We start from the raw sequence: 72,089 nt of genomic DNA, 5'->3' as shown, positions 1-72,089 counted from the left end.
CTTTTTTAGTTAACCTCTTTCTGCCACACCATTTTCTATCATCATAACTTCAAGTTTCTTTTAGTCTCTTCAGGGTTTAGTGAACTCCTTTGTTAGACACCATTTGGCATTTTGCAATTTCTCTTTCAATGTATCCTTCTTTCCTTAATGTAAAAATCTGTACTCTTGTTTCTTTACTCAGCTGCTTCTTTCTAACCATTTCTGTGGTAGTTTGTCAGAGATATGAACACAGTTGAGATTTATTGGGATTTTAGTATCCAAACTCTCAAAAGCCAAAGAGCTAAAGTGAATAATGCAAAGTGTGATTTGTTTTTTACTTTTGCACTGAAGTTGTGACTCCTGCAAATCTTCTCAACCCTAAAACTAAGCCCTTCTTTTCTTTTCTTAACGTTTATTCAGCAATTGTCTGGTAATATCAATGTATACCTAAAGGTAAATTGAGGAAAATGGTTCAATTCAATGGAAGTAAAGTCTGATCATGCAGTAAACACATCCAAAAATCCAAAGAATCCATACTGGTTTTTAAGAAAACCATTGTGAACAGAAAATTTAAGTTGCTTCCCAATATTATATGTATCGGCCTTGCTTCCAAACTTTTGGCCTGTAGTGTATATTTAAAAAATGTACCTTCCGCATCTCTTCCAATTGTTCCTTTAACCCTTGGTACCTATCCATCTTGTCTTCTTCCTTCTTCCTGATGTTGCTGTCAGCTGGTATCGCCACATCTACTATTACTGCCCTCTTCTGCGTTTGTCCACCACCACTATGTTCGGTTGGTTAGTCAGTAACTGTTTGTCAGTCTGGAATCTGAAGTCTAACAGCTGTTGTTCTCAACCACTTTCGGTGGTATGTCCCATCAGGATTTGGGCATTTCTAATCCCCCAATGGGTACAGATGTTCCTTTACACAATCACAGCTATTATGTGCTGGACTGTCTCAGGGGCGTATTTGCACAGCCTGCACCTTGGGTCTTGCCTGCTGTAGTCAACTCTGGTCTCTATGGCAGTGTTGTAGTCAAGACCACCTAAACCGAGACCAAGTCAATACCAAGACCACAGTGTATCGAGACCATGACAAGACCAAGACTTTGAGGGGTCAAGACTCAGTCAAGACCAATACCAGTCCCAGCTGTCTCCTTTAACGTTGCTTTGCAGAATTTACAAGTTGCACTGCGTTTTCTTTTTTTTTTGTAGTTGTACACAAAAAAATCTTTGTGGTTCAGGTAACCAAATTGTATTACACGACTGAGTAAAAATTCAGTCGATTGCAAGACGAGACCGAGACCTTCAAAAAGTGGTCTTGAGACCGGTCTCGAAACCAAGACCGATATCGAGTAATACAACACTGCCCTATGGCTCTTGTGTTTTAGGTCTGCTCCTGTATGACCATGATTAGTGCCTCTGTGCTGTCTGTCAGTCCAGTGTTCTCCAGCCATTGGTTGGTCTTCTTGATATCATCCACTTCCTCTATCTGACGGTGGTATATGTCATGTAGGGGCTTGTCCCTTCAAGTTGTTTTAAGATTAATGAGATTCCCTTATTAGTCCCAGGGTACATGTATCATCTGATCATTCAATTATTCCATTTATTGTGCCAAATGAAAAATAAAAAAACAAATCAATATTTTGTTTTTCTGTATGCCCCAAACATTGATAACGGGTGTTTGTTTTCCTATTTTCAGCTCAGAAAACCATCCATTCTTTAATGCACTGAGAATGCCTTCAAGGAGAGACTGCATTAAAGTGTTCACTGTTATCCCATTTCATTGCTCCTCCGAGACGGCAATCTTGTCCACTTGCCTTGAGTGTGGCTTTTCTTTTTTTTCTTTATGATAGTTGATAGTTGAGAGTATCAGTGAAAACTGAAGCAGACAATAAACCAGTCTTGAGTTCCAAAATGCAACCTGACTGGTTAACCCAGCATGCATTATGTTTTTTTGGACAGCCTCAGACTTCTGACCCTCTCTCTCTCTGCCTGACACACGTTCACTTATACACGTTCCTTTGAAGTTAATGACTTCCTCTGGTGGGGTTGACTTCCTTGAAGAACTGGACAAACAGCCAATTAACACACACACACTCTTATACACGGACATAGCAGCACGTATAGAGACATGCAAACACACATGCCGGTCTTGACTATTAAAGTTATAATGGGAGTTAATGACTTTGGATCTTGAGATAGACAGTGTTGTGATGTGAAACTTTGGTGGGGGTTGTTAAGATTTATGTTGGTTGTAAAAACCTGCAGAAAACACTGTAGACTATGTAAAGAATTTCACTCTTCACAGGTATGTGCAAGGAGATCTTTTAGAACCTGTATGTTGAAACGTACATGTTGTATTATATTGCACACCCTACTTATACCAATCAGGAAATATTAGATATTAATATAACATTCAGTATAATGCAGTACAATCCTAAACAGGTAGGCTTTAGAATTGACATACAATTAAATCATGACCTCTCTGGACATTTTAGGCACAAACTGAACATTACTTAAAGGAAGAGCTATTGCAGTGCTGCTGAATTAGACTGTATTTGTATCTACAGACTGCGCTCATTCACCCGTTCACACATTCATACTGGTGGCGGAGGCTATGCTGAACGCAGCATCCGATGCCATTTGGGGTTCAGTATCTTGCCCAAGGATACTTCGACATGTAGGCTGGTCAGGGATTCGAACCAACGCCCTTTCCAGTCGATTGGTGACCGATCTACCAACTGAGCCACAGCCGCCCCTAATAATCTTTATTTATAGGGCACTTTTCAAAACACGTGTTACAAATTGCTTTAGAGAGACAAGTTAAAACAGACATAAAACAACAGGTAACAATAATGTTAAAAAATTACAGCATTCTGTGCAATTAAAAGACAGTTCAAAGGAAGTTAAAATTCAGGTAAAATCAAAATAAGGCTCTCTGATGAATGTATATTTTAAGAAGAGACCTAAAAGAGATCACTGTCTCAACCGACCTGGTTGTTCCAGAGCCTCGGGGCCCTGACTGAGAACACTCTGTCCCCCTTAGTTTTCAGCAGGGCCTCTGGAAAAGTCAGGAGACCTCTGCCCGAGAATCTCAAAGTACGGACTAGCATGTAGGGTTTTAAGAGGTCAGAGATGTAGCAGGGAATGAGGCCATTAAGGGCCTTAAAAGTAATCAGTAAAATGTTAAAATCAATTCTAAAACATACTGGGAGCCAGTGTAAGGACGCTAAAACAGGAGTGATGTGATCATGTTTCTTGGTTCTCGTTAAAAGTCTGGTACCTGAATTCTGGACAATCTGGAGTCTATGAATGGATGTTTGGTTCAGGCAGGTAAAAAGGCTGTTGCAGTTATCCAAGAGTGATGAGATAAAAGCATGTAAAATGGTCTCTGTGTCTTTTAAAAGTAAGCATAAATTGTATTTTTGGAATAATTCGAAGGTGATAATAACAGGATTGCACAAGCTTTGTGGTGTGTTGTTGAAAACAACTAATCGTCCAAATCATTTTTACTGATGATAGTGGATTGAGTGAAGCACAGCAGCTTTTCTTATAAAAAACCATTGGCTTTCAAAAGGAAATATTTTATGCAGAATTTCGTAATGTGCACGTAAATTACACACTTTTGGGAGGTAATGTTGCTAGGTAACCCTAACTAAGTTCTGAAGGCTTTCAGAAGACTGGCCAATAACTATTTTAGAACTACACAGCCCATAACATATTCTTTACAGACAGACAAACTGAACTGACTGAGAAGCATTTTGATGAATGAATTGTTATGTTGAAAAGCAGTGGTCAGCTTTGTGGTTAAACATTAATTGTTGTTGTCTGGGGTCAAAACATTAGAGTAGTCATCAGCCATAAGTACACATGGGTGGGACCTTAAGAAAACAGGCTGAAGCTGGATCACTGTTATCATCACACCTCACAGTTCTACCTGACATGACCTCTCCCTCAGTGATGTGTGTCCGTGCAGTGGCGAGCTGTACAGAGTGACTCATGCAGGTTCTTTTCCTAATAACAGAGCTGCTGCAGTAATCATATATTGCACTGACTAAAAGAGCTATTTATCCCTTTGCTGACCTCCTTTCTTTCTGTTCTTCCAGCAGTAAGTGTGTATTGGTTTGAGGGAAGGTTGGTTGCTGGTATTTTCAGAACTGACTCCGGGCAGCTGTTACTGTTGAAATAGTCCCTTATCCTGGAAGGCTTTTGTTTTGAAAATCAGTGACAGGAAATTGCATTAACTAGACATTTAGCGAGATATAGCCCACATCTGACAGCTTTTGGCTAACAGTATATCAAAGTCTCACATTAACTACTAATATTAAGGGCCATGTTATTTTTAAAATGAATTAAGTAGTGTGAAACTTGAGTCTAACTTCTTATCTTTCAGACTGTGTATCGCTTTAACCGTGTACCTTGGGTTTACCAGAGTCGGCAAAAGGACGCTAAAACTGGTGAATTAGCCATGTGCTAACTGTATCCCACATCAGACACTTGGATCTCCTTGCTGTAAAACAATGGGGGCTGCTGAGTTTTTTGGGGGAAATTGGATGTTCTTGGTAAGCCAAATAAATGATCAACCATTGTTATCAACACACCCGCACCGTACTTCTGTCCTTCACAGTAAAATATAGTACAGTAAAAATACAGATGTACTTTTAAGATTGTCGCCCGAGCATTCTTACACTGCAAAATGGGGTGTCTAAAACAAGATAAAAACACTAAGTCTGAGGGAAATTATCTTGCTGCACAGACAATTTCACTTGACAAGATTTCTTAAATTAAGATTGTTAAATCTAGAAATAAGCATTAAATAAGACACTTAAAATAAGAAATTAACTCTTAAAACAAGATAAATTATCCAACACTTCGAAATCTAAGTTGTTGGGTTTTTTTTTTATCTTTGTAAGAAACAAATAATTTGCAGTGTACTGCTTCCTCTCATCAGATTTACTTTCGTATTTTAATTAGACATGTAAATCTCCATGTACATAAGCTAAATTTCACACGTAGATTGTTAAATATGCATAAATCAATTATACCTACAGTGGTGGTGGCGATCTTATTGGAAATTACTGTAAAAACACCGGAAAGTGCAGCATTGCAGATGTGTCTGATCAGGTTTATAATCGCCGAATGGTGTCCGATGTGGGATACAGTTACTATTACATCACACTTTACTTTAGCATTACTCACTCCTTATGATGCTTGTTTAACGTGTTATTAGTTGTTTCCTTTAAGCAGACTGCCTGAACTTTAGACCAGGAAACCACTTCTCATCTTGTCATCATGTCTTATCATTTTCTTCCTGTTCATCTAACCTGCCCTGCCCATTCTTCACTTATTCAGTACTTATTGTAACCTCATAGTTTCCCCATTCCCCCCTGCACTGTACTGGTTTAAGTCGAATCCAACTCGGAGCCCTGTGCTACATGTCTTTCCCTCTGTCTTCCCCTTCACTCTGTCTCTATCAAGCCAAAAAACATCTTAAAAAAATAAAAAATAAAATATATATATATTTTTTTTATCAATCTGTTTTTTTTTTTATTTTATCTCTGACTGCGTATCAGTACTCAGTAAACTGAAACACGGCCGAGGTTTCAGTTCTGCGGCCGTACGTGAATAAGCCAATGAGCTGAGAATTAAGTTGGATAAATCTACAGTTTGCAAACTGAAAGTTGCAATAACAATTATAAAACACACAGAAATACAGTATATACAGAGTATTAATTGGAACAAAACTAGCTTACTGTATCAAACCTTGCTACTATGAATTACTAGGTTTAATTTTATCCAAAACTTATTTAAACATGAAACACACTTAGATATGCAAGATTACTGTGAAAACTAACCTCATGCCTCTTCTGGGGCTAATACATAAAACATTGAACTCCTTGACGTTATCTTTACAGTATCACCTCACTTGAGTTAATTTTACAATCGACAGGAAGTCTCTTTTCGTCCTTTCAAAATAAAACCGTCTGTTATCAAAAGAGGCCTTTGCATAGTACTGTATATATATCTTTTATTTTGCCCATGTATGCGTGTTTTTATACATACTGGAGAATGTATAAAAACATAGCAATTAATTGGCAGGTTTCTTCCAAATGCCCATCCCGACTCCAAACGCAGGTGGTTCAGGTGAGAGAGATTATAAAAGGATTACAAGGCCTGTTGCCTGTTAGACCATAGTAAAGCCATAGCAACAGACAGGGAGTGAAAGACATGCAGTACTCCCTATGGAAGAAATACATAAGTGGATGAACCTTGTCTGACCAATTTTTGATTTGGAAAATTATAGATTTTCAAGGTTTATTAAATACTAAAATAACAAATGGTTGTTTGTACTCTTTGAGGGTGAGCTTCAGCACCAGTCATTTTCCCCCTTATGTCACTGCTTGAGTTGAACGGTAAACTAGCCAGTAAACACTACAGTGTATTCTACCAGCGACAGAATGTGTCCCTGCCTGTGTGGGATTAGTCAGTGCAGTTGGATGATGTCATGCTGAAGCAAAGCTGCAACTAACTTGTGTGTCAGAGAACTTTCTATCTTTTCTTTTTTTCCTGGCAGCCCGAAGAGGTCTGATAAACATGTATGAGGAATGAGGAAGCCTGTTTTTGTTTTTTTGCTTAAGTGCATGTGATTTTACAGGTTGTAAATACTTAGGTAGAGGTGTCTGAAACAATACTTTACTTGAACAAATGAGTCAGGTGTTTTAGAAAAAAGTGGTGGTAATGAAGAGCATTTATACAAGAGATAAATCACAGCGGGGCCAAAAAGAGTTAGATAGATAGATTTACTGAAGAGCCATTATTTCTGACTCAAGCTCTGAAGACATTAAATAAACTTGCACAATTGGATTAAATCCATCCCACTTACTTCTGTGCCCACTCAGTGTTGGGCCATGTTTATTCAATCCATTATGAGTCAATTGCATACACTGCCCTGCCAGTGTAATTGTAGCAGCAGAAACCTGCAAATGCAAATAGGTTCATAATAATAATTATATAATAATGGCTTGCATTTTTATATCCTTTAAGTGAACCCAGGGATGCTTTTCATATAATGAGAAACACGGAACAGAAAATAGTAGTAGGATTGTTTGCTGGATAGGCTCGGTGAACAGGAACAGGAAGGTCGTCAGGAGATTTTTGAAAATGTCCATAGATGGAGCATTAAGGCCCACTCGCACATGCAAGTGAGTAACCAAGGCGATATTAACTAGTCAAAGTTCATCAAAGTTTATCTTGACACAATGTAAAAATTAGCCTTTTCCCTGACGTAAAATGGAAATGAACAGGAGCCAAATGTCTACCAATACTTGTTTTGAGCATCTGTGACTCTTCCCTTATGGATTTTTGCTGGAAGAGAGATCCAAAGGGTAGGGGCTGCCACACTGAAGGCTCTGTCGCAAAAAAAGTCTGCAATCTAGCGTGGAGGTGGTGAGCAGACCTGAGTCAGAGGAGATTCCTGGGATGAGACTTTTCTTGGGAGCCAGTGAAGGTGGACGATTGTGGGAGTGAAAACCCTGGAGTTCTGCACATACATGGGGCCTGTCCAAGTACACCATTGCAATCTCCTAATGCCAATTGGGTACCTTGCCAAATGCCAGGGAGGAGTTGATAATGTCCGTCATGAAGGGGCACAGGGTAGGTAGGCATGTCCAGGCCGTGAGCATGGGGTCCAGAGAACAGGTGTAAGTCTTGGCTTTGGTGACTAGCTTTGTGACATGGGGAGCATCCCCAGGGGAGAAGCAGCACTCCAGCTGACATGTACCTGTAGGATGAGGGCGCAGTAGCTGGTTGATGATGGAATACAGAATGTATGCGGTGATTTTGCCAGTGAGAGTAGAATAATATTGGGTCTTGGGGAAAAAGATCTTTATATGTCCTTATGTGGTGTTTAAAGGCCTTGAGGTGACTGGTGAGGCTGGATATTTTATAGAGCCTCTACAGCTGACAAACTGGCAATCATATTGCCCTGTTCAGAGGTCAACAGGTGGGTAGGACTTGAGGAGGACACAGCCTGATAAAGGAGTCAAGTCTGAGAGATAGGGCAGCAATTTTGGTGGGCTACCAGGTTACTGCTTCAGTCAATAGCTGCTGCAACTTTCAGCACTCACAAAAGTGCCAGCCAATCAGTTTAGAGTGTACCCTGGTGACGAATCACTTGGACTAGGGTCCCAAATGGAATACAAAGGCGTGTTTCCATTAGGAACTATTCCCTCTAGTGAGCCTCTGTGGGTGTGGCTTGGGAGAGAGGATCCGCCCAAGATCCGCCAAACTTTACCAGTTAGCGGCTCAGGTAGCAGCTCAGAATGTACCTGTCCTTTTCTGAGCGAACAACCTTGAGGTGAACAACCTTGATCTAAGAAGTTACACTTGGACAAAATCTTCCTTTACACTGTTACGACTGTTAAATGGTAAAATAATGATAATACTTTTGCTGGAATCACCACAGGGTCTAACTACATCTTGACAGAGCACCTAGCATGCCTGTAGACTGAGTTTTGTTAACATTTTGGACCCCATTCTCACCTCAGTTGCCTCAGTCTTTGACACTTGTGTAACATTATCAGCAGGTTGTGTTCACAGATTAAACCATCACTGGAGCATCTGCTCTGTGTGTCTGTATACCTGCACATGCAGCAGCTTAACCTTCCATGAAGGGTTAACCTAATGACACAGTTTCCCTGCGTGCACATGCTGCGCACTGGCCCAGCAGTAGACTCACAGACACAGGTATACTGACCGCACCTGCACTCTTGAATCACCACTTGAATAAAAACGTTTTGGTCTTTGAAACATTCACGCCTAAAACACATTTAATATTTGATGGGAAGTAGAATTGCCACATTTGATACATTGCCAACCAAACTGAAAGACATAATCGAAATCCTCCAATATGTTTTAACATGGCTGTTAATGTAGAGCTTATTTTCTGTATGTATGGTTCATATGGTTATGTGTGGCTCTGAACTATATTAGACTGGCAACAAACTAGTAATTAGCCTGCTGCACTCCAGTGACAGTTAAGCTGCTTATTGACCAGCTGGAGATTAACCAGAAAGTCCCCACTTCACAGGGGTCCACACACACACACACACACACACACACACTGTCACAGTCACAGAGCCAGTCATGTGATGCTTGGTGATGTAGGAGCAGTCTGTCAGCTCATTACCAAGCTCATTCTACTTGAGCAGAATGAAATATGAATAAATGATTTGTTTGATCAACTAGTGCAGTACAGTACAGTGTGGTGCAGTACAGTGTGGTACAGGGTGGTACAGAGTTTGTCCCAGCTTTTCTGTTGAGTGTTGATTTGGCATTTGTAAAGGCTACACTTCCTGCTGCTGCTTCACAATAAAGCCCTCCCAGCAAATAACAAGCAATATAGTTACTTGGAGAAACATAGTGACAGAAGAACATATTAATACTAAACTGACCCCACCTCATGATCCTCCTCCTACTAAAGAACAGAACCCTCAGAAGTCTCCCTCTTACCAGAACCCCAATGCATAGCTGCAATATGTGGAGAAATTCAAAGATCTACCTTTTGTGTTTAGTTGCTGTTGCTTCACTTTGATTGGACAGTACAGTTTCAGGGTGGGGTTTAGCAAATGATCAGTTAAAATGAGTATTTTATGACTTCTGATTGTTTTTGTAGTGCCAGAATTTCTAAACTGATATGATATAAGGGTAGAGGAGGGGGAACAAATCGAAACAGCATAGTATTGCAATATTTTGCGTGGCAATATTATATCCATTCATGGGCGCCAAGTATCAATAGCCATGTTTTCTTTAGGGGTAAGAGTGGCCACTAAGAAAACCTCAGGCTACGCCCTCTCAAATATCTTCTCACTCAGCGTGTCTCCATTACAAAAAGGCCGCAGTTTCGACCGTGATCACATACGCAACGGATTAAACATGGGAGATGCAACTGTGACCGCTGTCGCTAACTGTGCACAAAGTCTGCCACTGATCATAAACAAAACAGCATGGCTAATTATGCACAACGTCTCCGCTGATCATAAACATCGCAATATATTGTATCGCAATACTCACCGTATCGCAAAATGCTTAAAATTCCAATAATATCGTATCTGGATTAAAGTAACAGGATAAAATCACATCATGAGGCCTCCCAGGATTCCCACCCCTACTAAAGGGATATTTTGGATTTTTTAAAGTGTATGAGGTATTTACCAATCGATGTATTGCGTGTAGTAAATAATGGTCTGCATGTTCACAGCAACACCGCAACGTTGAGGTTTTAACAGCTGCAGGTGATCAGTTACACAGATCAGACCAGAATTTTTCAGACTGCTGGCACCAGCGTATACGTGTAAAATTCCATATGAGCCGGGCATTGTGGTGCTCTGCTAACATTCCCAGTAAGGTTAAAAATAACCCTCTCCAGGGAATAGGAAACAGGTCACACAGACCTCCAGATAAAATGCGTTATTACTGTTTTTGATGCTCTGCTGCAAAGCCCTGAACCCCTCCCAATCAAGGTATAATTTAGCATATTACCCCCTGCAGAAGAAGAGTCAGGGTTTTCCCAGAGAGTATATTTTAATGGGGGCTTCAAAGGAGTGTCTTTGTCATATTTGTCCAACTTCGATTCCATCCTGCGATGCAATGGTGGACGCAGTCGTTGTTAACCCGGGCCACGACCAATCCAGTATGTGGTTGTCTGGTGTAATCATCATAAATCTTTTAATAGACGAGATCATCTGGTGGTGTCCATCTCCTCTCCAGATCTGGATGGCTGTTGACTCTTGATGAATTCATCCACCCTTTGACAGGTCTTATTTTATCGTCCTGCTGGGTGTTCACCCACCCTCCTCATCAAGTTAAACCTGATGGGGTTGATGGTTTAGTCGCCGTCAACTCGACAAGCGATGCAAGGCAAGGATGCTTAGTTCCTTGAGGTGTTAATCCACCCGCATACCCACAATGCAGCTAAGTTAAATTAGAATAAGTAATAATTGTTGTGCATTTCTGAGTGCCTAAAATATAGGCTGCGATCGGTACCCTGAAAAAGCTGGTACGTCAGAGTTTGAGGAGCTGCTAGACAAGATGCACCTGTCAACAGTAAGTTGTTAATGTTGTTGACCTCTTGCAGAGTTTTGATTCCACCTTGTTAAATCAGCTCAGCCATAATACATATTATAACCAATGACAGTGAATAACACTGATGTGGTGGTATATATGAGGCAGCAAGTGAACATTTCGTCCACGAGGGATCTGAGTAACTTTGTTAAAGGCCAAATTGTAATGACTAGATGACTGGGTCTCCAGTGGTTGGTACTTACCAAAAGTGGTCATAGGAAAACAACATTTCTGAATTAATGAGAGCAATAGATTTCATAAGCATTGCCAAATTACTGTACCAGTGGTTTTATATCCATCTCCTTTTAACAGTACACTTTTATCACTGTTTCTGAACTAGCCATTCCACTTCAGTAACCTTTGGAAGCTCCCCAGTGGTACAGTATGTTGTCAGAATAGAAAAACAAAGTACAGCAACAAGCAATTAGCAGGTATGTGAGTTGGAAAGAGGACAATGTGGATTTGGTTGTTTCTTAATTAGATTCCAAATGCTGCTGGAGTTTTGGAGTGACCCTGAATGCACCAGCAGAGGGAGGTCTCACCACATGATGAAGCTGTCACCTTGGACAGGAAGTACTGTAACTGCAAATGATATTTATATACAATAAAAATAGTTGTATGCATATACAGAATGGGACTTCTTTAAAGAAGGGTTGAGGAGTATGTAAAACCATGATTAATATGTTTGATGACAGAAAAGAGGGAGAACAGAAAGTTGGGGTGAACTGCCTTCACAAGTATATATTGATGTAGGTACAAAAGAAGGGAGAGGAGAAAAGGGAAGATAAAGCAGGTGTAGGATTCACTGATGTGCTCATCTCCTAACATCCCATCCCCTCAAGATGTTGTCAGGTACCACTTGTTAATTGAAACAGTTTTAACCTGCTGTAATCATTCCTCCTGTTTCCTCCTGATGGTCTTCCAATGTGATGTTAATGTTAATTGGAGATCTCCATGATAAAGTCCTGAGAGTATCTTGTAGAGTTTCTGACCTCAAGTAGTGCAGCTTTTTTAAAATTATTTTTGAGAAAGTAAATGCATTAAACACTTTTGTTAAGAACTCAACAATGCACATAATGGTTTTGGTGAGGAACAATGAACACTGTCCCCTTCTTCACATTCTGGAGCATTTTACATAAAACACAATAGGATCCAATAGGTGAAGGAACAAAAAACATCAATGGTGGAGGAAGATGTAGAAAAAGTTGAAGGGAAACAAGCGCACCTGCTCTACAATTATGGCAGGAATGTAAAGAATGCGGCTTGATTTCAGCTGTGCGTGTGCGTGTGTGTGTGTATGTGTGTGTGTGTGTGTTGGTTGATGAGTAAGCAGAATTTTTTTTTAAACTGACTAACTTGAATTCTTTAATTTGCATAACTGCACAAAAGCTGAATGTGAAGAGCACTATTTGAAATTAGATTAATTAGTTAGTTAATTAATTCCAATAAACTTGAAAGTGAATATAGGCTTAATATTATGAAATTTGATTCAGTGTTTCTGAAACTGTAGTCAATGCTCAGCTTTGATTTTACCTCCACATTAAGTTCTTGCAATTGCATTGGATTTATGTCTCAATTAGGGCTGTCAAAATAATGCTGAATTTTGATTTATTATAGAAAAAAAATGTGTAAAAGAAAGTGGAAATGAGTCAGCTGTGACCCCTGATAAAACCTGGGTAAATTTACCAGTGACAGATTAACCAACTCAAAGAAGAAGAGAGGAGCCCCGAGCTCTCAGAATGTGAACAAGCTAGTTTGTCTCAGTGACGGGCTGAAAGAACATTAAGAGGTATTGTGAGGCCCGCAGGGGTCTTACCGTTAATTTGCATTAAATGTTGCAATAGAAAGTGCTGCTTGGTTGGATTTATTCTTCTATGCAAAATATTGGTGAAAGTGGGAGGAATTTAATCCAAAGGGCCTGTCTTTTACTGAAGGTCTTTATTAAGATTAAGATGTATCCTCTGCATTTTACCCATCCTTTTTTTACCCACCCGTTTGTTTTTTTTACATACAAGTGAACACGCCATACAAGGAGCAGTGGGCAGCACATAACTGCGCCCGGGAAGATGTGTGGCGGGTTAGGTGCCTAACCATTGAGGGCCATTGAGGAAATAGTAGGTTATAGAGGACAGAGAGGCTACGAGCCTATTGTGTCTGGGAAAGAAAAGACACTGATCTTTTAAAGTTAATGTCTGTCGATTCATTGATTCACTATCCACCAAAAACCATTTGCATTCCAACATTTGAACAGCAAAATGCTGCCACGGCCAGGCTTAATGATGTCACTTGGAGTCAACCCTGAATTAGAAGTGGGCAATACATATCGTCTGCGATAATATTGTTGACGATGTGCAGTTTTACATTATCGAGTATTTTATAATATCTCAAAAAGAAAACAAATGAAAGGCGCATAGAGGACAGGTGCATGAAAGTCACTTTGTTAACAATATTAAGAAATAATAATGTGCTTGTATGCTGCACATTTTACCTCAGGAGAGAGAACCTGAATGGTTACATTGAAGTTTAACTGGGAGTCTCTTGAATGCTTGAGTTTAAAGAAAATACACAAGAGCTGTTGTTCGGGACTTTGTTGACGTTGTCCATCCAGAGATGTCCTGGTTTAGCAAGAATTGTAACATCTTTTTTTTTTTGTAAAGCAATCACATTTTAAAATATATTGTCAAATTATCATTATGGGATTTTTTTAAAAATAAATTAGATTACTTTTTTTTGCCTATATCGCCCACCCCTATCCTGAATTTGTGTTAATAGCCAGAAAACTTTCACCAGCAGCCCAGATATATCTTCAGTTTTATACAGCATCATTAAAGGTGTGACTGATTAATCACTTCGCAGCAGAAGCTGTAAACACAGTGATGATACTCCGTCTTAAAATCTCTTAGACTGTATCTGTTGTTTACTATCAAAAAACAAAAATCCCAACTACATCCTTGTGTGAGAGATAAGGAGATAACCCTTGAACATGTTAATTGTAAGTGTCAGATGCTTCTATTGTTCGAGGGTCAGTTAAATAGCAGCTGCTTTCCTGCTCATCACAGATAAACACCAAGCTGGCTCCTCTGTCTACAGCAGGCTGTACACACTATACAAGTCTTTTTTTTATTCAGAGAATTGGGGTAATGATTCATTCTAGTGGAAAAAATAGTAACATTTACTATAAAATTATGTTGATCTTTGCTGAAGAAAATGTTACTTTTAAGTGTTCTCTGTCTTCACTGTTTCTAAACAACAAAAACACTGCTAGTTGGACTTGATGCTGTAAGCAGGTGTAAAGACCGACAAATGAACGGGACTGCATTGGGGAGGTGTGCTGTTTCCTGGATGTGATGTTTGAATGAAAACTCCATGAGGCATCAGATGCCAAAAAACTACACAGTGATTTCTGTAAGATGGGTATATTACAGCCTGTTCTTCCCTCAAAAATGTCAGTATAGGTTGTGTGTCCAGGCAGTGAAAAATTAGCTATATTTACGTAGTTTCCCTGTATTTGCTGTAATGCGCCCGCCCCCATCTAGATGATGGAGTAGTGATTGACAGCCAAGTGAAGTTAAGAAGGCTGGGGTGGTGGATGGGTCGAACAAACGGCAGGCTTTCACCCAGGAGAGTGGGGTTCACTTCCCGTGTAAAAAAACAAAACAAGGGTAAATTATTTTTAACTTGAGTTATGTGAATCACGTTTTTTAAGTAATTTGCGGTAGTCACTTGTAACTACTTCACTTCCGGCATTTATGTACATTTATTTACTGTTTTAACTGTCTTTTATAACGCCTTACCAGGACATTTTTTGCCCTAAACCTAGGTCAGTGGTTCTACAACATAAATCCACAGAAACTGCAGCCTTTATACAACCGCGAGTGTGTGCTATTCTTAGAATGCTGCAGTGTACCGCGAGCTGTGAAACGCGAACCGCGATACGTACATACGTGCTGTAATTTTTGGAACTGACACAGAAGAGGTTCTGTCTTTTAGGTTGGAATACTTGTAAAACCACTGACCTAGGTTTTGGGCTGGTAAGGCGTTATAAATGAAAGTTTAAACAGTAAATAAATGCACGGAAATGTCGGAAGTGAAATATTTAGGGGTCATGGGACTGCTGCAAGTTACTGGGTAAAAAAGTCTGCAGTGTGTTCGACCCATCCACCACGCCAGCATCCTACCAAATGTGTGAATCCACTTTTTAAACTTCTCTTGGCTGTCAATAACTACTAAGTCAGCATATGGCAGTGGATCATTACAGCGGACGGTGAAATACGTTAATATAGCTTGTTTTTTCGCTGCCTTTACACACGACCTATACTGACGTTTTTGACTGGAGAACAAGCTGTGGAGGACGATGAAGTGGGGTCAGGGGAAATGACTGACTGACTGATAGGGGGGGTGACAGACACATAACGCAAGATATCTTTAGAATATGAATAGTGTTGAAATACTTTCAGTACCTTTTTATAACGTTCGAGGTAGGTAGAAGCCCTGACTCTGGTTTGATGGTATGTTAAGTTCCTGCAGTGGCTAAAAGTAATCCATCAGGAAGGCTGGATGATGTTAAAGTTGTTGTAGGTCCTTCCTCATGAAGTAAAAAAAAAAAAAGAATCTGCAATGATGTCTTACAATGACTTCTGTTTGGAAAACTGGATATTGATACTTTGGTAGGGGGATGTTGAGGAACTATATTTTGTGTGGGTGTGGGTGTGTGTGTGTGTGGTCTGAAACAATATGTTCAACAGGGAGAAGGAGGGGCAGGAAAAACCAGTGATGTCAGCAGGGATGAGGAGGAGGGAGGTCCGCCTTGCTTTTTCCTTTTCCTCCTCCCCCTCCTCTTCTTATCAGCGTATGTGAGAGAGAGAGAGAGAGGATCAGTAGGTTACTGGACGAACGGATTAACAACCGTGACAGTGGATATGGGGGGCAGAGAAAAGGGGAAATAGACGGGATAAAGAGAAAAGTGAAGCAGATAACCAAAGAGTGAGTGACTGAAAAGTCAGTGAGTGATCAGAAAGAGCAGCGACTAAGATTCCACTTGGAGCTGATACTTCTGGAATTGGGAGGACCCCTCGCTGGATAGACTTGACATCTCCCACAAGTGACCATGTACAGTGGATATGGAGGTATGAAGCAGTGTGGTGCAGCTCAGTGAGACTGGCTCATCTCTAATAATTAACTCTCTGTTTGTCAGGATGAACTATCAGTTGCTGGTTAACAGGTTTGTAACTTATTATCAGTTGATGGTTGAAGGGTTTAATCCAAACACCTCAAAACAAAAGCTGTGACAGTGACAGTTGTTTGTCATATCCAGTAGAATTCAATGGATGTCCCTCCCTTTGTATTATTTATTATTTTTTAGCACTTTTTCTTACTGTTTTAAATCGGTCCGTGGTGTTCCTCCTAGTAATGAATAGATACTTCTGGTTACTCCTCTTTAAAGGACCACGCCACTGCCACTGGGTTTCACTACCTTGTTCCTAATATCCAGATTTTTTAAATTTAGTTCAGGGAATAGGTTCCTATTTTTTTTGTCTGTCTTCTAACCAGTGGTGGAATGTTACTTAGAACATTAACTCAAGTACTGTACTTTATTACAGTTTTGAGGTACTTGTACTTTACTTCAGCATTTCCATTTTATGTAACAACTACTACTACTTTACTGCATTTTGTGGTAAATATTGTACTTTTTACTACATTTAGCTGACAGCTTTAGTTACTTTTCAGGTCGAGATTTGACCTAAAACATCCACCAAGTGCACTTTATATACATTACATTCTTTTTATATCATGTACAGTCATATCTATTTATTTTTTTATTCTAGCGTGTGTCTTTTTAACTAATTGTATGTCTTTAAGCTGTGAGTCTGAAGGAAATCTTGTTGTCTTGTATAATGACAATAAAGACTCTTGAATCTTGAACATGATACATTTAAAGTGGTTACACTTTTTTTTTTTAAATTAAATCTCATAACAGTATATTAAGTAGTTAAAGTTAGCCTTACATTGAGACAATTAAAAGCTGATTACATAAATGCATCAATAATAATAATAATCCAATAATATATTTTGGAATATATAAAACAATCTGAGTGGGTTCATTATACATAATGAGTACTTTTACTTTTGATACTTTAGTTGCATTTTGATGCTGACTTTTACTTCAGTAAGTTTTGAATGCAGGACTTACTTGTAGAGGAGTAATTTGCCACAGTGTGGTATTAGTACTATTACTTAAGTAAGAGATTGGAATACTTTTTCCACCACTGCTTGTAACAATACTGACATGCTCCTATGTAAGGTACATTGATAGAGTTTTTGGTTACTGCGATTGTTCCTCTTGTCCATACTATCTGTTAAGAGACTCCTAATGCGATTTCAGTGTTGGTGATGAATCAAATGAAATCCACAATCCTAGCTCAGTGTAAAGATCCATTGGGAAGTTCAACTGAAGCCATTATGAGGCTTCAACAGTTGGAGTTTGTCAAATCATGTCTGTATTTCCTAATTTAGAATTTCTTTAGATCAACAACATTCTTCCTTGGTGTTATCATACCTGCGCCTTATATCACCAAGGAGACGCTGTCTGTGGAAACACAAAGAGGAAATCTGTACTAAAGCACTGCAACTTCCTTTCATATTGTCAACGATTTGTCTGTGCTGTGGGCCAGACTTAAACCAAACCACCACATACTCTATGATTTAGGACAAAGAAAGGCCATAGTGAAGGCTAGTTTAAAAAATGTGTGTGTGTGTGTGTGTGTGTGTGTGTGTGTGAGAGAGAGTAAGAGGGACGAATGTTGTCCTGATTAAATCAATGCTATAAATGTGTATATGTTATGCTGAAGTCAGCATGACGGCAAGTACAAATTGAGGAAGTGTAGAGTTTCCAAAGCAAATCAACTCAGCAGGTTTCTTATTGAAAAAGAGAAAATTAGCACCAAAGTCCTGTCTCTGCCAATAGTACTGTACCTGATTACATTAAACCACTTAGGCCAAGGCTGCCCTACCCTCACCTCACCACCAAGGATTTTCTCAGGATATGGTAGGGGAAACCCCCGCTGATCTCTAAGTGTTTACCCTTAGCTATTTAGATATTCCCTTATGTGTTGCTAGAAGGTTTTTGGTGAGAATTTCCTCTGAATTGAATGGACCCATTCTAGGGCTGGGCGATATGGACCAAAACTCATAGTATCTTTAGGTGGAATGGCGATATACAATATATATTGGTATTTTAAACAAAATGTGCAAAGAGTTTAGTTTTAACTCAACGCCACAAGAAATCATCATCAATCTGTTTTATTTAAAGACTTGATCAAATTCAAAACTTTCCACCTTTTTGAAGCAATTTCATCAGATTAAGTTGCTCTTGATCTGCAATCCGAAAACCGAAATACCTCCAAATTACAGTACCATTGTTTTTTTTTTTCTTAGGAACTAGCTTGCTCATGTGCAGAGAGGAGCAAACAAATAGTCGTCATGAGTTGAGACAACATCAAAAGATATTGTATATCAGTAGGGTTGGGGGATATTGCAAAAAAATGTATCACAATTTTTTTTTTCATATCGTCCTATCTTGATTATTATCACAATTTTTTATATTGTTTTTAAACTGCCAGTTTTAAATCATCTGTACTTAAAACTAAAACTAGAGATTAGTTTGATATTTTATCAACATACGAAGTACATAACAAAGCAAATTAAATAAGATGAACATAGAAAAATATAAAATAACTCAGTGAACTACTTTACAGTCCTGAGGGTTTTTGTTTTGTTTTGCTAATTTCTTTATTGAACTAAGTTCCATTGAGTAATAACTTGTTTCTCTGTAAGTTTTCATATGTCCCACACTCTTAAAAGCACCCAAGCCGTACCGACGCCCAGGACTGTATAAGCGGTATGGCGGTATTGTCTCAACTATATAACTCTTTCTAAAATATATGGGTATGATTCGTAATACCGATATGTCTCCCAGCCCTAACCCATACCAACCTTTTTAAAAGTTAATTAATTTGTGGAACAAACGATAATGGCTGAATTAATGGTCTTTTGGTGGCCAACCCAACTGTCACAGCTGTTATAGTTACAGACAGCTTTGTAATGTTAAATTGTAGCTGACTAGACAAATGTGACCATGACTGTCCAATCTATTAATGTTCCTGACAACTCCTGGGTTTCATCAGTTTAGCTGTCTTAATGTTATTTCCTTCTCTGTCTTATCATAGTTACACATGTGACCCTTTCACAGTGTGTTTTCACTTATGTGAGAAATTACACAATTGCACACAGCTTTACTTCTTGACACAGTTTGATGATGCCTTTGTCTCATATGAAATGGCAGTTTAACCCTCCTCTTATGTTCGTTTCTCAGGAACAGCAAAAATGTTCCTGGGTCAATTTGACATGTTTAATCATGCATAAGTGTCAGAAACCAGAAATCCCAATAAACATTGTTTATATTTAATTATTAACTCCATTACAAACCATTTCAATATATATTTAGTGCAATGGTGTTCTTTACCTCTCAAAGATCATGGTTCAATTAGGATAATTCACTCGTTTTTCTTTTTTTTTTTTAAATGCATGTTAATTTTACATGACATAAATGTTTTTTGAAGTATTTCTCTCTATATATATCTTTATTAAGCCAAGAGGAAGAAGTTTCATCCCGAAAAAAATAATTTTAACTACATTTTTTTTTTTTTTTAAACGTTTTTTTCAACTTTGAAATGGGTCACTTTGACCCGTAATACAACAGGAGGGTTACAGAATTTGGCGATAATATTCAGCTGTGCTCCCTCCAATTTTCAATTTCAGTTCACAGCAGAAAGTAAATATTTTACAATGACAAGCAATATTAATTTTCACTATTATTCCTGATCAATGTTTCTCCACTTTTCTCTATACACTTGGTGCGTTTGAGTCGGTGTGACTGCAGTGGTGAAAGCTACACTATTGAACTATTGAACCGTCATCACTGTTTGTGGCATTTGTGTGTTGTATTTCAAGACTTGAGTGTCTTACTGTATGTATGAGTGTTAGTCCATTATATTGACTGTACAATAATAGTGAACATAGTCACTGTGACGTCATTGGTTTCATTGTAGTGAGAGCATTTCTTCAAACTTGACCTCAGTGTACAAAGTGACCTGCTGTGACCTCTAGGTTAATCACAGTCTAATGATACTTTACAACTATAGACCTAGAGCATTTAACAGGCGTGTCCAAACTATTACAGAAAGGGCCATGTGGCTGCAGGTTTTCCTTCCAACCAAGCAGAAGCACAACAGGCACGAGTCATTTAATCAACTGATCTCAAGGTTCAAACAGCTGATCCATTGAATTAGGTGTGTTCTTGACTGGTTGGAACAAAAAATCTGCTGCAGCACGGCCCTTTGTGGAATAGTTTGGATATGCCTGATTTAGAAGATGTGACTTTCCTGCAGATACTGACAATAAGGGGGTTTCTCAGCAGTTTTCAGAACAGTGGTGCTCACCATCCAGTTACAGAAAAAGGCAATTCTCAAGGTCTTGATGTATTGAGACATAAAAAATCTTTCTCCTCTTAGGTGAATGAAAGCAGACCATTTCATATAAAGAATATTAATGCCTGGAAGTCTGGTGTTGTCCATATGCGGAATCCTTTAGCAAGTATTCAAGTTGTTTTTCATGTTTAAGCTGTTGTTCATCAAGAAATTGTTCCGGTATATAAGTCCCTCTAAAACTCTTGTTGAGTGTCTGTTTGTGTACAGATTAAATAAACAAGATGCAAGGTGTTAAGAAGTGTGTTCTAGTGGTTAAGTTAGCAGGCTGCAGAGTAGGGCAGGGCAGTTCATCGGTATTACAAATTGTACTGATATATTTTAGAAAGAGATATGTAGCTGAGACAATACGGGTATACCGATATATAGTATCTTCTGATGTTGGTTTAGCTTTCTGAGAATGGTTCTGTAATTTGGAGGCATTTCGGATTGCAGATGAAAAGCCACACGAAGTTGTTTGCAAAAGGTGGAAGTTTTTGAATTTGAAGTCTTTACATAAAACAGGTGGATGATGATTACTTTTGACGTTGAGTTTAAACTAAACACTTAAAATACCTATATATTGTATACATCAGCCTAAAACTACCGGGATATGAATTTTGGTCCATATCGCCCAGCCCTACTGCAGATGTCACTTTTTTCGATCTCCACACCTCCAGATTTTTTAATTGTCAGACTTGTGGTCTTCACATCCAACCACAAGCCCCTTTAAGTGCTTCATCTGATCTTGTGCAACTCCCTGGAGCCACAAAAAAGTTTTATGCACAAAGTTTTCACTCATGCAGTAGTACTTCCCAACAGCTCTAAACACATGCTGATGTGTAATATTGGCATACTTCCCCTTAAACACACAGCTACGAGATTGATATCAATCTTCTCATCTACACTCTTGGAAAGAAAGAAAAAAAGTACATTCCCCAAATTGCTGAAGTATTCCATTAAGACTTTGGAACATTTTTCTACTGCCCAGGCAGCCATTGGTTTGGATTCTTTGAGTATAAGCTCAGATATACTTGCTTGTTTCTACTTTCATTGTTGTCAAAGTAACATTACTGTTGCATGCTAAGCCTACAAAATCAGGTATGCTCCTCACTGCTGTGGCCCTTTTTAGATTTATAATAAGACTCGTATCATTTTCCTGGAAGTGTGCATGTATCTGTGCAGTCAGGCTGTTGGGTTATTCCTGTGACTCAGTATAGCCATTAACTGCATTAGTGTTTTCCTGACCATGCCCTCCTTGCAGGATGTTACTCCCTCCTGGGTTTCCTTTTTCTAAAGACAGTAATAAGAGGGAGGGAGGATCCTGGAGCTCTGAAACTGAACCGTATTTACACTATGTGGGAGGATGAGAGAACACGCTGTGTATGCAATAGTTGTGTTGTGGTGGGAGGAAACTATTAACACCAGCTGAAGCATTAATTATCTCAAGAGGAATACCAAGGACTGACCCTTTATTCACCTTGCTTAGTATGTATGTAGTGTTGTCAGTGAGCACATTTCACCAGAAGCCAGTAGTCTTGAAGCACACTTTGTTATTTGTACATTCATAGTCCCTCTCTTGCAGAGTCAGATCCCACCACAGTTACTGGTAGAGATGGATGTCCTTTACATAAGACTAAACATACAGACACCTACCTGACCTCAATTTGAGACCATAACCATCTTTAGACTTAAGGTATTTCCACATAAAGTCTCAAGTTATGTGCATGGTATTTACACGTTGATGATTCAAATCATCAGTTGAGAATCCCCTAGTTGACTTTGTTAGTTGGATCACAACTTTTTTCCAGCCTGTTCTTCCATCAAAAACGTCAATATAGGTTGTGTGTACAGGCAGCAAAAAAATAGCGATATTGATGTATTTTACCGACCGCTGCATCCTGCTGACGTAGTAACCATTGACAGCCGAGCAAATTTATGCTCCGCAGGGTGGTAAATGGGTCAAACAAACTGCATATTTCACCCAGGATATCGGCATTCGTGTCCTTTTTTAACCATTTTTAACTTAAGTAACGTGAATCATGTTGTTGACAATAACATACGTTTTTTACGTAACTTGCGGTACTGTTTGAACTGTCTTTTATAACGAAAGATATTAAAACCTTGCAAGTCTTTCAGGTTAAATATTTCATGTGGCTGATGAGTTCAGTGTGGCGCCGTACACCTTGATTGTTAAATTACTTTAATACTTTAAACTTAAATCTTAGACTTAAAACTTAAATAGCAAAATCTCATCAATCCCATATGACACCTTCTGTCTGCTGGCAATTAAGAATGACAATGTTGAGAAGACTGTGACCATTTTTGTTCTCGACCAGGGTCAGGGTTGGGTAGGAGCAGTTCAGCTGTTAAACTAGACTTCCAGACTTCACCCCCTTACCCAACACTACACTCACCAGCCACTACATTAGGTACACCTTGCTAGTACCAGGTTGGACTCCTTTTGCCTTCAGAACTGCCTTAATTGTTCGTAGCATAAATTCAACAAGGTGCTGGAAATATTCCTCAGAGATTTTGGTCCATTTTAACTTGATAGTATCACGCAGTTGCTGCAGATTTGTCGGCTGCACATTCATCATGCCAATCTCCCGTTCCACCACATCATTGGAGTACAGTGAACTCGCTGTCAGTTTGAGAAGATTTGAGCTTTGTGACATGGTGCGTTATCCTGCTGAAAGTATCCATCAGAAGATGGTACACTGTGGTCATAAAGGGATGGACATGGTCAGCAACAATACTCAGGGAGGCTGTGGTGTTCAAACCATGCTCACTTGGTATTAAGGGGCCCAAAGTGAACCAAGAAAATACCCCCACGCCATCACACCACCGGCAGCAGCCTGAACTGTTGATACAATGCAGGGTGGATCCATTCTTTCATGTTGTTTATATCAAATTCTGACCCTACCATCTGAATGTCACAGCAGAAATTAAGACTCATCAGACCAGGCAACATTTTTCCAATCCTCTATTGTCCAATTTTGGTGAGCTCGTGTGAACTGTAGCCTCACTTTCCTGTTCTTAGCTGACAGGAGTGGCACCCGGTGTGGTCATCTCCAACCAGTCTGGCTCTTCTCCTCTGACCTCTGGCATCCACAAGGTATTTTGGCTCACCGGATATTTTCTCTTTTTCGGACCACTCTCTGTAAACCCTAGAGATGGTTGTTAGGTTAGCAGTTTGTTCAGAGCAACAACAATGCCACGTTCAAAGCCACTTAAATCACCTTTCTTCCCCATTCTGATGCTCGCTTTGAACTTCAGCAGCTCCTCTTCACCATGTCTACATGTCTACATGCATTGAGTTGCTGCCATGTTATTGGCTGACTAGATATTTGCATTAAAGAGCAGTTGAACAGGTGTACCTAATGAGGTGGTTGTGAGTGTATGTTACCAACAACCAATGAATATGGCTTGTTTCTTAGCGCCCAAATGGAATGGCTTGATTCACAATGGAAATATAAGAATTGCAATTATTGAAAACATCTTGTTTTTGTAGCAATTTAGCAATTTCACAGCTCAAAAATATCAGTATTAGTAACTAAGCCATGACAGGTACACTGCACCTTTTAAAAAAAACAAAAAAAAAAAAACTCTGATCTTTATATTTTTGTAGTTATTATTTATATGATCATTTATAAGTTTGATTACTCCCAGAATTGTACAGTTACTGACATTTTGATGGTACATTTATTTTGAAGTGGACAATATCCTGCTCAGCTCATATCCAGATTTGACGGATCTACCAGGAATTTCAGTTATGTGTGTATCACTTTATTGTTATTGGACTTTTATTTTACTTTGAAAAAAATATATATTGTTATCAGTGTTGAAATGCCAGTAGTAGCAGTGGCCTCTAACGGTTAAGAGATACATATGGGACTACAGACTCCCTTTTTGCAGCACAACCTTTTGTATTCTTGTATTCTTTTGTTTGGACTCTGTAAAAACACCATTAAAACAGCTGTGAAAGGAAGCGCTGCTGTTGCTGGGGTCATTTACAGGCCTGAAACATGTGTAGCTCATTTATCAAGAGTCCAATTTAAATTGGACCTGTAAGCTCAACAAAATGATTTCTTATTAATGAGTTTCTGACTTAAATAACTGAAAATTGTCTGACCCCTTCCTTGTAGCAGTTCCTATCAGATAACACAGGGCGGCTGAGCCTGGAGGCACGACTATAGGTGCACTATCACACTCAGCGGTTTCATTATTATACATGTGTGTGTGTGTGTGTGTGTGTGTGTGTACGCTCTTGGATCTGCCAGCCTCTCTGGATTTGACATTCCTTACATGAAGAGATACACAAGCCCAATTATCCCAGGAGGTCACACATACACACCCAAGAAATGTGAGTCTGTTGAAGAGACCACTTCTACTGGACATAAACAGCATAGCGACAGGTTTGCTATTTTTCCACCCTTACCAGTAGTGACTTAAGATACATATCTTCAGTGTTGAGAGAATGGTGCCAAAACAATGGTAAATAGCAGGCCTGGGCGATTTTATGATTGCAATTGGTGATCACGATTTATTTCAGGTCGATTATGGTGATCAGCTGTGAGCATATTTAATCAAATAAACATTTCGGAAATGTGCGTGACAACAGCCGATCAGAGTCGACCTTTTCCTGCTCCGTAAGTGGGCCGGAGAAGTAAACAGAAAGACCGAAAGTGGAGCTAAACACGGAGCTGAGGCAGTGAAATAGATGTCAGCCATGACTTGGAGCAATAAACGAGGGAGGAACAGGTGAATGATGGGAAAGAGCAAAGGAAATTACAATCAATCCGCCGATGTATCGAGAGAAAACTAACATTCACAACACACAGCACAATTCGCACACAGGTATGGTGCATTCATTGGTGTTGCAACAGCTATGGTGTATTCAAGAGCGTGGAACATATGAAAACTTACAGAGAAACAAGTTATTACTGAATGAAACTTAGTTCAATAAACAAGTTAACGAAACATTAACAGTGTGGGCTTTCTAACAACAACAGATCTGTTTAATTATTTGAAGAAGTACCACCCAAGTGATTATTCGGAAAGCATGAAAATGTGAGCAGAGTCTGCACAGCCTGCCACTGCAGCCAGCACATGTAGCATTTAGCAGTTCAGCCACTACTAGTGGAACTAATCTCTAGTTTCTTTACGTTTCAGTACATATACTTACAACTGGCAATATAAAAAACAATATTAAAAAATTGTGATAATAATCGAGATCGGACGATATGAAAAAATATATTGTGATCATTTTTTTTGCCATATCGCCCAGCCCTAGTTTCACTTCAGAATTTTAGTAATTCAGCCTTTTTTAACCTCTCTTTCTACTACTTGGCCCAATGGCATTTGGTGTGTCCAGCTTATGTGTTATACCCTGCTGTAATATGCTGAGACATGGGCACAATCATAAATCAACTGACTCACCGGATGTGGATGGTGCCTACCCCTGGTTGCGTCTCTCAGACAAACTTCTCCTCCCCTTAAGCTGTCTCCCCTATTTAGCAGAGGCACAGTCACTGCATCCTGTTTAGCACTGCCCAGGATGAGTGTGATCATTCAAAAGAAATACAAGGTTTTTTTTTTTTTTGCCGTGACACAGCTCACAGAGATAGGCCTGGCTCTGTGAGACTAATTTATACATTTCTGACATATCATTGGTTAGATGTCTTCCTTTCAGGGATGTGTATGAATATTGCACAGTCATGCAATACAGTAGAGGTGGGAAAAAATAGATACAGCAATATTGTATCGATTCATGGCTGCCAAGTATCGACATTTAGTGTTCAGACAGCCGGTGGGCCATCATTATCGTAGAGCCGTAGTGGGCTCACTTTTAGGATTATACTGGATTTACTGGTATCATATGAAACTAGAAGATCTAATGAATCTATATGTGTGTCAGGATATAGTGACGGGTAGCTGTAATGCTGCAAAGTTAAGACTTTTTTTAAGTTTCAGTCAAAAATATTCAGAGCAGTGAATCTTAAAGTTGAGGAAAGTTTGATAAAATGCTGCAGTTGTTGTCGTCCATACATGTTTAATATCAGTTCAGTTCAGTTTGACTGAATACTTTGTTGGTCAGTCTGTGGGTTTGACTCTCATTGTGGAGAAATAAAAAGACTGAAGTGAGATGAATAGACTGAGATTTTCTCTTTTTTGACAAAACAATGAGGAATTTAATTTTGTGCACATAAAATGCAGTTAAACAGTTAAATTGCAATATATTGTACCGCAGTACATGCTTAAAATCACAATAACATCGTACCGTGACTCAAGTATCGGGATTCCCACCTCTACAATACAGTCTATCAACAGTATCAAAGTTTTTTTTTTTATTTAGTTTTTTTTACTGCAAACCATGAATCTGCAAAGCAATTTTTTATACCAGTCCAGGTAAAACTAACATCACCATCCTTAGGTGATCCTGCTTGTGGGGCAAAAACAGTGCAAGAGGCACGGACTAAGTGGATGCTGTGTTTGGGTATGTGTGTGGATGTGTTTTTCCAGAATGGTCTGGGAGAGAGAGGCCAGAGAGCATCAAACAATAGGTGTGGTGTCACACACTCGCTCACCACAGAGGCGTATGGAAGGCTGAGTGTGTGGCACAGAGCCACAGTGCCAGTGTTTATATGAGAACATCAATAACAGAGGAGATGGTGTGACTGGAATCTGTTGTTATCATTGGGCAGGACCGGAGCACTGTTTGGATCAGGTAGGGAACACAACATACAGCACAGTTTGATGGACTTCAGGGGTTGTTGAAGTTTGAATGGAGCTGATGGATCATTAAACTAGATGGGATGCTGGCTGATTAGCTCATGAAAGTCTAATAACAAAGCTGGAGATTACGTAGGAGCCGGGACAGTGGGGTGTGACAGAGGGAGAAATGTGCCGACTACCACTGGCCTGCCTCGACTGGGACTCTGACAGAGACACGGAGCCCTGTCAAGGTTGGTGTTTTATATGAGGGTTTATGGTGTAAAGCTTCTAAAAATGCATCACTCAATTTTGGGTTATGGCTCAGTACATTTTTGGTTCGGCAGGGGACACCAAGAAATGCAGAAGATGACATTTTTACTTCTTTTGGAAAATATAGGCATGAAATTGAAATTAGGTCGTCCAAACATTGGCAAATGGTATTTATTGTTGTTGTAATGTTAAAATATGTATGTGTTGTGCAGTGTTGAAAGAAGTATTCAGATCCCTTAAGTAAAAGTACTAATACCACACTGTGAAATTACTCCACTACAAGTAAAAGTCCTGCATTTAAAACTTATTGAAGTAAAAGTACAAAAGTATCAGCATCAAAATGTACTTTAAGTATCACAAGTACTTGTTATGCAGAATGAACCCACTCAGATTGTTTTATATATTCTAAATATTTTATTTGATGGTTGTTATTGATGCATTGTGTAAGCATAAATGCATTATATTCTTAACATACTCTTATGAGGTTTAATTTAAACAAATGTCAAATTAATTACTTCACTATCATGTTTTTTTTGTTAAGTCTCGACCTGAAAAGTAACTAATAAAGCTTTCAGCTAAATGTAGTGGAGTAAAAAGTACAATATTTGCCTCATAATGTAGTGAAGTAGAAGTAAAAAGTTACATAAAATGGAAATACTCAAGTAAAGTACAAGTACCTCAAAGTTGTACTGAAGTACAGGACTTGAGTAAATGTACTTAGTTACTTTCCACCACTAGTGTTGTGTGTGCGCACAAATTAATTGCCCAATTATGACAAGTGCAGCATATTCAGAATTGATTTAAGTCAATTGTATTCTAATTAGAGTGTGTGAGGGACGTACAAAACTGAACCTCCTATGCTGACAGCCTGGGACAGATGTACTGTTACACTCTCAGCATGCTGTTTGTGGATACTACTAGAGGTGGGGAAAAAATAGTATCGCGATGTTTTGCATGGCAATATTATATCGATTCATGGCCGCCAAGTATGATGTTTGTTTTTTTCCAGAGGCAGTAGTGTGCTCACTTTTAGGAATATACTGGATATACTGGTATGATATGAAACTATAAGATCTACGGAATCTATAGGCATGTCGTGTTGGGTAGTTGTCGAAAAATAACGCTGCAAAGTTCAGCTTTCTTTATGTTTAATTCAAAAATATACAGAGCAGTGAAGCTTAAAGTTGAGGAAAGTGTGATAAAATGCTGCAGTTGTTGTCGTCCATGTTTGATATCAGTTCAGTTCAGTTTGACTGAATACTTTGTTGGTCAGTCTGTGGGTTCGACTCTCATTGTGGAGAAATAAAAAGTAAGATGAATAGACTGAGAATTTTCTCTTATTTGACCAAACAATTCTTGATTGAATTTAAAGTTAAACAGTTAAATCACAATATATTGTATCACAATACTCACCATATCACAAAATGCTTAAAATCACAATAATATCGCATCATGACTAAAGTATCGGGATAAAGTCGTATCGTGGGGCCTCTGCTGATTCACACCTCGAGTGGGAACCTGTACTTTTTGTTTGATTTGTGAGTGCTTATAGGTAAACTTTCACGACTGTGTGTGTGCACCATCTGCAATAGTTAATTTGTACACACACTCACATTTGTGTGAGAGTTCCTGGTGCGCTGCAGAAGACACTGTGTACACACACATAGGAAAGCTACTTTCTGTTAAAACCTTGTGAACCTGTATTTTATTGTTCTGTTCTTATTGTGTTATCTATTAGTGCATTTTTAAAGGGTCAGGGGTACCACAGACCATCAAGCCGATGGCCAACTAGGAAGCAGGTAAAGATTTTTTAGACTGCCAGCTGCAGTTACATCATTGCAGAGGTTTTCAGGTTTGGGGTGTCCAGACAGAGGCTTTTGACCAGATTGTCAATTTCACATTGTAGTATTAGTAGTTTTACTTAAGTAAGGGATCTGAATACTAGGGCTGGGCAATATATCGATATAAAAGATATATCGATATATTGTTAAAAGTGATATGGAATTAGACCATATCGCATATATCGATATAGTTAAAAAAAACATTTCTTAAAATATAAATCCTGCCCTTACTAGGGTTTTTTATATTTAGTTCTTTTGTAATGTTCGTTATTCTTTTTCCGTGTAAGTATATTTCTTTTGGAAAAAGATTGGCCTATTTTATTTCATAGGCTATTTTTATTTAAGATATTTTTTATTTAAATGTGCACTTTATGGAGCTTTGATTTAAAAACATTTTTTTTAAAAAAGGTTCTCCTGTTATACAGTATTTATGTTTTACTTAAATAAACGGTTTTAATAAAACTGCTAGTGACGTGTCATATTTAACTTTGACTGAAAATTTGCTCTCACTTTGCGATAAAATTATCACGATATATATCGTATATTCAGCCTAAATATATCGGGATATGACTTTTGGTCCATATTGCCCAGCCCTACTGAATGCTTTTTCCACCTCTGCTTAAATCCATGTCCATAACAGTATGGTAAAACAACACTTAACATGCCAAGACAGACTTAGATTAGCAAATACATCACAGACCTGCTGTAGTGCTTGTTTTTATCACTCAGATAACTCAGAGAGCTGACACAATGTTATGAAAGTACGATGTTGGACACCATCTGCTGGCATTGATACAAGACTGACAACTGTATAACTCATTGATATAAGATAAAACCATTAGATAGAGACTCTTCTTACTGTGCAGAAAATGTCTGTCACCAGAGTTATCACTTATTACACAGACGTTCTCATAGCGAGGGTGTTCTGATTTATCAGGAACATACAGAGGAAAGTGTCCGAACAAGTGGAAAAGTTGGGTCACACTGGGTCCCTCACACTCAGTCTGTCCTTCCTGAACTTCTGTCAGGCTCTGTCTCTCTGAAAATATGTTGTCTTCCTTTATCTCTCACTCCCCTCCAGCTCCACTCTGCTCAGTGCGAGTACTTAAACTAGGTTAAGTCAACAAATGGTGAACCACAGAGTCCCACAGCACACACACACACACACACGCACACACTTTATTATTTTCATCCGTGGAAGTAATTACTTTACCTCCTGTTCCTGTTTTAGAGTGATTTTAACATTTTTACTCCCAGTTGAGATTAAGATTCATAGTTCCTTTTCTAATCAGAAAACACATTTTTTCCAACTTAAAAAGATGCCGTGAAAGTTGTACAACAATCTGTCACCAAAGGTTTCTTTCCAGCCCTTGTGATTCAGTTAAACGCCAACAGAATTGACCTTTTTCTCTTCAACCAGATGACTGCAGCCCTCAGGACTATCTCCCTTTGTTAAATTTCCTGTCAGGAGAGGCAGTTTCTTCTGACTTCCTGTTGGATTGTGACATTTCCTGTGCTGTGGGAGAGGTGGGGGTGGAGTTGGGGGTGGAGCGGGTGCAGAGGCCTTTCAGCAGTTTGAAGAAACAGGATACAGGACACTGGATAGGCCACAGTAGGAAAACACTTCTTTAGCTGACAGAAATTAACCGATGACTTAAGTCACAATAACAAAACGCAGCTTCACACCACAGCAGGAAAAAATGGCTTCGCCTCCTTTAGATGACACAACAATAGCTGAAGTAATGCAGATATTAGCCACTATTGTTTTGAATGGAATATAACCAGGGTCAGATTTACACCAAGTGCTGGTAGACTTTCCATTTGGCAGGTGTTAATCTCACAAGGCAGTCACTGATGTGAGAGTACACTAACCAGACAACAGCCGGTTTCATTTTGACCTTTGGGGCAGTTATTACTTATTACTTATGTTACTTACATGATGTAGCTACAGCTGATATCATCTGCCAGCAGATGGTATCACTCTCCAGATAAAAGTGAGCCTGATTTCTGAATGTTTCGTACATTACTATTTACTTTTTTTCTTAAAAAAGATCGGGACATAGATTATATATGTGATGAATTTGAGAGCCTCTGAGCTTCAAATCAAACTATGGTTTATAAGAGATAAGACAAGATAGAACTTTATTAATCCCGAAGGAAACAATCACCATATAGGATAATATTAGAAAACAATGAACAAAATATCCAACAATAACAATATTTAATATAAATATAACCATATAAAATAAAAAATGAAGTGTCAAGGAGTAACGTGCAGATGACATGGCACGATGTAGTAGACGGATATATTGCATATGATCATGAAAATGAAAATAGTATAGTATAGTCTGTGGTTTTGAATATTGTATTGCACATGATATGAATTAGTCAGCCCGACATGTTAGCTATCCTCCCTGCAGAAAGAGGAGGAGTTATACAGTGATGGCCACAGGTAGAAAAGACCTCCTGTGGCGTTCTGCTGTGATCTTTGGTAACCTCAGTCTACGGCTAAGGGTTCATTTATAGGACTCCAGAGTGGTGTGCAGGGGGGGGGGGGGGTGTTGTCAATGATGCTGGGCAGTTTCCTCAGCATCCTCCTCTCCGACACCTCCACAACAGACTCCAACTCCACTCCCAGGACAGAACCAGCCTTCCTGATGACTTTACTGAGTCTGTTAGTGTCAACTGCCTTTGGCCTGCTGCCCCAGCACACTACACCGTAGAAATTACACTGGCCACCACCGAGTTATAGAACATCTGCACAGTAACAGTTATACATAACACTTTTGTAGCTGTGTCTATTTGAGTTATGAGTGGTAACCATAGGTGGTAACACTGTACTCTCCAAAATAATTGCTGAAATCTCTGAATGCAGCCATTGCACATGGGTCATTCAAATTTTTTTTTTTCTTTATCAAAATAAAGGCAAGCAGTAGTTATTGCCCAAACTGTCTGTTATTAACATCCGATCACAGTTGACCATGGTATAGGACAAGTTAGTGGATTCATAGATGGCACGACATTTAAAAATATAATAACCTTCTGTAATTATTATAGTTTTATGTCACTTTCACTTGATTCAGCTCTGTAGGGATTGTGTATTGCGTAGAATTAGGGTTGTTTTATAAGGTGTTTTTTTCGTCTCATACAATCCTGTGGAAAACACTGGTTCTAAAGCTTGTTTTGCAGTCGATTGTCGTTTTTATACTTTCTAAATTGCTGGTTGATATTTACAAACACACAGCATCCAGGGAACAAATAATCTTTCACCCCTGCTGCTCGGCAAAAACCTAGAGGAAACACTATAATATACCTAGGTACACAAACTTACACACATAAGGGGGGGCACGTCCTGCTTCATGAAACTGAAGCGATCATCCAGAATTGGGTTTGATTTCTCATATTATTTGCATTTTCCATACATCTTTATTGTCTGCACCTGCCAATGTGGTGATCCTTGATTCCTCCAGTACACTCTCCTACTAGCAGCAAACTGGTCCAGCATGGTTTTCTTTTTGGTTCCATTCCAGTCAGTTTCCTAATTGAGCTATCTGTGTGCACTATGTATGACAGAGAACCATACTGTGGTGTCATGTTGGCACTGTGATGATGCTACTTCTCCTCTCTTCTGTACAGGGAGTCCATCCCGAGCTCTCTCCACCATGTCGCTATCTGTTCGCCCAGCCAGACGCCTCACCTCCAGATCCATCACTAGGAGCCAGAGCTTCACTGGAGTCAACACTTACGACAAGCCCTACAGGTACAAACACACACGCATATCATCACCCTGTTAAAATAATCGCCTAACTCATTTTTTCAAGGTTTGCAGGAAACAAAAAAAACTTCACCAGAAGTGTAACATATGACATTTATTGATAATTTCACTCAAAAAGGATGTAATGCATAGTAATAACACTGTGTGTAAATTATGTAACTTAAGAGAAATAAATGACTTAGGCAATTTTTTGAACATGCCTTTGTGACTTAAGCAAGATATGGTAAAACTTTATTTTGAAGGTGTCTACATAAGAGTCACACAAGCCTGTCAGAAACATGACATGACAAGTATCATGAGCATTAATGTTGCTTCAAAGTGTCATTAATGTTCTTGACACATCCCATGTCATGTTTATGACACGCTCATGTCACTCTTATGTAGACACCTTCAAAATAAAGTGTTACCATATCTTGCTCACACACTTGACATAGGCCATTATCTTAAAGGGGTAAAATCACATGATCTGATCAACTGAGGATGTAGGCGATTTTACCATAGGTGGCCGGCGTCATGAGGAGATGATTTAGGGAAAAAAAAAAAAATTGACAAAAAATGACTTAGGCGATTATTTTAACAGTGACGATATATATATATATATATATATACACATAATTGCTTTGGGGAAGTACAGCATGTCTGTGTGTAGACAGACATAAATTACAACGCATAATAACTTAACCTTTAAAGCCTAAAGATGTTCTGACAATGTTGCATCCATGAGTCTACATAACATACCAACTTGTATGTAATACCTGCAATATTTATGTTTGATGTAGTAAGATATGGTTATGTGCAGTGGTGGAAAAAATATTCAGATCTCTTACTTAAGTAAAAGTACAAATACTATTACTCCACTACAAGTAAAAGTCCTGCATTCAAAACTTACTGAAGTAAAAGTACAAAAGTAGTACTCGTTATGCAGAATGGACCCACTCAGATTTTTTTATATATTACAAATACATTATTAGATTATTATTATTATTATCGATGCATTTATGTAAGCGCTTTAATTTTGTAAAGGTATGGCTCATTTGAACTACTTAATATACTGTTATGAAGTTTAATTTATAAAAAGTCTAATCACTTTAACTTTTATCATGTTTTTTTATGTTGAATCTCAACCTGAAAAGTAACTAAAGCTGTCAGCTAAATGTAGTTGAGTAAAAAGAACAATATTTGCCTCAAAATGTAGAGTTACATAAAATGAAAATACTGACATATAGTACAAGTACCTCAAAATTGTACTTAAATACAGTACTTGACTTAATGTACTTAGTTACATTACACCACTGGTTATGTGTTATATAAAAATAAATACAAATAAATAAATATGATAATGCCCCAATTTGCAGTGGGGAGACAGACCGAGAGTCTTTCTCAGGGAGTGTATATGCTGAAGTTATGTAATAATGCTGTTTGTTCAAGCTGACCTGCAGACGAACACATGTTTGAGAATGATTTTTGCTGATCTTGCAGGAACCTCTCAGTGTTCAGCACTCCAGGTCTCAACAGGAAGCCCAGCAGAGCCAGCAGGATGTTTACTATGTCGAACAAGTCCAACCCACCACCGAAGGTTCCTCAACCAGAGCGACTGGATCAGGTCTACGAGGCGCTGAAGAAAGGCCTTCAGTGAGTACACTCACAACAGCATGAGTGACTCATTTTTATGTCCTATCTACTTATCTTCTGCTACATTTTATCACTATTGCAGTATTGTTCAAAGAAACCAATTGTCATGGGTTGACCTTGAATTTGATTTATTGAAAATAACAGAAGATAACACAAGAAAGTCTTGCCCTGTCCCAGTTTGGCTTCAGTTTGGCTTCATTGTGTGTGTGTGTGTTCTCTCAGGTCTTACCTGCAGGTTCATCAGATGGACCTGGACAGCCTCAGCAGACAGATGAAAGAATCAAAGAGGAACTCCAGACTGGTATGTTCTAGCATGGTACTGTTTGGCCTGACCCTATAAAAACGTTCTTATGTATAATGCGGACACAAGCACTTTTATTTCTTGTCATGTTGGGCTTTCTGGGGTGTCAGTGGTCCTATATGCACCTGCAGGCAGAGGTTTCAGAAGGTCCTTAAAGGGCGCTTTCACAGCCCAAGTCAGTTTGGTTCGTCCGAATCAAAATTAAATTGATACATTTGGTTCGTTTGGTTCACAGTGCTATTTTGAGCAATATGTTGATAATTCTGCAATGACAAATTAGCTTTAGCTCAGTGGTAGCCTACAGAGTGAAACTGAAGGACACAAATGTCATCTTCATCATATTATCTGTGTACATCTCTCTGGGAATTGAACCGCACTAGGGTCTGTTTGGAAACAGCATATATTTAAATATATTTATTCATTGATGTTCATACTACTTCATGCAACAACTCATTTAATTTTTTAACATGCTGAAATATATTTACTCTGATGTGCAATATATGTAAAATGCAAAGTACTGGCAGGAAAACAAACAAACACAAAAAATATACATTTTTTTTTAAAGATTATTTTTTTGGCATTTTGTTGCTTTATTGATAGTGAGAGATAGAAAGGGGGTGACAGAGGGGAAGACATGCGGCAAAGGGAGCTCAGGCCGGATTCGAACCCGGCTCCGCCGCAGCACACGGCATACATGGTTAGCGCTCTACCGGTGTGAGCCACCGGGACGCCCCGACAAAAAATATATATTAATAATAAATGTCAAATAGCAGAAATGTATGTATATAATATATGTATTTGTCTTATTCTTTATATTCTTATTCTGTCTTCTATGTCTATGTGTCTGTATCTTAAGCTGCTGTGAGAACTAAATTTCCCCACTGCGGGATAAATAAAGTCTTATCTTACCTTTTATCTTATACATCACTTAACACAAAAAAGTATACATCACATTGTGCTGCCCCTTAATTCAAAGTCTGAGTGATACTAACGGCTCTTTTTTTTTTTCAGGGTTTCCTGTATGAACTGGACAAGGTGAGCTACTGAATCCTTTATACTTCCATTAACCACAGAGACTGTGACAGAGGTTAATATTAGATTTAGGCCTTTATTTCTAATTATACCTGTTTTTTAAGTATACAACCCTATTTTTAGCAAAACACCTCATGTTATGAATTGTCATTAATGCAAACTCAGCACCGTCTCTGTTTTCACCTGTTGCTTTGATTTCCACAACATTAATTCCAACAGGAGACTCACAACTCTGCTCTCACTTTCTCTTTCATTTGCTTCTTCTACACAAATTATTTCCAGTCACTTTTACTTTTGTGGGTTTTTTTAAGGCTGTTAAAGTACCCTCAATGGATCTTAACACTTCCTGTATGTTCATTAAAATCCTTTCAACTGCTCGAGGGCCATAATCCCTCTTCTTTCCTGCTGGGTTTTTAATTTGAAACATATGTAGGAAGTGCTGTTAGTAACTTAAAAACCTCTGTGTTTTCAGTAGGCACATGCCTTTTTTTTTAAAGCTGAACTGAGACTTTTAGCCTGACTTGGATTGACATTTTGTTTAAATGTTTTGACTGATAGAAATTAATGTGATTTTGTGCTTCCCTCTGACAGCAAGTGAAGGTGACTGAGAGGTACATAAGACGACTGGAGTTCCACCTCAGCAAGGTCAGACCAACATGAACCCTTGTCAAAAAATGTCTTTCCACATCAGTAAATGATATAGAACATGGCACCTGTCCCTACCACATTTTGGGAAATGTGACAGAAATTTATTTTGAAATGGTTGAACTCTATTGGAGTGGGTGCTTACACATTCCCTATTAATACACCCTGATATTTGAATTTGTTGTAGGATTAATCTTTGGGTGGTTAACCCTCTGGAGTCCATCTATTTATTGAAAATACATGTTTTATTTACAGTAATAGCTTTCTTTATATATGATATGTAGACGAGCAGAGAAAGCCAGTTAAAGTTCAATCATAGGAGCTTTCACAGTGTGCCATTTATGCTTCTAGATCATTTTTAAAATGTGAATTTTCTTTCTACAATGAAAACTATGACTATTTTTAATTTACATGCAAAGAGACTGTTTTGTATGTATGTATTGTTATTATTTATTATTTTCTCTGCTGTTTTTGTGTGTATAAATGGTAAAAAAAAAAAAGTATTTTGTTTATATTTTGGGTTCCTGGCAGCTTTATACTTTGTTAATTAAAATAAAATGAAAAATCTGACTGATAGTCAAGTTTGTGTGGAGAAAAAGGAGCCATGCCTGTGATGTAAGGACAGACTGAAAGATGCCAAACACAGACAGAAATGAATGCATAGGAAGTTGACAAATTTGAACCAAAACTCCTGGACTTCAGAGGTTTAAAACAGAAAAACGCAGTACATCACAAGAGTCTTGGAGAAAAAGGCATTTTGCTATACATACTGGTTGTTCTTTATCGAGACCAAAGACTGACTGAAGATCCAACTTAGTGGTCATATTTAGATAGCCAGTGTTGTTGTGGGTCTACTTGTGTTTGTTATTTACTGAAAGCAAGTATCAGTTAACAGCACTGTCTTACAGAAATCTGAATTAAATAGGTTACTTTAAATCCAGTGAACACTGATGATTTGAACGGAGTAGGTTTTAAATTACTAGAAAATTCCCAGACAGCACATACTGTACAGCAGTGGTGGAAGATGTATTCAGGTCCCTTACTTCAGTAAAAGTACTAGAACAACGCTGTGAAATTACTCCACTAGAAGTAAAAGTCCTGCATTCAAAACGTACTCATAAGTACAAAAGTCTCAGCATCAAAATGTACTTAAAGTATTAAAAGTAAAAGTACTTGATATGCAGAACGGCCGCACTCAGGTTGTCACATATAATATTAGATGATTATTATTGATGCAATTATGTAAGCAGCGGTTTATTTTCTCAAGCCAGGGCTCATTTTATCCACTAAATATACTGTTATGTCATTTAATTTAATAAAATGTCTTGTAACTTTAAATTGATCATGATTTTATGTTAAATCTCGACCTGAAAAGTAACTAAAGCTATCAGCTAAGTCACATGATATGCAAAATACTCAAGTAATACCCCAAAATTGTACCTAAGTACAGTACTTTAAATATCCTATGTACTAAATGTACTAGTTACATTCCACCTCTGCTGTACAGTCCTTCCATCAAATATGCATCACCTCTGTGTTTGTCATTTTATTCAAGTGACAGTAAACTTGATTTAGTACTGCATTTATTTCTTCCATATCTGTCTATAGGAATTCAGGTGACGCTTTGTGCAAATCATGTCATGTTACTGAAAACAGTGTTAATAAAATGCATGACAACCAGGAAAACAATAAGGCGTCCTCTTGGAAGTTGCTGTTGAAGACACAATGAGTAGGATTTCCCATAGAAACAATGGTACAAAAATAATGCCTCTCAATCATCATGAGTCACTAAAAGTGTGCTGCAGTGACTACAGACCTAGCCCTCTGCCTGCATTTTCTCTTTTCATGCTGTATTTGTGATGTTTCTGAGCGTCAGCCTTTGGGCCAGTGATTTTGTTACCCCACAGCTACAGCGTGCAGGGTGTGGGCTGCACCCGTAGCGTAAAATGTACCGGCCCCGTGCCAGAGCTACTAACATGGCAGACACCATAAAATACACTAATATGGCAAGGCGATTGCCAGTTGGACAAAGATCAATCCAGAATGAGAGTGAATCTGGGTTGGCTATGGAGGACGGGCCAACTTTGAACTTTGTTGACAAACAACACTGGACAAATCTTACTCATTGTGTCTTTAACAGCGATCTAAATTTTCAATTACTGTATTTCATGCTGGTCTCAAGTAAGCAAGATAGCCTTATGTTATTTATATTGTTGGTTATAATGATCGAAATCTGTATGCATGTTTTCATCTATAATTTAATTATCTATTGTGTTTTGAACTGTTTTTTAAGCGTGTGCTAGAAACTGCAGATAGAATTGAGCCAGTTTATAGTAGCTAAATCTGTTACAGTATATCTCTTTTCCTTATATGAGATAATTAGGGTTTTTTATGTACATGGTCCATGACATATAAATGTAATAAACTAGGCTAAACTCACCTGTCCAGAACCCATCTAGCACTGATTTATATGCCAAAGTTTTTCACATACAGTGAAATTGTGAATTTTCTTCTTTGGACAGGCAGATTTAATGAATGTGTATCTTTCCTCCTCACTTTTCCCAGATTGAAGAGCTATATGAAGCCTACTGTCTGCAGAGGAGACTCCGAGACGGAGCTAACAAGATGGTGAAGGCTTACACTGCCTCTCCAGGCAGTAAGGAGGCCAGGGAGAGTTTAGCAGAAGCCAATAAAGGATACAAAGAGTACACAGAGGTGAGAGGAAGAGTTCAGAGGAGTGGAGAGATAATTAAGATGGAATAGCGAAAAATGGTAAATGTATTGTGGAAGAATAGGGCCATTGCATAAAATGTAGAAAGAATGGACAATGCATATCCACTTCCTCCCACTGTACAAAAGTGAAGCCAATATAATATATGATCTAATATAGTTTCCTGAGCTGCACCGGAAGTCAGTCATCTAATCAAAAACGCCTTATATTAGATAAATGGGTGGAATTCTGTCTGAATGGGAGAGTGACCAGATTCATCTGCTAGAGCTAATAAACAGGAGTCCTGCAGATTGGCCATAATTTCCAGGATACTATTAATAAAGTTATTATATATTTTATAGCATAAAATAACTAATCCAAACCAAACTTATCCAAAAAGTCAACACAAATTCACAAAAAATGCAATGCGACCATGAATAGCACGTAATTTATGACCACCATCTGCCCCGTCTTAAGGACCTATTCACAAAAGATATTGTACTAATGATATTACGGCACAAAGATGCCCAAAAATGTTTATTCAGATCCTTTATTTCAGTAAAAGTAATAACTAATACCACACTGTGATATTATTCCACTAAAAGTAAAAGTTCTGCATTCAAAACTTACTGAAGTAAAAGTACAAAGGTATCAGGATCAAAGTGTACTTTAAGTATCAAAAGTAAAAGTATTTGCAACTTAAAATGCAGTTAAATATGCATCTCACCCTTTGTGGATGCTTTGAGAATAAGACCCAAATACATTAAATACGTTAAAAAGAATACATAGAAAAGTAACATAGCACAACTAATATGGATCAATTTTAAACTACAGAATTATAATTCATTCCTGTGTGGTAGAAATAAAGAAATGAAACCCCTTCTCTCTGATTTCTCTGAAGAACATGTGTGTGTTGGAGAGCGAGTTGGAGAACCAGCTGGGGGAGTTCCACATTAAGATGAAAGGTGAGATTGAAACATCAAGGGAAGTGTCTGTCCTTATTCTTCCTACCTCACATCCTCACATCCACACTCTCTGGTCTCCTTTTTCTGTTCTGTTCTTGATTTTTTTTTCTTTGTCTTGACCAACAACAAAAATCTCTGAAGAAACCCAATTAGAAAGCGTACATATCCCACAAGTCATTGCTACAGGGGGGCTCACGTAATTTATGGGGATGTTTCCAGTAATCTGTAGTGGAATACCTTTCAAAGTTACACTCCAGCACTGCTGACAGCTGACATCTGTTTCTGTCTGTCTTTCAGGTCTGGCTGGATTTGCTAGGTTGTGTGCTGGTGACCAATATGAAGTAAGCTGTCTGTCTGTCTGTTTCTCTGTCTCTCTCTCCGTCTCTCTCTCTCACTGTCTGTCTGTCTCTCTGTCTGTCACTCTCTCTCTCTCTCTCTCTTTCTTTCTTTTTTTCTGTCTGTCTGTCTGTCTCTCTCTCTCTTTCTTTCTTTTTTCTGTCTGTCTGTCTGTCTGTCTGTCTCTCTCTTTCTTTCTTTTTTCTGTCTGTCTGTCTGTCTCTCTCTTTCTTTCTTTTTTCTGTCTGTCTGTCTGTCTGTCTCTCTCTCTTTCTTTTTTTCTGTCTGTCTGTCTGTCTCTCTCTCTTTCTTGTTTTCTGTCTGTCTGTCTGTCTGTCTGTCTGTCTCTCTCTCTCTCTCTCTCTCTCTCTCTCTCTCTCTCTCTCTCTCTCTCTCTCTCTCTCTCTCTCTCTCTCATTCCCAAATTAAAATGTATTTGTTCACATATTCACATACAGTCTTGCCAAATCTTTGTATGATAATGTCAGTGTTCATATGATGTGCGTGTGTTCAGATCTTTATGAAGTACGGTCGGCAGCGGTGGAAGCTCCGAGGCAGAATGGAGATCAATGCCAAACAGGTGTGGGACAGTGAAGAGATGGTGTTCGTCCCACTCGTCAGTGAGTTCCTCTCAGTGAAGGTCAGTCCCTCCCAATGTCCACTCAAACAGATCCAAAGTAATTCACAAAGATGAACACTTAGTTCTGATTCATTCTGGTGTTGAACTCTGCTGCTGGCAATGACATAGCCCATACATGTTGTCCATTGGTAGCTTTATTTGTGAATATGGCCGGGATTCTGTATGAATAGGATTCTGTATGAATAGTACTTTTTGTGTTAAGGACAGTAATTCTGCTGATGAGGAGCAGTGGTGGAATTGAACTAAGTACATTTACTCAAGTACTGTACTTTTGATGAATTTTGAGGTACTTGTACTTGAGTATTTCCATTTTATGTAACTTTATTTTTATACTCCTACTCCACTACTCCAAATATTGTACTTTTTACTCCACTACATTTAGCTGACATCTTTATTTACCTTTCAGGTTGAGATTTAATATAAAAAACATTTTCTTTTTTTAAATTAAACCTTTTAATAGTATATTAAGTATTTAAAATGAGCCCTACCTTAAGAAAAGTAAAACACTGCTCACATAAATGCATCAATAATAGTAATAATCCAATAATATATTTAGAATATATAAAACAATCTGAGTGTGTTCATTCTGCATAACTAGTAGTTTTACTTTTAATACTTTGATAAGTACATTTTGATGCTGATACTTTTGTACTTTTACTTCAGTAAATTTTAAATGCAGGACTTTTATTTGTAGTGGAGTAATTTCAAAGTGTGGTATTGGTACTTTTACTGAAGTAAGAGATCTGAATACTTCTTCCACCGCTGATGAGGAGCAACAAAGCCATTTTCTTAATTTTTGCTGTCCACTGACAACATTTGGGTTTGACATCAAAAGATGAACATGAGATCAGTATTTCAGCTTCTATTTCCAGGTATTCACACCTAGAACTGTTAAAAAACTTAGAAGACAGCACCGTCTTTCTCCCTCTGCTGAGCAACAGACGTGGAACCAGTAGAGCAAGAAAAACATCAGCAGTTGACAGAAACATTGAAAAGAAAAACCCTAAAAACAGCTGTTGGTGACATCCCTAAAGCCTCCTGAGGGCAGGAGTCGCTGTATCACAATATCTCAGGAACAAAAGAACACGAGCTACAGCAGAAAATGCAAATTCATCAGCATTAAGAAGAGGAGGGAGAGCTTGGAATTTGCCAAAAAGAAAAAGATGCAAGGCTCAAAGGTTCTGGGACAAAGATTAACCTTTAAGTAATGGAAAGGCTAATGTGTGGAGAAAGAAAGAACACACAAGTTAATCTGTGAAGCACGGTGGAGGTAATATCATGCACTGGGGCGTGCATGGCCTTTTCTGGGATGGGCTCATTGGTCACCATAATAATAACAACATAATAATACATTTGATTTATATAGCGCTTTTAGCCCTTAATAGGACACTTATTGAAATACTTGCAAATTCCAAATTTCAATCCGAGAGAAAATATTGGAGGATATTACATACAGCCAGAATGTGGACTGTGTAATGTGTAGAGGGGGGTAATATTTTGAGAAAAAGTTTACGAGATTAAAGTGGCAAATCTACGAGAAAAAAATGCACAGATTTATGAGATTTAAAGTGGTGAATCTGCAAGAAAAAAGTTGCTTTTTCCCTACTTTTTTCTCGTAAATCTGTGACTTTTTTTCGCACATATTTGCCACTTTAAATCTCTTAAATCTGCATTTTTTTTTCTTGTAGATTTCCCACTTTAATCTAGTAAATTTGCAACTTTTTTCTCGAAATATTACCATTTTGGATATCCACTGAAGTTACCAAATACGGTTCTTCGCCCGATAAAGGGTTAAATGGTACTCAAAGTCGCTTAACATAACAAATTTGAGACACACACAAACACAAAATAGGGAGATCCTTCATCATGCAGCAAGACAACGAGCCAAATCTCCAGACTTGACCCCTGTTGACCATGCATTTTGCCTGCAAAAAAGGAGACTGAAGAGAGAAACCCCCTCAGTGAAGGCCTGGAAGAGCATCACAAAAGATGAATACCAAATTTTGGTAATGTCACTGGGTCAAAGGCTTGATGCAGTTAGTGCAAGCAAAGGATTTGCAGCTAAATATTAAGTATTATTCAGTTGAATCTATTTTAAGTCTTTTGGTTCATGTACTTTTGGTCACCTGAAAATGTGGTGTTCTGTTACGGATGTTGCTGTCTTCAAAGTTGTGCTACAGATCTAGTAAATACCTGGAAATTAGAGGTAGGGGAAAAATTGATACAGCATAGTATGGCGATATTTTGCGTGCCAATATTATATCGATTCAGACACCCAGTATTTCAGGAAGTTGTAGAAATAACGGTACAAAGTTCGGCTTTTTTTATGTTTCATTTTAAAAAATGCAGAGCAGTAAAGCTTAAAGTTGAGGAAAGTTTGATCAAATGCTGCAGTTGTTGTCGTCCATACATGTTTGATATCAGTTCAGTTCAGTTTGACTGAATACTTTGTTGGTCAGTCTGTGGGTTTGACTCTCATTGTGGAGAAATAAAAAGACTGAAGTGAGATGAATAGACTGAGAATTTTTGCTTATTGGACAAAACAATTATTGATTGAATTTAATTTTGTGGACACAAAATGCAGTAAAACAGTTAAATCTCAATATGTTGTATCGCAATACTCACCATATAGCAAAATGCTTAAAATCGCAATAATATTGAATCGTGACACAAGTATCAGGATAAAATCGTATCGTGGGGCCGTGCTGATTCACACCTCTACTGGAAATTTAACCTAAAATACTGATCTTTTGTCGCATATTCATCTTTTAATGTCAAACCCACAGCAAAATAAAGGAATTGTCCTTGCTAGTCCAATAGTTTCGGAGGGGAATGTGCTATGGCAGTGTATGGGTCTAAACTTGGATGATTGACATGAATCAACCTGCTAAAGGCAGCAAGGCTTTGGCAGCATAATTTGACTACTTTTCTGTGGTCTCCTAGGTGACAGAGCTGAAGAGCTTAGCCAATCATGTGGTGGTAGGAAGTGTTTCCTGCGAGACTAAGGACCTGTTTGCTGCACTGCCCCAGACGGTTGCCGTGGACATTAATGACCTGGGGACTATTAAGCTGAGCCTTGAAGTCACCTGGAAGTAAGTTTTGTCAACCAGTGTGCTAACAGTTGTAGTAAAATACTGTAAGTGGTGGAAAGTAACTAAGTACATTTACTCAAGTACTGTACTTAAGTACAATTTTGTGGTACTTGAGTATTTCCATTTTATGTAACTTCATACTTCTACTTTACATTTTGAGCAAAATATTGTTCTTTTTACTCCACTACATTTAGCTGACAGCTTTAGTTACTTTTCAGGTCGAGATTTAACATAAAAATACATTTAAAGTGATTAAACTTGTTTTTGTTTTTTTTAATTAAACCTCAAAACAGTAAATTAAGTAGTTAAAATGAGCCCTATATTGATCAAATTAAATGTGGCTTAAATATATGCATCATTATATCAATCCAATAATAAACAGTATTTGGAATATGTTTGGACAATCTGAGTGGGTCCATTCTGCATGAAGAGTACTTTTACTTTTGATACTTTAAGTACATTTTGATTCTGATACTTTTGTACTTTTACTGAAGTAAGTTTTGAATGCAGGACTTTTACTTGTAGTGGATTAATTTCACAGTGTTGTATTAGTACTTTTACTGAAGTAAGGGATCTGAATACTTTTTTCCACCACTGTTAACAGAACATTCCTAAATATTATATAGAATGTTTATTCATTTTATTTTCTCTTTTTCTCTGTTTTTTCCTTCCTCCATTCCTTTGTTCCCCCGTGTCAGTCCATTTGATAAAGAGGAGCAGGGCTCAGTGGGAAGCACTGTCAACAAAGCTCCAACAGTCAGTAAGAGAATCTCAACAATCTTCAACCAGAGTCCACCGGACACGCCATCATTACGTGAACAAGCCTTTTATGTGAGTTCTTCTGTCTCTCTTTTAGCCCTGTTCACTTTTCACTAATGGTTTTCGAGGGTGATACTGGAATATAGCTTGACGTTGCTGATTGTGGTTGTTTTGTGTAACATTCACTTCCCTTATTATTTGATTATTATTGTGCAATAAGTGATGACAACTTTTATAAATGGACTCTAAGGTTAAATCTGACTAAACTTTGGGTTGTGAAAGCGCTGACAGCCAGTTCCCAGCTCCGTGCGTAATTTATGCGCGCAGACATATAGTAGGCAGTGTTTATGTCATTCTTGCATCCAGGTGCATCATATGCAGACACCATGATCACGGTCACCCATGAATATTAAGCAGCCATTTGGAACCATCGTGAATATTAAGTATCCATGTGGAACAACAATCTCTTCACAATATGATTCCATCAGACCTTATATCTACACTGTTAAACCCAAGTTGGCACTTATGCACAGTCCTATTATGTGTTACAGACAATTGTAGTTGACTAATAAGGTAAAACATTTTGTTTGTGCTGCATTTTGCTCAATATTTGCTGCATTTTGCTTCCCTTTGCATCGTACAGCAGGCAATTCCCTCAAAACAGCCTAATTAAGCCTCAGAACCTAAGTTTATTTAATTCGTTATACCGAGAAATCAATCTTTGTTATAATCAAGATAACAAAATAATAAGTTGTTATCACGAGATAACGGTGCATAAAAAAAAAAATACATGCCTGTTCTCGGCTTCCGTACAAATGCCATCTATGGAGCTTTGTTTAATCGCACTATTTTCATATAAGAAATGTTGCATCTTCTTTAAAGCATCTCTAATGGAAACACAGCTAGCATTTAGAACCGCTGCTGTAAAGGGAGAATTTGAGTTTAGCCAACAACAACCGGTCCCTAACTGCTCCGCTGCCCTTTTGTTCTTCCTGCTGCTACTGACGGGCAGTCTCTGCCTCGGAGTCTGACCAGGCCGCAACACTGGCCACTGCTGGACATCTTCAGAGACACAATTAGCCAGAGCTGCTCCTGTAGCGACAACTCACCAACAAGACCGGCCACTGTAGTAAGTCATTATGGAGTAGAACGTAGGGACACAGAGCCCACCAGTATATTTACTAGTGACAGTTATTTAGGTGTAGAACATTACAAACCTAGAACTGTAGTCTCCATTAGCTTGTGTATTGCTTCATTGTACAATGAATTATGTATGCAAGCTTTGCCAGCAACTCTCGTGCTGATTTCACCGATTGTTGGTTTCTATTTAATAGCAGGAACTAGAAATCTGCAGCTCTGCATACATAAGACTCTCTACTGGCCTATAGGGCAATTAGAACCTCGAGACTGAACCTAGACACTAGTGTGACCTACCTCCTGGTTTATATTTCTGATGATGAACCTTGGAGAATCCTGGACCTCTAACTCTGTATGTTTACCACTTAATGTAAGTTATGACAGTGTAAAAACCTGTGAGACCGTAAAGGATACAGAGGAACCTCTTCTGCCGTCAGCTGTAATGGATAGAAACATTTGGTGATAAAATTGTACTCAGCCAGGTCACTGCTGAGATTTGAAACCTTGGCAACTAAGGATGGGCGTTTGGAAGAAACCTGCCAACTTGAGCATCTGTAACGGTAACGATCAATTGATACATGAGCAAAATAAGATATGTGTACAGTACTGTGCAAAAGCCTGTTTTGATAATGGACACTTTTATTTTGAAAGGGTGAAAAGATATGTCAATTGTAAAACCAACTCAAGTGAGGTGATACTGTAAAGATAACGTCAGGAGTTTAATGTTTTATGTTTTAGCCCCTGAAGAGGCATGAGGTTAGTTTTCACTGTAATCTTTTTATATTTAAGTGTGTTTTGTGTTTAAATAACTTTTTGGATAAAATTAAACTCAGTAATTCATGCTAGCAAGATTTGATACAGTAAGCTAGTTTTGCTCCAATTAATACTGTATTTCCGTGTGTTTTATAATTGTTATTGTAACTTTCAGTTTGCAAACTGTAGCTTTATCCAACTTAATTCTCAGCTCATTGGCTTATTGGCGTACGGCCGCAGAACTGAACACTGAAACATAAAACATTGAAGTCCTTGACGTTATCTTTACAGTATCGCCACTTGAGTTAGTTTTACGATCAACAGGGAGTCTCTTTTTGTCCTTTCAAAATAAGAGTGTCCCTTATCAAAACAGCCTTTTACATAGTTGTGTATTTATTTATTTATTTATTTATTTATTTATTTATTTATTTATTTATTTATTTACCCATGTAAATGTTTTTTTTTTGCCCTCGTTATACATACTGGAGTATGTATAAAACATAGCAATTAATTGATTGTTAACGTTATAGATCCCTAGTTGCAGGACAGTGTAATCTGCTAAATATTCCTTTCAACTAAATATTTATATCTAATAACTGATTGATTCTTATATTCCCAATAGAGCAACATTCAGAAGCAGCAACAGTTCCATTAATTTTGGGACATTGATCAACTAAGAGCTTATTTTCAGTTGTTTATAGTTATTCTACAACATCCCATAGTATTAAACAGGATGAAAAGGTTTACAGGGGAGACTTCCCCTCAAACGTCACATTGATAAATATTTGGGAGTGTATCCACTTAGCTCCGTTTACCTCAAGGATCACCTTTGACTTATCACTTTCCAGCCCCTTGTTCTTGTGCAGCATGCTCACTTTTCTACAAATGTAGTCACCGAAGCAGAGGAGAACAGAACAAAGCAAAGCTGAACAGCGGTTCTGCTCAACTGAAGATAATTAATGACTGTTTATACGAGTTTGCCAGAAGTACTCTGCTGTGATCCAAATGAACCTAATTAACAGATTTTCCTCAAATGATTGCTGTTGTCAGTGTGTTACTCATGCAAGGTAAAACTAATCAGAAAGTGTGTGCACTTTGTGAACCGGCCAGTTGGGTTGTGATGTGACTCTCTGAGTCTGCAGTGTGGTGTCGGCCACTTGTAGCCCGCTAGCTGTTAGTCTGTAGAAGTAGTCTGGATCCAGAATGGAAGTGATACTTTCCTACTTTCTGATTTTGCCAAGTATTCTCCAGGATGTTTATTAGTGGAAAGCATTATGTGAATATATTTTCTGTATTAGTCTTGTTTGAGTCTTGGCTCTATGCAAGGCTCAAGTATCAACTAGGCAAAGAAGTTAACTCAGGCTGGGCCCCTGGCTTGCTGTGTGTCAACTGTATAGTGATAAATTATTATGTATTATGTACTATGAAGAGACAGGGCTACACAGTGGTGCAGTGGTTACAAGTGAAAGGACAATGAAGCTTCATGAACCATTTGCTTTATTTTTTAACCCCACTAGATGGCGCTCTTGGCTTAAAAAAAGGGCTTTAGCAATGGTGATTGAGTGTGTTTTCAACCCTTTGTTGAACAAAGAGCTCCGTAACTTATAACAAATGGTTCATGAAGCTTAGTTGTCCCTTCACTAGTTTTAGCACTCTAGCCTCTAGGCTCTTCTGTGTGGAGTTTGCACGTTCTTTCCTTGTCAGCGTGAGTTCTCATCAGGTACTCCGGCTTCCTCCCACAGTCCAGATACATGCACTTAAGTTTAATTGGTGACTCAAAATTGCCCGTATGAGTGAATGAGAGCGTGATTGTCTGTCTCTATGTGTCTGCCCTGTGATAGTTTGGCGACCTGTCCAGGGTGTACCCCGCCTCTCGCCCAATGTCAGCTGGGATCGGCTCCAGCCCGAGTGTGGATGAGCGGTTAAGGAATGAACGAATATGAAGAGACACGATATTGATCTAAAGGAATAGGTTAACCTTTGGGAATTTAGGGTTATTGACTTTCTTTCAAGGTTGTTATCAATCTCATATTAGTCCGGCAGTGGTGAGGCTGTGTTGCAGATGGAGACATGCCACAGAAGTAACGAGCAGATGGATAAATAGTTGTTGTTCAAGTTAGTCACAGCATATAAATCTCAACGACAAACGTCCTCAAACAATCTTTTGTTTATCGTGTGGGAAATATTGAGATTGGAACATAAGTCATCAGAATGTGTCCACCTGTCCTCTACCTGTCTGTCCATTTCCAGCTCCCTTCTCATCAGTCCAACATTGTTAACAGTGCTGTTCTCTTGCAGAACATGCTCCGCCGTCATGAAGAGTTAGAGAATGGAACAGCGTGGTCTAATTCATCTGAGTCTTCTGATGATTCATCCAGTCCTCGGCTCTCTGTAGGAGGGCTACGCAACTTTACACATCATAAGGTAACAAACAGTATATGTACATTATTTATGATTGTGATATTCTATCTTGCATTTTGTCTGTTTCACTGTATCCTCATCTTTGCTCAGGATTTTTTTTTAATTTTCCAATATATTGCGATTTAACTGTTTAACTACATTTTGTGTCCGCAAAATTAGATTCAATCAAGAATTGTTTTGTCAACTATGAGGAAATTCTCAGTCTATTCATCTCACTTCAGTCTTTTTATTTCTCCACAATGAGAGTCAAACCCACAGACTGACCAACAAAGTATTCAGTCAAACTGAACTGAACTGATATCAAACATGTATGGACGACAACAACTGCAGCATTTTATCAAACTTTCCTCAACTTTAAGCTTCACTGCTCTGAATATTTTTAATCAACATAAAAAAAGCCGAACTTTGCAGCGTTATTTCGACAACTTCCCAACACGATATATTGACGTACATGGTGCCTATAGGTTCCTTAGATCTTCTAGTTTCATATGATATATATGGTCCCTCCAATATATTCCTAAATGTAAGCCCCCTTCCTGCGACTCTCTCTCGTTCTCTAGGCAGTGGTGGTGACGCCGGAAACCCAACCAGCTGTAAGCGGAAGTTCCTCCCCACAGCCTGATGTCTCATTCTGCTCCTCAACTCCAAACTCCACCCACAGAGTCAGCACTGTCAGTGAGGTTCCCAACACGTCCAGACACCAAGCACACAGCAACAGGTAGGTTTTGATTTTCCTTTTTCATTTCAGCTCGGCTTCATCACATCGTCCAGATTTTAGCTTCTTTGCATTGGCTCCCTGTTCATTTAAGGATTGATTTTAAGAGTTTACTTATCACTTTTAAAGCTCTTCTAGGTCTGGCTCCTAGCTATTTTACAGAATAATTAAGTCATTACGAGAACCATTTGCTTTATTTACGTAGCCCACTAGATGATTGATATATATGTCTATATCTATATCTAGATATAGATATATATATATATATATATAGAGAGAGAGAGAGAGAGAGAGAGAGAATAGAGAGAAGAGAGAGAAGAGAAGATTCATGGGCAGAAAAATATTTAAAAATGAACATATTCAGATGCCCTCAGGTCTTCAGGGAGGTTGGTCCACAAACGTGGACCACAGTGAGAGAACGAAGCCTCACTGTTGGTTTTTGTTCTAACTTTTGCTATTATTAAAAGGCCACTCCCAGAAGAACTGAGGGTCCTCGAGGGTTCATAGGATAAAAGTAAATCAGATAAATAGGCTGGACTAAGACCATTAAGAGATGTATAAACCAGTAAAAGATTGGCATCATTCTCCTTGTACTTAACTGCTCTCTGTCAAAGCACTTTATAAGCTGCTTTTTGTAAAAGGTGCTATATAAATAAAGGTATTATCGTTATTATTTTAATTCTTCATCATATTTGTTGATACTTACAGAGAAGAGGAGACACTCAGTGTGGTGACAAAACCTGACGGTGAGGAAGAGGATGCAGGGAAATCTTCCACAGCTCCAGCTGATGAGTCGGTGAGCAGCAGCCACACCTCCCGCTGCTACTCCCGCTCTCTGAGCCACATCAGTGAAAGCAGCGCTGACGGCACCCTGTTGATGGACAGGTCGGCCGAAGCGGGAGAGGTGATGTCTCTGGCCTCCGGGCTCTCCATCAATGACATTGTAATGGAGATGCCCAGCAGAACTCCTGAACCGCCCAGCTCTGCTGCTGCAACAGACGCTGACCTGTCACCAACGAGACTCGGTGCCGTCGAAGAAAACACAACAGCTGATGGTGTCAAAGATCAACATCAACAACAGGACACGTCCAGCTCTGTCCTCACATCCTCTTGTCCCAGGACTGAAGGGGCGCACCCTAACACTCCAGAACAAATGAACACACAGCCAGAGGGCGACACGCTCCCAGAGAGCGGGGATGTGATGTATGTAGCCCGCAGGGTGTCGGTGGAGGAGGAGACGTCAGGCGCAGGAGCAGCAGATTGTCTGTCCAGTGGGAGCGATGTCCCCGTGGACAGCGGGCTGGAAGACGCCCTGGCAGCTGTAGTTTCTTCTCTGGATGATTACAGAGGACAGTTCCCTGAGTTACAACTACTGGAGCAGGAGCTGAAGCTGCTGCAGGTTACACTGAAGGTGAGGATAAAGCATGTGTGGAAAATGAGAAATGCTGCGTTCAGAGCAAGGTTATAATAGTTTTTGATTTTTCATTAGTTTTAGTTTTAATTTCGTTGTCATTTTTTGTTTTTAAATTCAGTTAGTTTTAATTAGTTTTCAGAGTGAGTTTGCTAGTTTTTATTTGTTTTTATTTTTTGGAAAATGCTTAGTTTTAGTTTAGTTTTTATTACTTTTCGTGTTAGTTTTATTGTAATGGGGTATTTGTTGGGTTTCGAGATTCAGAAAGGTTACGATAAATTTTGCTTTTATTTCCTTTGTCTGATCCATCTCAGCCCCAATAAGTTTATTATATATATAAGAAATAGATTTCATATCAACCAAAAAGGTTTACGTATGAAAAAAGTTGACAAAGACGAAAACGAAGGACATTTTCACTATAATTTTAGTTTGTTTTAGTTAGTTTTGTAACCACAAAATACAGTTTCAGCTAGTTATCGTTTTTTAAAAACCGTCATTTTTATTTTTATTTCAATTAACGAATATGTTTTTTCAATTCTAGTGTTTGTTATTTCGTTAGTTTTCGTTAACTATAATAACCTTGGTTCAGAGGCGGGTAGAGTACTCGAGTAAAAGTAACGCACTGTTACTTTGTTAAAACAAGTCGTCAAAACAACATGAATTGACTTCAGTAAGATTAAGATTTCCTTTATTATTCCCAAAACGGGGAAATTTCAAGAGTTAAAGCAGCAAAGTGGATAGAAAAAAACAATAAATAGTGAAACAGCATTATAAACTAGAGATATAAGGAAGGTATCAACAAATAAACAAGTAAAAAATATAATAAATGATTAACAATTTACAATAAAAACAAGTAGAAACAATTAAAACAAAAATAAAATAAAAACTTTAGGAACATTATATACAATGTAGACAGAGTCAGCATTTAGATACAGATCATTGCACAGAGAATAATGCACATATAAATTAAGTTATAGAAATATTGTACAGTGTTTATAGTGGAGGAAACTAAAATAAACTAGAACTACAAATACAGACAGGCACACGACAGTCTTTTCCCACTTTGTTTATTTTATGTGGATATGAATGGCATCATTTCAACCTCTGATGGTAAAGAAGTGATTTATGGTCGGTATGTGGTGAATTGTCATGTCATCATCTCCCGATAGGATAATCTGCTGCATGGTACCAGGTACAACCAGGCGGTATCTCTTCAGTGTGATCACATTTCCATATGTATATGCCATTAGGGCAACACGGTGGTGTAGTGGTAAGCACTCTTGCAGCTGATGTTGGGTGAGAGGCGGGGAACACCCTGGACAGGTCGCCAGACTATCACAGTGCTTACACATAGAGACACGCTCTCATTCACACCTACGGGCAATTTAGAGTCACCAATTAAATCTAAGTGCATGTTTTTGGACTGTGGGAGGAAGCCGGAGTACCCGGTGAGAACATGCAAACTCCCCACCGAAGAGCCGCAGGCCGTAATCAAACCGGCGACCCTCTGGCTGTGATGCAAGAGTGCTAACCACTACACCACAGTGTAGCCTGTGAGTGTTTAGAATTAACAATATTAAACTAATTAGCATTAATGCAACAGACGCAGTGCTGCATTAAAACTACTCCAATAAATACAACTTGTATGACATGTAAATGTTACCACCTCTCATCACTTAATAATACTTGATTCTCTTTATTCTGTGCACATTTAAGTGAAAATTCAATGTGGAAAATCATTACAAGTACTATGTCAATTAAAACAGCCATATCTTCTGTGAGCATGACAAGCATTAATTTAAATGTTTTTTTATCATTATTTTTATTTTAGAACTAGAATTATTGACCCAAAAACGCAAAATATGTAAAAACCAATAGTGAATATCTCTCGGTAAGAAAAAACATATAACCTTTACAGACATATGTACTTATTCTAATATATACAAAACTGTAATCAGGAGAAAGTCTGGTTTGCAGCAGAGCCAATATGCATGGTGTTCTTGTCAGCAGGAAAAAGAAATAACTAAATACAATGTAACAGTGGTGTAAGGTTTATTATGAATGTTGTCTTCGTCATCATATCTACAGTGCATATTAATATCTTTATATTTGCAGAATTTGCTAACCAATATTTGTGTGCAGTGCAAATTTCAACCACAACCAGATACAAAACAAACTGCTACAGAGCTGTTTAGGTACTGAGGCTTGTGGGATTTTTCAGGATCCCAGCAATGATTTACTTTTTTCGAATTAATCATGAAACAGCAGCGATACATAAATGATTCACTGTTACAACTATTTGAGCTAACCTGTGACCTTTACCAGCTCGTTGCATTGTTAACTGCTCTTGACATTTTTGGACATTTAGAGAAAGTAACTCCTCTAGAACCATCTGTTCTCCGAGGCCTTTGGCCTCAGTTAACCCTCGCAGCCCTGTCACCAGTGCTCACTTCCTCTTTGTTTTTCAGTCCTTGCTTTTTACTTATTTTGTCTCTTGCATCTTAATTTAGAAACAGTGTCTGCTACATACAGAAAGAGTGAAATGACAAGTTGATTTTTTTCACTGTAAAATGTTCACTTCAATTCTTTAACAAACAAATTTGAAGTGGAACCAGGTAGTCTGACTGTACGCTCAGTACTGTTTTATGGTTCATGGTTTGATGGAGAATTTGTGTGTGTGTGTCTGTGTGTCTGTGTCTGTGTGTGTGTGTGTGTGTGTGTGTGTGTGTGTGTGTGTGTGTGTGTGTGTGTGTGTGTCTGTGTGTGTCTGTGTGTGTCTGTGTGTGTGTGTCTGTGTGTGTCTGTGTGTGTCTGTGTGTGTCTGTGTCTGTGTCTGTGTCTGTGTGTGTGTAGGGCGGTAGGCACAGCCGCTCCCCCAGCGTTGTGAGCCTCACGGTGGAAACAGCTCTGGGCAGCTTCGACTTCCTCAACACGTCTGACTGGGAGGAGGAAGAGGAGGAGAAGGGCGACAGGAGTAGAAGAACTGGCCGGTCAGTGCTCACACAATGAACTGTTAGAATCCCAACCAAATGCTCTGGAGAACACATTTTTGCATTAATCACATTGTTTATAAGGTGTGTGATTCATCAATACCACCCAACACTCTTAATCAGTCAGTAGAAGAAATGAAATGACCTTAACATAAATGTCAGAATATATTACTGTATATACATATGAATGACTTAAGACTTCTCAGTTATTGCATCTCATTGTTATTGAAGGATGTTGCTGCCATCTAGTGGAGCTGTGTTGTACCATCAGGACTAAACAGCCTCTTATGCTTTCATAGCGTCCTCAAAATAACATTAAATTATGATTTATTGTGGATTAATTTTCTTATCTTGATTTCTCTTTGTTGTTTAGAGCATCATTTCACTTCATTATCAGCAGGTTTTAGTGCTAACTGGGGGCACACTTTATTCTCTATTGTGTGAAATTGATTGGAATATAATAACATCTTTAGGCTCAGATTTTAATTAGATTGTTTTAGAAGTTATTTCTGGATTATTCACTCCAATCACTCATACCTGATCCATTTAAAAGTTTACTGATTTAGATTCTAATCCAGTTAATTGGAAATTTCATAACCACTCATAACACCTTAACTCTATGGAGGCTATTTTGTCCATTTTTGAATCCTTTTCATGTCTTTTCGTGTCTTTGTAAGTCAAGTCATCGTGTCTGTCCATGTCATTTGTGTCTCTTTTGGTAATTTTGTGTCTTTTTGTGTCTTTTTTTCGTCATTTTGTGTCTTCTGTGGGGTTTTTTTGGTCATTCTGTCTTCTCATTTTGTTTCTTTTTTTGTCATTTTGTGTCTTTTTTTGTCATTTTGTGTCTTTTTTGTCATTTTGTGTCTTTTTTTGGTCATTTTGTGTCTTTTTTTTAGTCCTTTAGTCCAACATAAAATGTGATTTTGAATCTTTTTTTTACTTTCAAAACACTATCATGCTCAATAAAGAATTTTAAATGTTGCAAATGTGAACAAAGGTTGCATATATAACATAAGAGGGTTACATCCAGTTCTATCATTTTATACTAAATATATTTGACCTCGTCTCCAGTTTTGCTTGGTATATCATCATCAAACTGAAACTGGCCTCATGGAGTTTACAGCCAGAACTTTAGAGGTAAATTTACAGTAGGGCTCCACGCTGCTTTGTTTTCTAGTCTGGATGTCATCAAGAAGTCATGCGCTTTTGGAGACTCCAGAGGGTTAAAGTGTTGGTGCCTTTTTGTGCATGTGCATGTGCATGAGATGGTACCTCCCTGAAGGACAAAAGTAGCAGTAAAAATATACAGACATGGATTGAATCTTTGAATACTGTAATGAGAGATTGAGACTGTAAAGTATGGAAGCCCCTTCCACCAGTTCTAAAAAAAAAATTAAAACTTAGCTTCTTTAAAAAAAAAAAACTTTATTCTAGATGTATGAGAAAAAAAGTCATAATTATGAGATAAAAAACCTAGATTATCAGATAAAAGTCATATCAGATAAAAGTCACACACACACACACACACACACACACACACACACACATATATATATATATATATAACAATCTTCTACATAATGAGTACTTTTACTTTTGATACTTTAAGTACATTTTGATGCTGATACTTTTGTACTTTTACTTGTAGTTATGTAATTACCACTTTGAAGGTTGATTAACCTACAAATAAAATAAATCTTGGTAATGGAAACGCAACTTCTTCTTGGGTGTGTGTAGGTCTCTGCAGGACAGGGGCTGGGACAGCCCCGCCTCCCCGGCCTCTCCCCTCACCACGGGCTGCACCACTTTAGACCGCTCTCTGGTGGTTCACCTGAAGAACTGCAGCACACAGCTGTTGGTAGGTGACCTGCAAAACACTGTCCTCAAGTCCTTCTTTTGCTGCCTTAGTACACAAGCTGATGTGACACTGCATGTAAAGGTTCAGATGGTAGAGCGGTAGATTGGAAGGTCGGTGGTTCAATCCCTGACCGTGGCAGCCTACATGTCGAAGTATCCTCGGGCAAGATAGTGAGCCTCAAATTGCTCCGTATGCTGCCTTCATTGGTGTGTGAATGGTTTACTGACAGGCAGTGGTGGAAAGAGTATTCAGTTCCCCTTCTTAAGTAAAAGTACTAATACCACACTGTGAAATTACTCCACTATAAGTAAAAGTCCTGCATTCAAAACTTATGTAGAATGGACCCACTCAGATTGTTTTATATATTCCAAATATATTATTGGATTAATATTATTGATGCATTTATGTAAGCAGCGTTTTAATTTCCTCAAGGTAGGGCTAATTTTAACTACTTAATATACTGTTGTGAGGTTTAGTTAAAAGACAAACATCTCATCACTTTAAATTTATCATGATTTTCATGTTAAAAGTAACTAAATCTGGCAGCTTAATGTAGTGGAGTAGAAGTATAAAGTTACATTAAACGGAAATACTCAAGTAAAGTACAAGTACCTTAAAATTGTACTTAAGTACATTACATGAGTAAATGTACGTAGTAACTTTCCACCACCGTTGACAGGTGGCAGGCACCATGTCGGTTAACCTCAGCCACCTGTGTATGAATGAGTGAATGATGACCTGTAGTGTAAAAGCACTATACAAGTGCAGTCTGTTTACCATTTAGGACGGTCTTTCTTGGCCCTAAACAGCACCTTATAGAAGAAAAGAGGACAGAAGTGATTTTATTCATCATCTACACAATTCAAAAACTTGTTCTGAAGAAGAAACAAGTTGTTGTTGTTGTTGTATTTGTGATAGTTATGGTTGTCATAGTGTCACTACTGTGGTAATTGAAAGGGCATGACCGTAAATATGAAGTCGTATCAGATTCATCAGTCATAAGTTTGTTGATTGCTGTATAACATTGCATTTTGTAATAGTGAACAAAGATTTTTTTGTGGAAAAGCAATGTGACATTCTTTGATTAACATACTGTATAATCACTTAAACTGCATCATTAACATCTTAGATGGACCAAATTAGTGTTTCCTGTTGTGTCAAAGCGGTTGGTGTAAGCGAGATATATGATGTCATGTCTGCAGTGTCTGGGTATGTTCGGTCCGCTGCGGTGTGGAGAGATGTACGCCTTGGACAGACTGCTGAGAGAGGCCCGAGTCCTAGAAATCATCCGACGCATCGCCAAGGACAACCCGAGACACCGCAGACAGCCTGCTGAAGGTAAGCTCCTCAATCTAAACATCAGTCTGGGCCTCTACTCTCTGTTTGACTGAACATTGTGTGCATCACTTTCATATACAGCTTAGCCATCAGATCATCAATCACATTGGTGTCACATATGAACACTTTCCAGTTGGGATGGGAATAATTAATTGATGATCGATTAATGTTTGTTAAGAGTTTGGTCGATCACATGGAATTTTTAATCAATCTGTGAATTTTTTAATTTTAATTTTATCTATGACTGCATATCAGTACTCACGGAACTGAAACACAGCGTTCAGTTCTGCGGCCGTATGTCAATAAGCCAATGAGCTGAGAATTAAGTTGGATAAAGCTACAGTTTGCAAAGTTGCAAATAATATTTAGAAAACACACAGAAATACAAGATTACTTTGAGCACACTAACTTTTAATGAATTTAGGAAAAATCAACAAAAATATTGTCAAATATTCACCTAAATGTCTGTTTTGGATGTTTTCATTATATTAGTCTGAAAAGGAGACATGTTATGTGTGGAAAAATAGGAGACTAAAAAAAAGATATGTCTTAAAATTCAGCAAGCTTGCATGATGTCAAAATAAAAAAACAAACTCTCTCTTTCCTTCTCCTCTCATCCCTCTTTCCCGTCTTCCTCCGTCACAGTGATCCCACAGCTGGGCCTGTGCCTTGGAGCTGGGCCACTATGGCAACAGAGTGTGGGGGAGGGCAGCATGTACAGCGTCTCTGCTGAGAGCCTCCTGGCTACACTGGCTACAGTCTACTCCAGAGTACTGCCTGAGAGGGCCAGCAGCATGGCCGACACAGGTACAACATAATCTGCGTGTATATGTACCTGTGTACAGGAAGGGTTTTTATGGATCCCACTGCAGTTCCAAACAAGACCTATCTTACGACATCATGATTGGTCAGCATTTGTAAAATATATTTTGTTCAATTTAGTGTGGATTGGTGGGAAAATGGTAAAGGTAGTTTATTGGTTGCAGTGGTTGAAGAAGTATTCAGATCTCTTACTTCAGTAAAAGTACTAATACCACACTGTGAAATTACTCCACTACAAGTAAAAGTCCTGCATTCAAAACTTACTGAAGTAAAAGTACAAAATTATCAGCATCAAAATGTACTCAAAGTATCAAAAGTAAAAGTACTCGTTATGCAGAATGGACTCAGATTGTTTTATATTCTAAATATATTAATGGATTAATATTATGATGCATTTATGTAAGCATCATTTTATCACGATATGGCTCATTTTAGCTACTTAATATACTAATATGAGGTTTAATTTATTTCTTTTTTTTAAACAAATCACTTTTTAGTGTATTTTTTTATGTTAAATCTCGACCTGAAAAGTATCTAAAGCTGTCAGTCAGCTACAGGTTCTCAATAAATTAGAATATGATGGAAAAGTCCATTTCTAGCAGTTTAAGTCAAATAGCCCCAACCAAGTATTGAGTGCATATAGATAGATGTAGGTTTAATCGCAGTTAATTAACAACTTCTTCCGGTTGCGTTTTGCTTGCTTCTTCCAAAGGCGACAAGGAGACCCAATTCAGCAACGCGACAATGTGTGATGCAGGACGTCAGGCATCACGCTGACCGATCCTAGCAGGGTGTGACTTATTAGGAACTGCAGTGGGAACCATAATAACGCGTACAGGATGTGTCAGAGTGTGTGTCATGTTAACACCTGTATATATGTATGTTGTCCAGTGTTCTTGTCTCTGGTTGAGCGAGTGCTGGATCAGAGGTTACCACGGCGGGGCAGCAACAGAGACGAGGTGATGGTGACTCTGTTCCAGCTCTGGAGTTACTTGGAAGCCAACTGCATCACTGACATGGAAACACACGTCTCTGAGCTGGCAGAAGAAGGTATCGCACATACACAACACCAGTGGTGGAATGTAACTAAGTACATTTACTCAAGTACTGTACTTAAGTACAATTTTGAGGTACTTTTACTTTACTTGAGTATTTCTACATTTGTAACTTTATACTTCTACTTCACTACATTTTAAGGCCATACAGTCATGGAAAATATTATTAACCACCCTTGTTTCCTTCAATTTCTTGTTCATTTTAATGCCTGGTACAACCAAAGGTACATTTGTTTGGAAAAAATATAATGATATCACTCTTCTGAGCTATATTTGTTAGCATTATATTTGGTCAAACAAACGTACCTTTAGTTGTACCAGGCATTAGAATTAACAAGAAAATTAAGAAAACAAAGGTGGACTAATATTTTTTTCCATGACTGTATATTGTACTTTTTACTCCACTACATTTAGCTGACAGTTTTGGTTACTTTTCAGGTCGAGATTTAACATAAAAACATTAACATATGTATGTATAACACAATATAAAACATTAAATAGTTAAAATTAACCCTACATTGACAGCAGTCAAACGCTCCTTACATAAATGCACCAACAATAATAATCTAATAATATATTTGGAATATATAAAATAATCTGTGTGGGTCCATTCTGCATAACAAGTACTTTTACTTTTGATACTTTAAGTGCTTTTTGATGCTGATACTTTTGTACTTTTAACACACACACACACACACACACACACACACACACACACACATACAAACACACACACACACACACACAGCTATGTGAATGCAGTGATAAACAGTGATAACCTCCCTCCTACAGTGTGGCTGGTGCAGAGCCTGGCGTCAGGTAACCAGGATGTGATCGTCCACGCTCTGCGGCGTCCTGCAGAGTGCAGCCTGAGGAGGGAAGGACTTCACGCTGTGGCCAAATTACTGAAAGACCCTCGAGGCAAAGTGTCAGCCTCCGCCAGCTCGATACTGAGGAGCCTGGCTGCCCAGCCCAAACAGAGAGAGCAGGTGAGAGGAGGAGAGAGTGCTTACATATGTGTGTGCAGTATGTTTCAAACATTCACTGTTTCACTGTGTGTAGAATATACCATATTTTTTAAATATTTGACATTTATTTGTTATTGATATTTTGTTACATTTTCTCTGACCTGAATCTCTTTTGACTAGGGTTGTCAAAAGTATCAATACTCAAAAAAAAAGTATCGATACTAAAACGTTGTATCCGGATACAATACTGATTTTCAAAAGTATCGAGCATCTGAAGCTTGTTATCATAGTTGCAGTTTCTTTTTGCACAACTGTTTTTTATTATAAATATTTAACCTGTGGTTCTGTTCATTTTTACATTTTGCATTTTTCTTGTTAATAATAAATTTTGGGGTCTTTGTTTTTACATTTGTGGTATCGAAAATGGTATCGAGTATCGAATATTTTCCTGAGTATCGGTATCGAGTGGAAAATTTTAGTATCGTGACAACCCTACTTTTGACATACTCTCTCCAATTTTTTTGATAACTTCGTTTTGAGTGATAATCCTTTTAATTATGATTAAATGATTTCAACACACCTGTATGTATTTGGTCAACAGTGTGTATATTCTCCTCCTCAGGCTTTGGTCAGCTGTTTGGAGCTGCTGGAAGATGAAAACGTGAATACCAGAGTGTGTGGATGCAAAGCCTTAGCTTGCCTCAAGGTAAGAACACATACAGAGTTCATTAGAGGTGGGAGAAAAAAATTATACCGCATAGTATCATGATATTTTGGGTGGCAATATTATATTGATTAATGGCCACCAAGTATCAATATTTAGCTTTCCGACGGACCATAAGTATTTTTACCTTCTTCTTTTTTTCGGAGGCCATAGCAGGCATAACTAGAAGATCTAAGGGATCTATAGGCACCATGGTCAGGATATCGTGTTGGGAAGTTGTCAAAATAACACTGCAAAGTTAGGCTTTTTTCATAGTGAGAATTTTCTCTTATTTGACAAAACAATTCTTGATTAACTGCATTTTGTGTCCACAGAATTAAATTCACACTAAACTCAAAATCGCAATAATATTGTATTGTGACTCAAGTATCGGGTTAAAATCGAATTTTGGGGCCGATATGCTGATTTACACCTCTAGAGTTCATGCTGTTATCCTACACTGTTGAAGAAAACATCTACTGGATGGCATGCTAGTGGTGAATGTAATGTTCATAAAATTCTGTCTGTGTGCAGCTTGTCTGTACTGCTTAATACATTGTATCCTCATCATGCTGACCACCGGATTCCATGTGTTGTTATTTCAGGCCAAAGAAAGTATTGACCAGCTGGTGTATCTGTGTCGGACGGACAAGGACGAAGTCCGCGATGCTGCCAAACAAGTGCTGCTAGTGCTCGGTAATAAAAATCATCATATTAGTTAGAATAACAGCTAATTAATACATTTCTTGGATAAACTCTTACCTATATCTAACAGAGATTATAAGATGCACTTGTTATACTGTTGCAAGAAAAAGTATTTGAACCCTTTGAAATTACCTAGTTTTCTGCATTAATTTGTCATAAAATGTGATCTGGTCTGCATCTAAGTCCCAAGTATGGACAAACACAGTGTGCTTAACCCAATACCACACAAACAATAATAATAGTTCATGTCTTTATTGAATATATCCATGAAACATTCATAATGCTGGTAGAAAAAGTTAGTGAACCCTTTAGCTAATGACTCCATTAAGAGATAATTGGAGTCATGAGTTAGCAAACTTGGAGCCCTTACAATGAAATGAGATCTGAGTGAGGTGTAGAGCTACTTTGACCTGTAAAAAACCCTCAAACTTTTTGAGTTTGCTATTCACAAGAAGCATCTGCTGAAGTGAACCATGCCTCACAAAAAAGAGATCTCCGAAGACCTGGAAACAAGAATTGTTGATTTGCATCAGACTGTAAAGGGTCACAAAGTAATCTCAAAGACTTTAGATATTCAACAGTCCATAATTCCTCCTGAACCTTGTAAAGGTCTGATCAGCAGCTATTAGATACGTTTGGTTGAGGTTATTGCTGGAGGTTCGACTAGTTATTAAATCAAGGGTTCACTTACTTTTTCCACCAGCACTATGAATTTTTAATGTTGTTTTTTTTTTCAATAAAAACATGAAATATTATTATTGTTTGTGTGGTATTAGGTTAAGCACATTGTGTTTGTCTATACTTGGGACTTAGATGCAGATCAGATCACATTTTATGAAAAATTAATACAGAATACTAGATCATTTCAAAGGGTTCTCTTACTGTTTCTTGCAACTGTATATGTATATCCAACAATGGTGACTTAAAATTTGTCTTTGTTTTTTTTTTGTTTTTTTTTTTCGTTCCATTCATCCATATATTTGTAACACAAGACAACAGTTAAGGCAGAAATAAGAAATATACATCTTGTTTCTGCCAGTTGACTTTGTCCAACACAAATGTCTGTGGAGAGAATGGTGTATGCCACCTGTGATGACTCATTCATTCATTAGTCCGTTCTTTCATTCCACTTTTTTTTTTTGTTCTTCAATTAATCATGTGGAGCAGGCGAGGAGGGGAAGATGGCCCACAGACACGTGGAGACGTCTCAGGACAGCATACCCAAACTCTTCGCTCCAGGAAGCATGGCCAGCACAGCTTTCTAACACTACACACACGCACACACACACACACACGCACACACACACACACAGACACACAACAAAACTAGAAAGTCAGCAACACAATATGTGTTGTGTTTTGGCAGTGCTTTAACACAATGTCACAATGAGAATACACAGTAGGTTTTCCTTCTAACCCTTTAATACCACTAAAAGATACAGAGAGACATATAGTGTATGGCATATAGTATGTACACTGTTGGAGAGATTGCAATAATACATCAAGGATAGAAACACTGGCAAACATTTGCAGCCAGTAAGCTACAAACACACCACTTTATGTTTCTCAGCCTGTGCTAAATACTCAGTTGGACTGTAAAGATGCTGGGAAGGATGTACAATGTTCAACCCTGATTCCAAAAAAGTTGGGACAGAATACAATAATGAAATAATCCTTTGGGACATATATTCAATTAAAAACTGTACTAAGAAAATATAGTTAACCTCTTAAAACCCACCTGCCAGCCAGCAGGTAAGGAGGTTAAAACTGGTGAAGGGACAACGAAGCTTCGTGAACCATTTGCTTTATTTATGGAGTCCACTAGATGGCGCTCTTTGTTCAACAAAGGGCTGAAAACACACTCAATTGCCATTGCTAAAGCCTTTTTTTAGCCAAGAACGCCACCTAGTGGGGTCAAAAAATAAGGCAATTGGCTCACGAATCTTCATTGTCCCTTCACTAGTTAAAACAAACCAAACCAAATGTTTTAACCATATGCTAAACAGATGCTACCTTTTTAATGAAGCCTCATACATGCATTTTGGCCTTGCAGTTCTTCTGTTATAAGCTTTGGATGCTTTTTTTTTTTGGTTAACTCCTGACCCTTCCCCTACTCCTAAAACTACCCGGGCAGGTGGGCTTGAGAGGTTAATGTTCAAACTGTTGGTTTTATAAATATAAACTCTGAATCTGATGATAATTTGTAGTGAAGGGACAACGAGGCTTTGTGAACCATTTACTTTATTTTTTGACCCCACTAGATGGCGGTTTTGGCTTAAAAAAGGCTTTAGCAATGATTGAGTGTGTTTTCAGCCCTTTGTTGAATGTCAGCGCCATCTAGTGGGCTCTGTAAATAAAGCAAATGGTTCATGAAGCTTCGTTGTACCTTCACTAATTATTTGCGTCCCAACTTCTTCGGAATGGGGGTTGTAAGCAGGCTTGAATAGAAGGATGGATAAAGGGAGGAGTAGAAGGATGAAATGGACAGTGAGGGATGAAGTTGTGGTGCATTGAAGAGGACGGAGACACGTCTGCATTGACCTGAGGCAAATTCAAGTCAAACAAGTGGACAAACTCCTTCCAGTCACAGTCTTGAAAGCTATTTAAAGTCACTTTTTTAGATAATTCACATTTTCATAGCCTACTAAGTGCCCAAAATGTTGAGTTTCTTGTATTTTTGATGAGTTTTACCACTTTGACTCTCTTGACTGGTTACACAGTGAACCAGTAGGCATAAAAATCCTATTCTACAGTGTAATGTTACCCCTCTGAATGGACACTGCTGCTGCCTCTAGATTAGGCTAAAAGTGTTTTTTGGAACAATTCTGCTCCTGATGGACAGTTTGTTCCGTCAAGTGACATTCCTTCAATATATTTTCTCATACAATTCTGCCTTTACTGTAGCCGTTAGCTCTACTCATGCTCGTTGATTTCAGTTTTTGCCAGATGGCTGTGGTGACCTGCACCAAGGCTGTAGTCAAGACTACTTAAGACGAGTTTTGTTACTGAGTCAAGGCCAAGTCCACATTAAACCATATCAACACAGACCCAAAAATAAAACCGTGCCCATTCAGTATCCTTCACTGCTGTTTGTAAATCTGCCTAAATGTTGCATTAATTGCCAACTGTGATTTGTGGTTACTACTCCTAGAAATTGAATAGTATTAGAAACAAAAATGTTCTTGCACAATGTTACAAGCTAACTATAACAGTATGATGTCTGTCCACATATATTTGTACAAACGTACATGTTTAAAATGATGCTTGGTTGGCAAAGAAATATTGATGACGAGAGGGATTACCTGCACAGTGCAGAGCAGTGAGCGTGATATTAAAGAAGTTAGTGTGTCTTAGTTTGGACAATTGACAGCAGAACTTCACTCAAAAGTAGGGCTGGGCGATATGGACCAAAAGTCATCTCCCAATACATTTAGGCTGAGAATTGATATACAATATATATCCCGATATTTATATCGCAACGTGAGAGCAAATGTTCAGTCAAAGTCAAAGCCAAATATGACATGTCACAAGTAGTTTTATTGAAACCGTTTATTTAAGTGAACATAAATACTGTATAACAACACGAGTACCTTTAAAAAAAAAAAAAAATTAAAAAAAAATCCAGGTCCATAAAGTGCACATTTAAATAAAAGATATCTTAAATATAAATAGCCTATGAAATAAAATAGGCCAATCTTTTTCTGAAATAAACATATTTATATGAAAAAACAATGACATTACAAAATAATTAATGACAAACCCTAGTAAGGGCAGCATTTATTTATAAAGAGATTTTTTTTAATTCCATATCACATTTAAAAAATAAATCTCTGTCAATATATTGCCCAGCCCTACTCAAAAGTATGAGTCTAAACACCTGAAAGAGACTAAAGTCTGAGACCACAATCAACCTCTCCAGCCTGACATGCAATACACTTAAGAAGGGATAAGCTAAAACTGTAGAGGAAGTCACCATGCCTGCATAGACACTGTGATCTATCATTTAAATAGGAAGTATTGCTTTGTTTTCAAAATATAGATATTCTCAACTTTCCATTTTTTAATTCCTTTCACACTAATTACATTGTGAACCCATTAATCTCCATAGGGACAGAAGCATCAGTCTGAATTATTAGTTTAAAATGATTTGACTGAATCATTGCCCCTCTCCATTATGGCTATAACCAGTGGTGGAATGTAACTAAGTACATTTACTCAAGTACTGTAATTAAGTACAGTTTTGAGGTACTTGTACTTTACTTGAGTATTTTTTTACTTAATACTTCTACTCCACTACATTTTAGGCAAATATTGTACTTTAGTTACAGCTTTATTTACTTTTCAGGTCGAGATTTAATTAAACCTCATAACAGTATATTAAGAAGTTAAATGAGCCCTACCTTAAGAAAATACAAACACTGCTTATATGAATGCATCACAAATAATATATTTGGAATATATAAAACAATCTGAGTGGGTCCATTCTGCAGTGGAGAAGAAGTAGTCTGTTTAGAGGTTGTCCTGTAGATCACAGACTGTGTTGTTGTTGCAGAGCCACGCCCAGGGAAGCAAAAAAAAATGAATGAGATTTTTTATTGGATTGTATTTGTTGATATGCTGGAGTCCTTTGAGCCAAATCTACATGAGATGTGTGAGCAGGTGGGGGCTTCACGGTGTTGCTCAGGATGACATGTTGATGCAGGGACAGATACTGGAGAGCTCAAAACACATATATCCCTGCTACTGCTGGCTAATTAACTGTGAAATGTCTTCCACTTCAAAGGTTAAAAATGAATGTTTTTCATTTCCTCTATTGCTGGCCCTTATGTTTAATTCTGTCAATATGTGGGCAATAGATTTAAAGTAAAGGCAAACAATGTAGTTCTGTATGAAAGCTTGAGACTGTCGAAAACACGTTGCTGCTTCTGCACAGAGAATGGTTTAAGCAATTCAGTGCCATTACTCTTTACAATAATGACATATCTTATCCTTTATGGAAATACATATAACTATATGCCACTGGAATTCAATTGTGTGATGATAAACTGTTTTTATCTTAGCAGAGTCTTGATTTGTAAATGTAAAGTTTGTTGAATAAGATGCGTTTTTTACTGTTATGAGTAAAAATGTTATTTTCAGTCATTCAACCAATCAATTAGATTGCTAATTGATTAATTGTATGACTAAACTGTACCACTGCATGACATATCTGCTGTAAAAGGGGTCTGTTTGCATTCCTGTCACACACTGCTGTAGAGGATTACTGGGTAGAGATAGATTGCTCCATCCAGGTCTGGGATCAGTTTACTTTAAATTCACATGAATAACAGTTGAAACTTGAAGGAAGGAGAAAGAATATGATTTTTTTCATGTCTAGCTGTGTTAGTGTTGGCATCCTAAAACATTTAATGGTAATAAATATGAAACAACTGGGTTGTATTTCAAGTAAATTGCCACCAGACTTGGAAATATAAGTTATTATAGGGTCATACCAGTGTTTCTGCATGTTTGTGCCATTTGCTGAAAATAACAAGTCTTTACAATGCTGCTTACCCATTACACTTCCCAAAGAAATACAGTGAAGACTGATTTTGCCCCTTTTTAAATCACAATACCTTTATTCATAATAAGTTTATTTTATATTTATGACAGCAACATCTTCATAATTATGAAATAGGACCTCACTCCTTTGAGATATTTACCATAATTGTGATCTATCTCGTTATTATGAGATTCTAATTAAGAGTTGGGGATGATGTCATAATTTGCTCCTTTTTTTAAAACTTTGGTGGATGCAATTTGGGTTCATTATAAAGCAAAGCTAATAGTCTTTGATTTTTCAAGTCAAGTCAAAGTGTATTTATTTAAAACAACCTCAGTTGATCAAAGTGCTGTACAGTTATTAAAATACAATAAAATCATGCGCAAACATAATAATAAATAAAACAAAGAAATAGTACTAAAACAATAAAATAGTAATAAAAAACTCCATTTAAAATGTTCATCTGTTTTTTCTCCCTCTGAGAAAACATCATGTCTACAACAGTAATGTAACATTGAAACAAAGAGCTAATGTTCACTGTGAGGGATCACCAAACTCAAGCAAATGTCAGCACTGTAACTTGATAATGATACTGTACAAGTTAAAAAAATGTACAACGCTTCAATATTGGGATAATTGCCAGCAAAAATTCATGAATGTGTAAAAAAAAACATGTGAAAACACTGGTATAATTCTGTAAAGAGTGGCAGCAGTTCAAAGGAGTTGAATCGTCCACACTGAGCTTACCACTGTCAGTGAAAATGCCAAAATGTCCGGCCCCTGTTGACTACAGACAGTTGTTCCTGTTATTAGTTTCATAGTGTCACTGCTGACTGTGATGTTGCCACTCTGCCTTTTTCATTCGTTGAGCACCATTAGTGGAGCGTCATCTCCATATCCGTAGCACATAGATGTGTCCCAGTCTCATACTGTCTGATGTTAACCTGTTGTATTAATTATTATAGCAGTGATAAAAGGAAAGACGTTTGAACTGTTAGGAAATGACATGATGTAATTCTTAGCCATGCTAGCAGTGGGGTTCCAGTGATGGTCGTGTTGGTCAGTTAGCCCACCACAGACAATTGATGGATCCATGAAATTGGTTCAGACATTCATGTAATAACTGTGGTTAACCTCAAATATGTCTTCTAGTGCCATCATCACGTTAAAATCTGTTTGTCTGTTTGTTTTGTGATCAAATACCTGCAGGACTAATGACATTCCCATCAGCCTCGGCTGTACTCTGCGTTAAGTGCTGATTGGCAACTGGTTACATGCAGTGGTGGAAAGTAACCATTTACTCAAGTACTGTACTTAAGTATCATTTTGAGGTAAATGCACTTGAGTATTTCCATTTTATGTTTTATGTTATACTTCTACTAGACATTTTGAGGCAAATATTGTACTTTTGGTAACGCTTTATAATAAGGTCCTTAATAACCATTAATTAACAACTAATAAGGCATTGTTCTCGCTTTAGATCCGGTAGTTGCAAAAAGCATAGTTAACTTATAGTTAACTTATAATAGATGAGCAATAAAGTATATTTTAATATCAATAAGCAAACAAAATAAGATTAATAAAGGCATGGCAAAGACATAATGGTTGGGTTGTGGGTGTTTGTAATGCCATTATTAACACTTATATAAGCTTATAAACACACAATAATGTTAATAAGCATCTTGTAAGGACTTACAAGGGCCTTATTACTTGTTAATTAATGGTTATTACAAGGACCTTAATATAAAGCGTTACTGTACTTTTTACTCCACTACATTTAGCTGACAGCTTTAGTTACTTCTCAGATCAATATTTATCATAAAAAACATGATGCATTTCAAGTGATTAGACTTTTTTTTTTAATTAAACCACATAACAGTATATTAAGTAGTTTAAATGAGCCCTTTCTGGACAACAGTAAAGTGCTGCTTACATAAATGCATCAATAATAATAATCCAACAATATATTTGAAATATACAACAGTCTGAGTGGGATCATTCTGCATAATGAGTACTTTTAATTTTGATTTTTAATTTCTTAAGTAAGGTTTTGAATGCAGGACTTTTACTTGTAGTGGATTAATTTAACAGTGTAGTATTAGTACTTTTACTGAAGTGAGGGATCTAAATACTTCTTCCACCACTGGTTACATGCTAACACACTAAACTGAGATGGGAAATATGGGAAATATTGTACCTGCTAAACATCAGCATGTTATTATAGAGACCATGTTAACATGCTGATATGATGCCACTGTGCCTGTACAGACTCACAGAGCTGCCAGCATGGCTAGACTCTCCAGGTTTTTCTGTTGTCTGAGCTTTCATATTGCATATTCATATTTCATATTGCTTTTTGTGTAATACATGTCCATAAACATCACGCAAAAATATATCTATTTTAGTGACAGTTTGAACTGTTCCTCACTTCATGTGAATATTCCACTTACTCCAAACTGTATAGAATTAATGTAGATAATTCAAATGGGATACAGCTTGTCTTCGAGCAGGAGGGTTAATGTTACAAATGTACAATGTGCCAACCCTGTTTTCTTTCCTTAGACTGACTCAGATGTTCTTAACAAACCAATAGTAGCTGTGCTTGTTAGAATGTTATGATCTATACACAGGTTTAGGGCCATGGCTTACAGATATACAGTTGTGTAAAAAATTATTAGACCATACTTGTTTTCTTCAATTTCTTGTGCATTTTAATGCCTGGTACAACTAAAGGTACATTTGTTTGGATAAATATAATGATAACAACAAAAATATAGCTCATAAGAGTTTAATTTTCCATGGTTTTCTTAATAATAACCAAAATCATTAGCAAGAAAACCATGGAACATGTCTAGATATCAGCTCTTAAATTAAACTCCAATCAGCTATTTTTGTTGTTATCATTATATTTGTCCAAACAAATGTACCTTAAGTTGTACCAGGCATTAAAATGAACAAGAAATTGAAGTAAACAAGGGTGGTCTAATTTGTTTTAAGATTTTTTTTTTTAAGTTAATGTTAGAAATTCTACTGAAAATATTAAACTTTGGCCCTTAGATCAATTGAGACATCTGACATGAGACCATTCTCAATTAACTCTGATCCTAATATCTTCATCAGTGATGAATCTCAGAACAGATTTGTTTTTATTAGCCCTCATGCTCTTTTATATAGATCATAACTGAAGACAATGACTTACTGATTTATTGTTGTTTTCCTTACTACAGCAGAAAATAAGCGACAGGCCACAGTGTCACTGGAATTATAATGTAGGACTGATGGCCCAAAGAGGGGGGCTCACTGTCTGTGTATGTATATATGATGGCTTCCTCTATGTTAAATGTATTTACCACTATTAGTTTCTAAAGGACTGCAGCAGCAATCTGCAGCTATACCTCTGCATCCATAAAGCATCTCACAGTGTTCAAGTGCCTCGAGGTTTGATAGTCACAGAGATGCAGTAAGACATAGATGAGATACTTTATTTAAAGAATGAAGAAAGTATATATGTATAATCTTGATAAGTTGTTGATAAGCATTGGAAACAAAATATTTTATTCTTTTTTTTTTCTTTTCAAAAGTATATTTCCAGGCATTCTGGTGTCAAATATATACAAAAAACTTATTAAAATGTGTTTAAAGATTGTCTCATGTGCCATGGTGTTTTTTAATGATACAGTGAGCTACACACACACACACACGCAAATAACACCTCAATATTCTGTCTGAAACCTGCCCTGCTCATTCTGAAGTTTATAAGGGAATTTATTTTAGTGAGACACTCTAACATCTTAAAGCTCTTATTAAAGATTAAGATTAATTACTTTATTAATCTCACAGTGGGGAAATTCAACCAAACAGAGCAGAGAATTCATTTGGTTCAGATATTTAGGTAAGGAGGATCACAACAGAAGCCCTTTCATTCATGCATTGATTATTATAATTTGGCATATGTGTTTGTGCAAACAATCAACAATTTAAAGCTTTCAAAAGTCAATGAATAAAGATTTCTGTACACTTTGTTTTATTCCTAAGCAATTTTTAAGGTACTTACTCTGTATTAGAATCACATAACCAGCTGATGTGCTCAGGTGTAAAATGGACAGTGGTGGAAAGTAAATAAGTACATTTACTCAAGTACTGCACTTAAGTACAATTTTGCGCTATATGTACTTTACTTGAATATTTGAATTTTATTTAACTTGATACTTCTACTCCACTACATTGAGGCAAATATTGTACTTTTTACTCCACTAGCTGACGGCTTACTTTTCAGCTGAAAGTTCAATTTAAAGTCATTATGCATTTTTATGCATTTGTATTAGTACTTTTA

At 37.9% G+C, this 72,089-nt stretch overlaps 1 protein-coding gene across 1 annotated transcript; it reads left to right on the top strand.

The window, feature by feature from the left end:
- Positions 1–16,095: 16,095 nt before the first annotated feature.
- On the top strand, positions 16,096–68,448 carry ripor1 (RHO family interacting cell polarization regulator 1). The gene is made up of 24 exons (XM_059335146.1): positions 16,096–16,228; positions 33,088–33,211; positions 34,706–34,858; positions 35,081–35,159; positions 36,171–36,194; positions 36,783–36,836; positions 39,402–39,551; positions 40,448–40,511; positions 40,809–40,852; positions 41,362–41,487; positions 44,431–44,579; positions 45,278–45,410; positions 49,527–49,652; positions 50,210–50,367; positions 51,073–51,775; positions 54,629–54,765; positions 56,503–56,623; positions 57,826–57,961; positions 58,607–58,768; positions 59,675–59,833; positions 60,631–60,827; positions 61,429–61,512; positions 62,115–62,205; positions 63,382–68,448. The coding sequence occupies exons 1-24, from the start codon at positions 16,210–16,212 to the stop codon at positions 63,477–63,479; spliced, it is 3,291 nt and encodes a 1,096-aa protein (XP_059191129.1). The 5' UTR covers positions 16,096–16,209; the 3' UTR covers positions 63,480–68,448.
- The last annotated feature ends 3,641 nt before the right edge of the window (positions 68,449–72,089 follow it).

The sequence above is a fragment of the Centropristis striata genome, chromosome 6 (genome assembly GCF_030273125.1).
Source record: "Centropristis striata isolate RG_2023a ecotype Rhode Island chromosome 6, C.striata_1.0, whole genome shotgun sequence".
NCBI lineage: Eukaryota > Metazoa > Chordata > Actinopteri > Perciformes > Serranidae > Centropristis > Centropristis striata.
The sequence above is the reverse complement of the archived record's forward strand: the minus strand, read 5'-3'. Positions and strand labels throughout refer to the sequence as shown.

Coding starts and splice junctions, on each gene's coding strand:
- ripor1 (XM_059335146.1), top strand. Junction 34,859..35,080: donor GCGCTGAAGAAAGGCCTTCA/GTGAGTACACTC, acceptor GTGTTCTCTCAG/GTCTTACCTGCAGGTTCATC. Junction 56,624..57,825: donor ACTGCAGCACACAGCTGTTG/GTAGGTGACCTG, acceptor TCATGTCTGCAG/TGTCTGGGTATGTTCGGTCC.